Here is a 60948-nt window from a genome sequence, read left to right as displayed (position 1 = left end):
TCTTGTAATGACCACTGTGCTTTATGGCCACGTGTTAAAAGACAAATACCAGGGCTGGATGGTGTGGTGTTTGACTAATACTAGCATTTGAGAGACAGAAGAATGACTGTTAGCCTGAACTATATATTAAGTTCAGGGCCAGCTTGGGTTATATAGCAAGATCCTATTTCAAAACAAATAAACCAAAGCAAAACAAACAGCAAAACTGTAAACATAACACAACTTCACAAGTAAGGTTCTCTAGGTGTGAGGAACTGGTTAATTTTAATGCCTGTAGTTTTTCCAACGAAAGGAGGAGGTATTATATGCAAATTTAGATAATAAAGTTCCAGAGAAAAATAGTATCTGAATTTATCTTAAAGTTTTAACTCAGAAATAGGAATTCTAAACTGGAGCTATCAGTTACTCCTAAATGATTTTGTAATGGATTTTGAATGGAAATTCCTCCATACAAAAAGCCTGGCCATTTCTAACTGTGCTGCCATGCGTCTGCAAGGAATTATCCGCTATGGCTCTGCTGGAGTTAAAGCCAGTGGGCAGCACCCTGCTGTCACGTCCACGCCCAGAACAGTTTAACTTTCATCCTGAGTAGGTGCTAAAGTTTGCTCTTTAAAAAAGAAAAAGAAAAAAGGAAGAGCACTGGCTGCGCTTCCAGAGGGCCCAGGTTCAATTCCCAGCACCAACATGGCAGCTCACAACTGTCTGTCACTCCAGTTCCAGTGAATACGACACCCTCACACACACATACATGTAATGAAGTAAGAGTAAATGAATAATTTTTTAAAAAGTACGTTCACGACATCCTTGCAGTGTATGAAGTTACTCAATAGGCTAGAACCACATAGGAAGTTCTGAACATTTCAACACTAGGAAAAATAAACACAGCCCTCAATTCTGTGTTCCGAGCAGGCAGAACTATATGTAATGCACCAAAGACCTGAACATTAAATTATTGATACAAATTGAAAGAAAAATAACACAAATGAGATCTTAGATGTAATTCTTAATAAACTATTTCACTGAAAGAAAATCCAAAGCATCTTTCAATCTACTGGTATGGTAACAAGAGTCATCTTTCTTCCTGGGCAGACAGACCATCACAGGCTTGGTCTGCTGTAAGGAGATTTTATTTGCACGGTGCTTTTATTTGCACTGTGAAAAACAAACAGCTGTATTATGCCTTTCTGGACAGCCAATAGGCTTCACTTATATTGCTTTGAGAGAAAACAAAAGACATCTCTTTAGAATTGACTTGTAGCATCCTCAGTTTCCTGGATACCAAAACCACAAACTCTTAGCTGTAACCCATGAAAACATAAGCACGCATACACACAATCTAAACAGGCAATAAAGTAAACACAATAAAGTGACCTTACATCTCTGAGGTGCCAATTTACAAGACTGACCACCAGAGACAGAGTTTGGACCTGCCATAGAGAAAAATCATTATTAGCCTGAAAGAAATAAACTAAGCTACCACTGTTACCATCATGGAAAAAAAGCTAAAATGGAAAACAATAATATCGTAAAACCTGTGTCTTGTAAAGATTTCTTTCCATCAGAAGGTGCAGAAACATTGCTGCCCCCCACGGAGCAAAGGAACTCGTTTCTGATTTCTTCCCTGCTTTTCAGACCCCTAGGCGCCGGTGTAGACCGCGAGTGTGGACTTTTTCCAGAGACGAGAGGTAGAAATTTGTACTTTATCCGGAGCCGGTGCACTTTTCCCCTTGGCCCCTCTTTTCTCTGCCTCCAAGATGGTAGGAAAGTTGTCGTTTCGGAGAGCGGAGGAACTGCTCTACGTGTTATGTCCTCGCAGTGCCTGTAGTGGTGCTGTAGGAGGCTGCTGCCTCTTCCAGTGCAGGCGGGCAGCCCTGCCTTCTTGGCTGGAGAGTACATTCAGGGATTTCCCCTTAATGATCACCGACCCTGGGAACACTTTTTAGTTTCCAAAATAAAAATATGATCCTCACCCCTCTTGCTCGACAGGGAAAGATTCTCGCTGAAGCCCAGGGCGGGAGCAATATCAGCCGAGCTTCCTAGTCCACTGCCAGCGCCTCTCTGATCTGTCAGCCCAGTCGAGGGAAAAGGGAGGGGGGGGAGGAAGGAGGAGGGAAAAAAAAAAAAAAAAAAAAAAAAAAAAAAAAAAAAAAAAAAAAAGGCAGCTGAAAGGTAAGCAGAGGCGGCCCCAGGCCCGGCCCACATCCCCGGGCTCCCGTAGGGCGGCGGGCTGGGCCGCGCAGGCAGGGCGGGCGGCGAGCGCGCTTACGTGAGGCCGGGGATCCGCCGGCCCACGCCAGGCCGCGGGCGGAGAATGAAAGGGTGAGTGGGGCCGGCGCTGGGGTGGCGGGGGCTGGGGGACTGGGGGCCTCGGGGACGCCCGCAGGCAGCTACGGCGGGGGTTACGGCGGCGGACTGAGAGCGGCGAGTGGCGCGGCCCGCGCAGGCCGGGCCTGGGGAGTGCTGCGGAAGGGGGGCGCCCTAGGCCTTGGGCCCCGCGGCGGCCGCGCCCTGCCCCCGCGCCTCAGGCCTCCCGCGCCCCTGGGGTCCCCCGGGGCCTCGGGGCGGGCGGGCGGGCGAGCGGCGGGGCGGGCTGCATCCTGCGCCGGCCCCAGGCTCTCCCGCGGGGCGGAAGGCCGGGCGGCGGGGACCGGGGCGGCGGGGCCTTGGAGTGGAGAGTGTGCGGCAGCCCCCCGTCCCCGGGCATCGCGTACACAGACGGGCCCGGGATTCCGGTAACTGTTGGGTTTATTTATCCCCCTCCGCGGCGCTCCGGACGGCCTGGCCGGGGCGGGGCGGGAGGCCTGGCGGGCGTGGGGTGGAGGGGCGGCGAGAAGTCAGGTGCAGCCGCGGCCCGGAAAGTTTCCTTTTAGGCCCGAATTGGGGGTTGCCTTCTCTCCGGGGAGCCCCGGTCCTAGCGCCGGGGACCCCCCGAGGGCGTGGGGGAGAGCGCTCGGCTGGCTTGAAACTCTTTGCCAGTTCCTGTCCATTCAAGGTACTCCGCCCCTGCACCCCTCGCCCGCGCCCCACCCCACTCCCCTCGATCCCCTCCGGGGCTGCCAACTCCAGCCCATTCCCCAAGAGCGCCCAGGCCCGGGGAGAAGCCTTCTCTTCCGGTTTGGAAAAGTTTTCAAGGGATTTTTTTTTTTTTTTTTTTCTTAGCGATATTAGTTAGTGCCTGGGCTCTGGGGGGTGGGAAGGGAGGAGGTCGATTCAGGTGCTGTTTCTCCTGCACAGCCTTTGCCCGTCGCCCTCCCCCCCTTTAATCCCGGACCCCACGGAGCCGCGGTGGGGGTGCTCCTGGCTCACTTATTACCCCCACCTTGGCTCCCGAACTCCTTTGGGTCTCCGGTCCCCTTTCTGGACAGCTCCGGGCAGAAAGATAGTAAGTGGGAAGCAGGAGAGCGAACTGTCAGGGAGAGGGGCAGGACAGGCAGGCTTCGGGAGCAGTCCCTAGCCCCCCAGGTGTAGGACTTTTCCCCTCCGGTTTGGTCACTGTCCGGTGAAAGCAACTCAGAGACTGAAGCCAACGGGGGTGAGGGGGGGCACCGCGGCTGACAGGCGTTGCAGAGAATTCAAAATTGGGAGGAAGGAACTGGAGGGCAGGGCGGCTTTTGAAGTAAGGTCTACCTGCAGTTTTAGGAGCGATGATTGGTTTGTTCTGATGGTAACTGCTTAGCTCTGTGTGATGTCCTTAGGTGTCTGTCTAGAATTAGAAAAATGGGGGTCTTAAGGACAGTTAAAGTTGGGATTGCTGCAGCTCAGGGTGTGGAGGAGCCCGGTGTATTTAACATAGACTCTGGCTTTGGCCTACCCTACAAGCGAACTCGGTTTTGGTGCCATCAACTCTGAAACTTTTTTCTCTTCTTTTTTTTTTTTTTTTTTTCATGTAGTAAACTCGAATTTCCAAATCTAGATTTCCTTCTTCTCAGGGACAGGCTGGGCTACAACTGACCACCTCCTGGTTGTTGTTTAGTGTTGGAATTGCAATGTCCATGGCCCTGCCACCTCCAGCCCTACATGTGTGTAGAGTTCATTTAACCTATTTTATTAGTTCTTTTTTTCCACTCACTCTTCACAGAGTTTGGGTCAGCGTGCATGCGTGTGTGTGTGTGTGTGTGTGTGTGTGTGTGTGTGTGGTGTGGTGTGGTGTGGTGTGTGGTATGTTTGCCTGGCCTGCCTGCCTGCCTGCCTGCCTGTGCCCGCCTGTGCCCGCGCACTCTGCTTGGTTGCAGGTTGGAGGTTGCTGGCAGAGGCAGTCCTGTTCTGATCACTCAGCCCACAGAGCAGTGGTGTGAAGAACGGCCTGTCAATTGCTCAGGGTAATCCCTGACTTGGTCAGCCCTGGCTTCTGTCAGGCACCACAGTGAGGCTCCTTCCCTGATTCTTACCAAGATCCTTTGCTTTTGTCTGGCTAAAACAGCTGTTTTCTCACAGTGCTAGGTGCCCAGCCATTTAGACTTGTGTCTAAGAAAGTCTTGGTATTTGAAGATGGTATGGATTTGGAATCAAAATGCAAATTATATGTAGTGGTTGTTTTATCATTATTGATTAATTGGAATTGCTTATTGACTAGGGCGTTTCTTGTATGTGTGGAGCAAAATCATTATTCCTGTTAATGGCCCTTATTTTTTTTAGAGCAAACTGTATAGAAGAAAACTCATTCTGGGATATTTTAAACATTGAGAGAATTCTTGTTATTTTGTAATATGTTGTTTTGTTTGTTTTCTGTGTTTTCAAGACAGGGTTTCTCTGTGTAGCCCTGGCTGTCCTGGAACTCACTCTGTAGACCAGGTTGGCCTCAAACTCAGAGATCCATGTATTTAGTGCTTATCATCAGCTTTATATTCTTAATTTTAAAAACTGTACAAATACTGAAAGTTTGTGTTTTCTTTTCCACCATCCTGGCCCAAACATTTTAATTCCTTGTTGTAACCCACTAATAGGCTATTTTATTCCTGAGGAAATGGTAGATTTGATGTTTTAAGAGTTAATTTTATTTCCAGCTAATAAGAGACTTTCTGGGAACATACTGAATTGTTTTAAATGGAAAGGGACTGTCTTTTTCACTATGAGTTGTTTTGCTTAAAAAGATGTTTAATTTGTATGTCTGAAATGATCAACTTTTTTTTTTTTTCTCTGAAAGGTTTTATAAAGAAGTTTGTATCTCCCATCTCTATTGTGTTTTTTCTTCCCAGGAAGTCATATTCCTGCTAATTTTTAAAATTTTATTTTATTTTTTGTGTTATGGGTGTTTTGCCTGTAGGTGTGTCTGTGCACCATGTGGATGTTGGGCCTGAGGAGGCCAGAAGGGGGTGTCAGATCCCTTGGAGCTGGAGTTCTAGATGATTACTCGGCACCACATGGGTGCTGGGGATGAACCCTGGGTCCTCCAACAGAGCAGCCTGTGCTCTTGCCTACTGAGCCTTCATTCTGGCTCCCGTTGCTGCTAATTTTAGAGGCCTGGAAATTTTAATTTAGGCAGACAGTTTGAAGTCTGAGAACTTAAACCAAACCTGTTAGTTCAATCAGACACTTTTCCTTTCCTTTCGCTAAGATCTTCTCGGTTAGCTCTCGGTATCTCAGTTTGGAAATGGGTTTATGGTCTGGAAAGCCTGGCTGTTTGTGTCTGAAGACAGCTTCCTTCCACACCTGATCCTTTGAGGAGTGGTGGGTGAGACTGGTTCAGGGCTGCTCTGGAGGTACCGTAGGGTGAAGACAGCTGAGTGCTCACTGCCTCTGCTGTGAGCCTATCCCAGAGGCCGGGTAAAGTTTTGACAGTGCTCTTGGTCATTTTGAGATTTGGGAGAAACTTAGGTTAAAATGTGAGGCCTTGCTTGCTGTTGGTGGTGCATGCCTTTAATTCAAGGCTCCAGAGGCAGAGGCAGGCAGATCTCTGTGAGTTCCAGGACAGGCTCTAAAACAATGCAGAGAGACCTTGTCTGGAAAAGCAAAAAAACAAACAAACAAACAAACAAAAATGTTAGGCGTCCTGCATTTTCTTCCCCGATTAAGTTCGGAAGACCACTTGGTTCTAACTCTCTCAGTGTGGTTTACCTTGTTCATTCATATTTATTTTGGAGCCTGGGACTCACTACTTAGATTAGGCTGGCCATTGCCTCACAGTGATCTTCCTGCATGTAAGTGCTGGCCTTAGGGATGTGGGCTATCATCCCAGCTGTAATTTACTCTTAAAACTAATTCTTAGCCAGGGATGGTAGTGGATGCCTGTATTCCAGGACCAAAGGATCTCAATTTCAAGGCCAGCCTGGCTATATAGTAAACCCCCCCCCCCCATTCCTGTCAGTAAAACCTACCACTTTTTGTGCTGAGATCTCTGTATCATGTTGTCATCCAGTTATATATACATGGTTGGGCTGGCTTGGGGTTGTGGCCTCCTTTGATTCCATTTCTTCTTAACCTTTGATTTCTTTCACAGGACAGAGAAGACAAATTCTTTGCTATAAGTAAGGATTAGATGTTTCTTCTAGCCTACCCTGTGTCCTTTAGTAATGCCATCTAAGTAACATCTTGTTTGCTTTTTTCTTACTAAAAATAATACATACTCATACTATATTTGGAGAATATACCTATCTATCCCACTCAGGAAGATAACTTTTTATTGCCTTTCTGTTTTTTTCTGAATGTGCCTACAGCATAAGCATGAGTTTGAGAACCCTGAAGGTAACACTTGTGTACTTTTGTAGTGGTTAAAAGTTTGGGCTTTACTGGTAGTGCACACCTTTAATTCCAGCACTCTGGGAGGTGGAGGCAGGTGGATCGCAATGAGTTCAAGGCCAGCATGGTGTACAGAGCTAGTTCCAGAACAGGCTCCAAAGCAATATAGAGAAACCCTGAATCCCCCCACCCAAAAAAAGTTTGGGCTTTAGAGTCAAATTGGTCTTTAATACTAGGGATTTTACACCTTACAATTAAAATTAATCTTTTGTTTATGTTTGTGTGTGTTTGTGTTTATGCCACAGCATGCATGTGGGGGTCAGAGGACAACTTGCAGGAGTCAAGTAGGGGTCCAGTTTTCTGATTCCACTGAGTGGGTCCCAGGGATTGAACTCAGACTGCCAGGGTTGGCATCAGGTGCTTTTACCTTGGCATCCCCTAAAACGAATTCAAAATAAAGTCTAAGTCGGGAAATAGTGGCACACACTTTTAATCTTAGGGAGGCAGAGGCAGGTGGATCTCTGCATTTGAAGCCAGCCTGGTCTACAGAGTGAGTTCTAGGACTCCATGGGAGGAGGGACCTTTTAAAATAATAAAATAATAACAACTATTCTTTTAGAAGGCAGGCTGAAGAGACAGCATTGGCTGCTCTTCCATAAACTCAAGTTTCCTCCCCAGCACCCACATTGGGTAGCTCACAACTGCCTGCTCCAGATGATCTGATACCCTGTTGTGGACTACAAGAATGCCAGCACTCACACATTCATATATCCACACATAGACACATCAAAAATAAAAGCGGGGCTGGAGAGATGGGTCAGTGGTTAAGAGCACATGCTTGTCTCCTAGAGGACCCAGGTTCTGTTCTCAGTATCTGTATTTGGTGGCTCATGACTGTAACTCCAGATCCTGGGGCTCAGACACTCCTTCGAGGTATGTAAACACACACAGACCACACAAAATCTCATGATTAGAAATAAAAACATTTAGCCTTTATTCCCAGCACTTGGGAGAGGCAGGCAGATCTCTGAGTTCAAGGCGAGCCTGGTCTACAGGAGCTAGTTCTAGGACAGGCTCCAAAGCTACAGAGAAACCCTGTCTCAAAAAACAAAATAAATAAATACAATACAAAAAAAATTTAAAGTTGATTTTATTAATCTTAGCTTCAAGCTCATCTGTAATCTCCATACTTGGGAGGCTGAGTTTGATGTCAGTTGAGCTGTATAGAGAGTTTAGGCCAGCCTGGGCCAGAGCGCGGCATTGTCTCATAGAAACAAAAATAGTCTCAGTTTTTTCTTCAGTGAAATAAGCACTGATCTTACCTGTGTTGCCGTGTAGCTGTGGAAGATGAGGCTCTGCACTTTTAGGAGCATGGGAGTTTGATTTGCTCTTTTTTTTTTTTTTTTTTTTTTTGGTACTGTCTGTTGAACCCAGGGCCTTACAATCTGTACTACCAAAGTGAATTTGAACTTGACATCCTCCATGCCTGACTGCCCTGAAGATTAATTAGTGTTCCCTTGTGGTTTTGAAGGCCCGAGTAGTTTGAGGCCTTGGTAGGTTTACTCTGGAGTGACCTGAGAAGGCGACAGGAGTCATTGACTCCAGGGTTCATTCATTCCTTTAGCAAGATGAACTGTCTTGTGTCAGCTCCTACCCTGACAATACAAAAAAGTCTCCTGAAGGAAGTATTTACCTTAAACTTTTGAACCTCCAGAGTTTTAGGCGTGCACCATTATTTATTAAGTCTTCTTATTGGTTATTGAACCCAGGACTCCTAGCATTGTTGGCTAGCATGCTACCAAGCAACAAGCAACCAAGCTGTGGCTCTAGGTAGCCCCTCTTCCCCGCCTCTGTTCCCCATCCCCCACAATCATAGAACTTTAGTCTGGTGGAGTAGAACCCTTAGAAAATTGGCATTTACAACATTGAATGGGTTATCCTGGGGGTGGGAATCCTATTTTTCTACTCTGGCCTCGGTTTCTGCTCTAAGCAAATGGGAGGAATTAGGTATTTCAGGAGGTGGGACCTGCAAGTATGAATAAATGCCTAGGGACAATAAAGTGTTCTGTGTTGTAAATTGTGATCCTTCTGTGGCCTTGGGCCATGGGGAATGGTGGTGTAAGTAGTAGCTGGAGACTCAAGTCTGTTGCTGGGATAAGGAAAAAACTTACAAGTGATCCCGAGGGTCTTTGGCCAAGTACATTACTTAAAGTGGATTGGAGTTGTCTGAAGAGTAGGTAAAATAAAGGGGGTGCAAGTCTGGATGCTTCCCAGAAGACAGTGTGGAGGGTTTGAATTGAGGTGGCTGTGAGCTAGAGGTGGCAGAGGCTGCTTGGAGGGCAAAGGGCCTCAGGAGGGTGGCTTCACGGAGGGGCAGGTGGGGTGGGAGGCATCCTGAGAGGGCCACCGAGTGGTAGGACGAGGCAGATGGTAGTGACTGTCAGGAAGTAGAAATGGATTTGTGTACATGGACAGTTTGCACACTGGTTTGAAATCTGGAGTCAGACATACATTAGAAATGACCATGACTGCTCTGGAAATGCTTGTGTGACTTATATTTTGTGTGTAACTTAGTGACTTTACAGATGGAATAGATTATACCACACACTCAGTCTTGAATGTTTAGAAATTTCAACCAGGTGCTGACCTGAAAAAACTAAATTTGGTCAGAAAATTTAAGTTCAGAAAACTTGGAAGGCCTGGATGTAGGACTGGATTTCAATTTGTAGTTTCTTTGCTGTGTTGAGGAAAGGTCTCATGATACAGCTCAGGGTGGCCTTGAACTTGCAACCACCTTCCCACCCATCTCTTTCCTTTTTGAGATAGTATCTCTAGTTCTAGCTGACCCGGAATTCACAGCCTTGAATTCTGGTGAATTTCTCCTGCCTCAACCTCCCTAGTGTTGAGATTACAGGTGTGAGCCACCACACCCTGTAAGGTCTTCTTCTTTTTTAAATTCAGTAACTTGCTGAGACTTGTTTGAGTTGGAGCCTTCAGAAGAGCAAAGTTTGATGAAGTCTGCCTATGGGCCACTTCTGCCTGACTGTAGGCCTTTCATCATGGGCTGCTATAAAGTAAAATCAAAAGACATGCCCGTAGTGCCTGCTGGGTGTGGGGGCTACTGACTGAGGCCAGGAGAGAGATTATTGAGAGAGGGGGAAACCGGGTGTCACAAGCTCCAGAGGATTCAAGAATGGGAAAAGTGAATGGATTCAGTAGCAGAAGAGCTTAGTTTCAGATTCTTGGAACACTAGAGTCTGAGTGTAGCCACAACTTACAGTTTCTCCTTTCTGGTCCTGCAGTGTAGGATTTTCTGTCATCAGTCATCAGTCATGTCATTGACAGGGATTTAGTAAGCGCTTGTTGTAAAGAATTATTAACCTGAGCTGATTGATCTTCTAACCAGTTCAGTTGTGTGTGTGTGTGTGTGTGTGTGTGTGTGTGTGTGTGTGTGTGTGTGTGTGTGTGTTTTCGTGAGCCCTGGAATTTACCATATAGACCAGACTGGCTTTAAATCAGAGATGCACCTGCCTCTGCCTTTTGGTAAGTGCTGAGGTTAAAGGCATATATGCCACCAAGTCTGACCTCTGTTAGTGTTTTCTGTCAGAAGGAAATCAATGCCTAAGTGCTCTTTACATATGCAGAAAACATTTTTTAAATGTAGATTTTTAATGTGGATCTCAGGAGAAATTTCTCAGTATATTCTGTAACTCTAGCCCCAAGGAGGTAGGAGGTCATGAATTAGTGGAGAATTACACTGTACCATTCATGAAACCACTAGCAGCTGGAAGAGGGCATTTTAGCCCTGCAGATTTGGAGATGAAAATGATAATACTAATAAACTACCACTTACTGCTTCTAATAGTAGTTAACGTTAAGTGATTACTATGTGCTGGGTACCATGCTAGGCATGGGTTCTTGAAATACCTAATTTAATTCTACTAAGCAACTCAATGAGGTACATACAATTATCTTCCCTTTACAGATGAGAAAATTGACCAGATTTGTGCCACATCCCTGGTCTTCCCAGAGGCAATGAGTGATCTCTCTCCTGCATAAACTGTCCTTAACCTTTCTCACAAGTCAGGTAAGGCCATTGAATTACTTTAAATTCATAATGTGAATTTATTTGTATACTTGCCTTTTGAGGAGTCTTGGACCAGGTATTTTTTAAACACTTATTTCTTTTTAAATTATTTTGGCTTACTTGAATATGACTTTATAGTTTTGGGAGAGGGGTGGTTTTCTCTTTTAGCCATATCTGTTGATATATTTTCATCTTTAGTCAAATTTTACTGTATTTTACATTGATATGTGGACTTTAGGATTTAAAAATTAGTATATTCTAATTCTTATAAATTATTAATAATTTAATTTATTTTTAAAATTTCTTTAATGTGTACTGGTATTTTACATGTCTGTCTGTCTGAAGGTGTCAGAGCCCCTGAAACTGGTGTTATAGGCAGTTTGAGAGCTGCCATGTGGATGCTTGGAATCGAACCTGGGTCCTCTGGAGGAACAGCCAGTGCTTTTAACTGCTAAGCCATCTCTTCAGCCCTTCAAATTCTTTTCTGAAAGATCAAGTAAATGAAAACCTAATAGTTTGAAGTCTGAAGCAGGAAACTAAGTTCTTATTTTGTTGTTTTGTTTTTTCGAGACAGGGTCTCTGTGTAGCCCTGGCTACACTGGAAGTGGCTTTGTAGACCAGGCTGCCCTTGAACTCAGAGATCTGCTGCTGCCTCCCCAGGGTTGGGATGAAAGGCGTGCGCCACCACAGTCCCCCCCACCTCAGCCTTTTAAAGATGTGTTTTTTTTGTCTTGTATTAAACAATAGAGCTTAGTGTTAGCCTTTTGCCATCATGAATTAGAAAATCCAATAGTATCTACCACTCCATCCTGCCTTTGTGATGCTGGGATTGAATTCAGGCAAGTATTATGCCACCAAATTACACTTCCCCAACCCTTCAAAACTATAAAGCTTCCAGTTTGTGCAACTTTCTCCTGGTATTTGACTATAGCTGTAGGAAATAATTGTAGAGGCTGGAGAGAAGGCTCAGCAGTTAAGAGCTCTGACTGTTCTTCCAGAGCATGGGTTCAATTTCCAGCACCCACATGGCCTCTTACAACTGTCTGTAACTCCAGTTCCAGGGAACCTGACACCCTGTCAGAGGCATACATGCAGGCAGAACACCAATGCACATTTAATAAAAATAAATTACAAATACATATATATGTATATATGTATACATAACATATGTACACACACATACATATATATGGAAATACTTGTATAGACTTTGTGAAGTACTAATTTAATGCCTTTTAAGAATTTTTTAAGATTCAGGAGTATAGTTCAGTGTTCCTCTCCTGGCCTGTCATAGATAAGGCCCTGGACTCGAATCTCAAAAGTACAAAGAGGGGATTATTTAATAATAGATGTACATGTTAGACACTTTGAGGAGACAATCTGGGATTGTGTTCCTATTAGCCGGGCGGTGGTGGCACATATGCTTATCTTGAAACCCAGCATTCCTCTAAACCTAGCATTTGGGAGGCAGAGGCAGGGGGAATCTCTGAGTTCAAGGCCAGCCTGTTCTACAGAGTGAGTTCCAGGGCTGTTACCAAAAAAAAAAAAAAAAAAAAAAAAAAAAGAAAAGAAAAAGAAAGTTAAGAAAGTTACTGTTAGTGGGCTGAAGAGATAGCTCAGCAGGTAAAGGTGTTTGCTGCCAAGCCCAAGGACCCCTGGGTCCACATGTTGGAAGGAGAGATCAGAATCCTGGTTGTCCTCTGACTCTACATTCGTGCTGTGGTACACATGTGCCCCCCCTCCCCAGACAGATGTAGTGAATAATACGAGTTATTATTTGTTTAGAATCCATTTAAATCCATTCAGTTTCAATTAAGATTCTGTGTTTGGGGCTGGGGAGATGACGGTAGGAAGTGCGAACTTGAAGGCCTGCTTTTGGGTTCCTGGAACCCATGTTAAATACAGACTTGGTGCTATGTAACTGCCATCCAAATACTCCATGGCGAGGTGGGAGTCGAGACAGGAGCCTCCTCCAGGAGTCTGCAGCTAGCTGGCCTGAGGCATGAAGTGCATGGAAAACTGATGCCAGTCTGACCTCCATGTACATGCTGTGCCATGTGTTACAACATGTGCATACACACACACACACACACACACACACACACACACACACACACACACATCTTGTGTACACAAAACTACAGAGTTTTATAGAAGTCTCTGCATTAAGCATGAACTAATTGAAATTTGATAATGCTCAGGAAACTTAGCCCTTTGGGAGCTTGTTTTCTAGGAAGTAAGAGGACAAGAGTTTACAAAGTTTACAAAGAGATTGTGATGTGTTTCCACACTAGACCACACCAAAGTACTTCTGATGCGCAGACACCCACTCAGCTGGGGATTTGTGTGCTGAGGTTTGTTTGTTTGTTGGTTGGTTTTTCGAGACAGTATTTCTCTGGCTTTGGAGCCTGTCCTGGAATTAGCTCTTGTAGACCAAACTGGTCTCCAATTCACAGACATCTGCCTGCCTCTGCCTCCCGAGTGCTGGAATTAAAGGCGTGTGCTACCAACACCCAGCTAGTTTGTTTTTGAGACAGGGTCTCACTATGTAGTCCTGGCTGGCCTAGAAATTCCAGTGTAGACTAAGCTGGCCTTGAACTTCCAGAAATGCTTTTGTATCTGACTCCTGAGTGTGGATATTAAAGGCATGTGACACCTTGTCTGATGCCTGAACTGTATTTTAAAAGATGGGTTAGTAAGGCCGAAGAGATGGCTCAGCAGTTAAAATTATGTGCTGTGCTTGTAGAGGACTGGGTTTAGTTTTCAGTACTGATATTGAGTAGCTCACACATGCTATACTCTAGCTGTATGAGCTCCACTTTGGTCTTCACAGCACCTGTACTCACATGCGCGCGCGCGCACACACACACACACACACACACACACACACACACATTGTACTCCCACTACTTGGGAAGGAGACACAGGAGGATCAGAAGTTCAAGGCCATCCTTGATTACATAGAGAGTTCCAGAGTTCCAGGCCAGATTGGGCTATCTGTGTCCCTTTCTCAAAAAGCAAAACAAAACAAGATAAACTAGAAAACAGATATTTATTATAAAAGTAAGTGTGTTGTAAATAAATGTTTACATGATGAATATTTTATGGTTTTGATTGTGTGAGGCCCTGGGGGTTGACGTCATGTGGAAGGGCTTGGCAGCCCCAAGTACTTTTTCATCTGCTGAGCCCACTCACTGTTCCCATTGAGGTGTATTTTACTACACAGATTTTTTTTTTTCTCTCTCTCTCTCTCTGAGACAGGGCTTCTCTGTAAAACAGCCCTGGCTATCCAGGAAGTCACTCTGTAGACCAGGCTGGTCTAGTACTCACAGAGATCTGCCTTCCTCTGCCTCCTGAGTGCTGGGATTAAAGGCATGGGCCACCACTGCCCAGTAAGACAGAGTTTTTCTATTTAGCTCTGGCTGGCTGTCCTGGAACTCTCTCTGTAGTTCAGGCTGGCCTCAAACTCACAGAGATCCACTTGCCTCTGCTTCCTGACTTGTCTTTTTTTGAGGCAGGTCTCACTGTATAGCCCTGACTGTCCAGAAACTTGCTATGTAGTCCCAGTAGGCCTCAGATTCAGAGATTGTCTGCCTTTGCCTCCCAAGTGCTAGGGTAGGCATGTGCTGCCACTTCTGGCCTAGAATTGTCTAAAGCTGTTTGTGGTTAACTATGGTAGTGCACTTACATCTAGGTTTCCCTTCTTTAGAGCAGCTGAAGAAATCCCAAAGGAACTCCGAGTGTACCGACTGCCACTGTATCACAACTAGGCAGCGTGAGTCAGTGTCTGCAGTGCAGTTTCTGAACCAGGATGAGCAGAGGTCCAGAGGGATTTCCCCCTTAGGCACTGTGAGGGCAGCAGCTCTCCACCAGGGGGCAGTAGAGCCTGTGGACAAAACCAATAGACCTCATGCTTGCAGTGAACAGTCGGGTCTGCTTGTTGAGCTCATAGACAGGAGGGTAAGGATTCATTATGACCTGCTGCCCTTCCATTTTGCAAGACATTCAGTCAGAATTGGAGGAGACTGGCAGCAAGGAGCCAATAGCTGATTATTTTTGTCAACTGAAGAAAAATAAAGGCCAAGTTTGCTTTTTCCCAACCTCTATCATGTGGGAGCTTGTGGAAACTAGCTAGCCTCCAGGGAAGAGGATTTGTGATGTACACTTCCAGAGACAGCGGGAAGGTGAAAATTGTTATCAAATAGTTCCCTGTGGTAGGAGGTGGAAGTGAGATGTTGCTCTTCTGAAAATGGAGAAAAGATGAGATAAAAAGCTCAAGAAATAATAAAGACAACAGACAATAAGGATGGCCTGGTGTCTGAGAGTTCAAAATAAAGAATAATCTCCTCATTGTAGAATTGAAAGTCACTTTCTTTTTGTTGTTGTTGGTTTTCTTGCTGTTTGTTTTGTTTTGTTTTTTTCTAGACAGGGTGTCAGTATGTAGCCATGGCTGTCTTGGAACTCAGTATGGAGACCTGGCTGGCCACGGACTCACAGAGATCTTCCTGCCTCTGCCTCCAAAGTGCTGGGACTAAAGGAGTGAATCACCACATCTGGCTATGAAAGCTGCTTTTAAAGCAGTGGATGACAGGCACAAAGAAGTCTCTGAGAAAGACTAGTGAGCCAGGTGTGGGGGACCACCCTGTAATCCTAGTGCTTGGGAGGCTGAGGCAGGAGGATTGCATGAGTGTGAAGCCACTACTCTGGGGTGCACAGTTTCAGGCCAGCCCAGAGAGGATGACAGGTGGGAACTGCAGTAAACTAGCTGAAGTAACTGAAGATGCCAGTGGAATTAACGAGGGAAAAACTTAAAAAACAACAAAACCAAACCAACCCCCACCTCTCCCCACCTTGGTTTTTGAAGGCTCAGGGATTAAGAGCTCTGGTTGCTCTTGCGGAGGACTCAGGTTCTGTCCCAGCACCTACATGGTGTTTCATAGCCATCTTAATTCCAGGTCCATCAGATCTGACACCCTCTTCTGACCCCCAAACCCCCAAAAACCGGTGTTTGAAAGGAAGTGGGCTGCAGTGGCTCAGGCCTTTTTGTTTTCATTTCTTTGTGCATGTGTGCGTGTAGGTGTGCACAGTCGTGTGCACATCCCTGTGAGCGAATGCAAGTGCATACTCCGGGTGCATGTGTGACACAGGGTGGCCTCAGGTGTAGGTCCTCACCTTCTACCTAATTTGAGACAGGGTCTCTCTGTTTCCCCTTTCCCTCTGTGCCCCAGTTAGCTGGGTTAAGAGATCCCAAGGTTTCTCCTGTCTCCACCTCATCTCCCAGTAGGAGTGTTGACATGATAGGTGTGTGGCTTTTCTGGGGATTCAAACTCAGGTCTTCAGATTCCTGTAGCAGGGTCTTTATCCACTGACCCATCATCTTGGCCACGTAAATAACTAAAACAAACCTAACTTATATGTAAGATATATACATATATGTGTACACACACACTTGTTTTTTCGAGGCAGGGTTTCTCTATGCAGCCTTGGCTGCCCTAGCACTAGCTCTGTAGACCTGGCTGGCTTGCCTCTGCCTCCTGAGTCCTAGAATTAAAGGTGTGTGTCACCACTTCCTGGCTAAGGTATTTTTGAATAATTAAAACAAAACTTAGATTTAGTGTGTGTGTGTGTGTGTGTGTGTGTGTGTGTTTGCAAGTGGGTACATGTGTACATGCATTCATGCCACTATGTATGTGGATGCCAGAGGACAACTTGCAGGAGTCTGTTTTTTCCCTTATGTGGGTTCTAGGGATGCAACTCAAGTCCTTGGGCTTGGTGACTAGTGTCTTTACCCTCTGAGCCATCTCGCCAGCCCCAATGGTAACTCTTTTTTAAAAACAGTGGATCTCCTTCCTGGTCTACAAGAGCTAATTCCAGGACAGACTCCAAAGCCACAAAGAAACCCTGTTTCGAAAAACAAAACAAACAAACAAACAAACAAAAATAAAACCTCAATATGGAATTGGAGATTGGGGTGGTAGAGTGCTGGCTAAGCCCTGGGTTTAGTCCCCAGCACCGCACAAAAACAAGCATGGTGAGATATGCCTAAAGTCTCAGCAGTCTGAAGAAGGACACAGGCGGGTCAGAAGTTCACGGTTATAAGAGCCTGTCTCAAAAGAAAAGAGAAAGCTGCCAGAGCGTGCAGTGGTTGTCAAGCGAAGGCTCAGCATGTGCAAGGCCAGGGTTTAATCCCCAGCACCAGAAACAAGCTGGAAGGAAGAGACCAGAGCTAGGGAGGGACACATGTCTGTGGCAGAATTCCAGCCTGTCCTGGAATTCGCTCTATAGACCAGGCTGGCCTTGAACTCACAGACATCCGCTTGCCTCTGCCTCCTGAGTGCTGGGCCATATTGAGTTTTGAGACAGGGTTACACTGTGTACCTTGGCTGACCTGGAACTCGCTCTGTAGACCAGGCTGGCCTTGAGATCCTCCTGCCTCTTCTTCTTGGAGTGCTAGGATTAAAGGCATGTCCATGCCCCCATATTCAAGTTCTTAAAGGAAGGGTATTTCTTGACTTTTTCAAAAACAAATGTCTAAGCTGTGTCATCCCCCATTTGGGTGACTTTGGGATAGAGTTGAGGTTCAGGCAGCTCAGTAAGACTCTGACCTCATAAATTAAGTTCAGCTTGTTGTTATAGACTATATAATGTTAAATAAGTGCTACAGTTGGTTTTTGTATGTACTTGTGTAGCAGATACCATGTAATTTCTCTCTTCGTTTTCTTAGGGAATCTTGGATCAAAAAATCCAAACCATGATTAGTACTTATAGTTGACTATTGAGCACTGAATTAAATGGTGTAAATGTGGTTGAGTAACTAGTACTTGATCTCAAGAAGTTCTCTGGAAAAGCAGCCAGTGCTATTAACTGCTGAGCCATCTCTCCAGCCCCTACTTTCCCCCTGCCCCTACTTTGAGGCAGAGTCTAATGTGGTCCAGGTTGACTCGGACTTACTGTGTAGCTAAGGATGACCTGGCACTCCTTGTCTGTCTTCTGCCACCACCCAAGTGCTGGGAGTTAACTTGCTGGAAGCCACTTTGAGTTAGTCACAGAGTAATGGGATTTGCTTCAAGTTTGGAGGGTGAGTTTTCCTTTTGGAGCTCATCCTTGGAACATTAGATTCTAGCTATTCCATCACATTAGCATGGAAATATTTTATGTTCTGGGTGAGTTCGTTTTGTTTATCTCTGTGTTAACAAGGCCTTTGATGTTTTGTAGACAATCTGCTTCCTCTTGATTGAGAGCATTCCAAACTGTGGTCCCCTGGGCTCTCTTCTCATTGCTGTGGTGCAGAAGATTTAAAATCAGGTATGACTGAGAGGCCACAAGTCCCTCAGTGAAATTCTCTACTTGAGTCTGCCTTACATTCTCTGATTTGTTTATCATTTGGGTTTCTTTTTTGTGGTGGCCTTTTAGCTGATGTTCACAAGGAATAGAGTCACGTGATGTATGAAGGGAAACATATACACTTCTCTGAGGTTGACAATAAGCCCTTGTGCTCATATAGCCCCAAACTGTGCAAGCAGCGGCGACTCAACGGCTACGCTTTCTGTATCAGACACGTTCTGGAAGACAAGACTGCCCCCTTCAAGCAATGTGAATATGTGGCCAAGTATAACAGCCAGCGCTGCACCAACCCCATTCCCAAATCAGAGGATCGTAGGTAAGAGCCATCTTGGGGCCGTGCATGGGTCATTAGCAGTTTTGGATATTGTTTCTTTTCCGTGTCTTAAATTTCAATCTCGAATCCTGGGACTGACCAAGTATACTTTGGAGTACTTATGAGGATAAGAAAGAACAGTTTCTTTTAAATGGAATGGTACATTTTAGGGCATTTTAAAGTATGTTTGGGTATTTTCTTTTATTGATCTCCTAGACTTCTATAAGACAGGATACCCCTCTTTCTCCCCCACCCAAAAAAAAAATTGCTGCTAACTTTGTAGTGCTGCTCTGTTTGGTGTGCGGCCACCAAAGGAGCTGTTGGTCTCTCTGCTCACTGGCTGCCACAGCATAGGGCCTAGCTAAGTGCTGCCATCAGATTAATTTGGGTTTTGGAAAAAGTGCCTGTTTGGGAGATGTATTTGTTGGAAAAGAATTTAAAATATTGGAACTTTCATTAGATTTGCTTCATAACAGATATATAAATCATGATTGATAGTTTTCTAGCATGGCCTTCTATGGTGAAAAAGTCTCACATGCATCATGTTTACGAAATTATAATTTTACTTTTAAAACATACTTTAGCTATCCTCTATTTTTCTAGCATTCTCAAATTTCATTTAACCATATTTTTTTTTTTTAGAATCAGGAAAAAAAAAAAAACCGAATCCTTATAATCTTACAGGTCACAGAATAATGTTACAGAGTGTCAGAGAACAAAACACTCACTCTGGAGGCTTGGAAGTCTAGTTTAGTCATTGGAGAGTCTGGTCTGGAAATAAAGGGGGAAGTCTCATTTTTAAGCTGGTGCTGTCCACCATGATAAGCATTTCTCCTAGGTGGTCGCTTACACTGAAAATTAAGCACTTCGGTGCCTTAGCAAAGAGCTCCACAGCTCCCAGTGTTCGTGGCCCCGTCCTGTAGCTAACAGTTCTGTGCAACAGCACTGCCCCAAACATCCTGCCCCAGGCCTGAGAGACTCTGCTCTCATCTCTTGGTATACCTTTTCCTGTTCTTCAGGCTCTAGCCACAGAGACTGGTGTCTTTCTGGATCCCCTGCCTAAGGCTGATGTACCGCACTAGTCACCACATATAATATGTGGATGCTTCTTGGCCGAGGCCCAGATACTGAGCACACAGAACTAAGCCTAAAGAAACTAAACTAAAGAACTAACTAAAGAAAGACTTTAAAAGCATCGGTGAGCAGTTAGTTCTACAGCCTGAGGGAGGAGTGACCAGCTCACTAGACTCTGTCATGGGCCAGGTCCTTGCCAGCTCTGGTGATGGAGCAGCGACTGGTACAGCTGTGGTCTCCATCCTCACCACACTCATCAGAACAGCTGGAGCAGGGTGTGTCAGGGCCGGAGTCTGAGCAGGGGCAATTAAGGGCATCACACCTTCCATTAAGGATCTTGTTTGGTTTGCTTTGTGCCTTAGCATATGAACTATTTTCCACCCCAGTGGAGGTCAGGCTCCCAGATCTTTTTCTTCTCCTTGTCCCTACCTAGGCTATGGCAATGGAGAGCTCCCCAGGGTTGCAAGCAGTGCTAGGATAGGAGGAAGGGGTCAGCTTCAGGTTACCCTCCCCGAGAGCATTGTTACAGAACAAGAATGAAAATCTGGCTGAGCTGGTGTTGGAGTCATCCTGAAAGGGATGGTCTACCTGGAAGCAGGAGACCTTCTTCAAGTTACAGGAATGCCTTGGAGGTCGGACTCGGAAGGGTATGCCCGGAAGCAGCCGGGTGTAGCACGAGTAATAAAAATCCAGAGAAAGATATTGGTGTTCAAGCTGAGGATCAGAAAAGCAAAGCAGCCAGCCACTAGAGAGTTCTCACCTCTACCAAGGCTCAGACCAAAAGGGGGGATTGTGTCCTCAGCGTAACTGCAGACTGACTGACTCCTGTCCCCTCCTGTCTTTTATTCCTCTCTAGTGCTGGTGTTAAAGGCATGCACCCCCACTGCCTGGCCTCTGTGGCTAACTAGTGCTGCTGCTGGGATTAAAGGCGTGTGCGCCCACTGCCTGGCCTCTGTGGCTAACTAGTGCTGCTGCTGGGATTAAAGGCGTGTGCGCCCACTGCCTGGCCTCTGTGGCTCGTTTCGCACCCTCATCTTCAGGCAAGCTTTATTTATTAGATCATAAACAAGGTATCGCCATGGCCAGGCTTCATTCAGGGTCAGGCTGGCTCTTTAGGAGAGTGCCACAGTTGAGGAAAGTCAGGCCGGGTGGGGCACAGACAACCTGGAACTCGGAAAGCTTCCTTTGCTGTTCCGGGAACCTCTGGCTCTATGAGACTCGCTAGACACCCTGCCCTGCCACACCCTGCCCCATTCCCCTCGCCAGTTGTATTTATTTTCACTTTAAGGGCACACTTTTGTCACTAGAATTTGTAAATTTATAATACTTTAAAACCATTGTGCTATTTTTTTCTCTCTCTCTCTCTCTTTTTTTTTTTTTTACATTGTGCTTTATGTTTGTTGTTTTCTTTTTTTGAGACTTGGTTTCTCTGTGTAGCCCTGATTGTCCTGGAACTCACCCTGTGGACCAGGCTGACCTGGAACTCACAGAAATCCACCTGCCTCTGCCTCCCATGCGCTGGGATCAAAGGTGTGTGCCACCACCACCCAGCTATGTGGTGCTATTTCAAAGAAATGGGTTGTAATTGGTTACCTTTTACATTCTTAGGGAAAATACTTTGGCTTATAGTCCTTCATGCTTCCTTTTTCCATTCTCCAGGTCACAGCGATCTGGAACATGGTTTTAGATACTTTGTTAGGGTAGAAAATTTGAACCTCTTCTATTTTAACACACCCTCCCTCTGTGTTTGTTTGTTGTTCTTTTCTCTTTAAAGTAAGCAAATGTCAACCTGCATAAACTGGCCAAAAAAAGCATCCTTTTATTTTCAGTGTGAAATAGACAATTCTGTAGGTAGGGAGCCCACCAGAGTGAGCACATTAGAGGTGATTGGAGGCTTTCTTTTAGAACTTCTGATGAGCATGTGTGGCTCAGATTACAGAGTGAGAGTCAGAAACAGGTGCTTAGCGCAGCAAGGAAAAAAAAGCCCTGACGGTCCTAACCTCCATCTTAAACACCAAGGGCTTGGTTCTCAGGGACTGAGGGGAATCCCTTACCCCTGCCTCTAACAAAACCTCCCTGCTTGGCTCACTCAGGTTCCCCTGTGAGTGCGTCGCTTTGTGGGCTCAGTTTAGGTTATCACACATGGCACTTGGCTGTCTTTTCATTTGTGCCAAAGCAAGTTCTGTCTTATTAGAAAGGTTAGAAGAGAGCCCTGCCTTTTAGATGTTTGTTTGGTCGTTTGAGACAGGGTTTCTCTGTGTAGCCCTGGCTGTCTTGGAACTAGCTCTGTAGAGCAGGCTGGCCTCTAACTCAGAGATCTACCTCAACCTCCCAAGTGCTGGAATTAAAGGCATGGGCCACCATACACCTGGCTTGAGCTATTTCTCTTTAAGAGGGAAAAATTCTTCCTAACCAGACTAGAATGTTTACTTAGTTCTACACAGCATTTAAAATAAACACACAAATACAAATTTGCCACTCTCCCAGAGGGGAGTGGTTGATTGGTTAGGTTTTTGTGAGCTGCCCAGCATTGGTGTTTGGATCCAGACCCTGCTCTTCATGGTTGGGTAGCAAACACTCTTAACAGCCTAGCCACCTCTCTAGCCCTGACATTTTTTGGTTGTTTTGTTTTTTGAGACAGGGTTTCTCTGTGTAACAGCCATGGCTGTCCTGGAACTCACAGAGATCCACCTGCCTCTGCCTCTCAAGTGTTGGAATTAAAGGCATGGGCCACCACCACAGGTTTAGTCCCAACTTCTAACTTAAAATATAAAATCTTATCTTACCATTCTTAGGTCTTTTCATGGAATGCTGAAAACCATTTGTTTTGTTTCTTTTATATTGGATATTGAGCCCAGGCCCTTGCTCTGCCAGTGAGCAAACCAACTAGCCACCTCCAACCCCTTCCCCCTAAAAAAAAATACACATTGGTGTTTTGCTTGCACAAGGGTATCGGGTACCCTGGAACTGGAGTTACACACAGTTGTGAGCTGCTGTGTGGGTGTTGGGAATTGAACCTGGGTCCTCTGGAAGACCAGCCAGTGTTCTTACCTACTGAGCTAGCCCTTTTTTATTTTGAGATAAAATTTTTGCTATGTAGCCCAGGCTGGCCTCAAACTTGTCACCCTCCTGCTTGGTATTCTGAGTAGTTGGACTTAAGAGTGTGGTGACTATGTTTTCTTCTTTGATTGTTGTGTTTTGATCCTGTGTTTCAAGACCCCCAGGTTGGGCTTGAACTGACTGTAGAGGAAGGTGACTGAACCCGAGGTCCTCTTGCCTCTCTCTGCCTCTCAAGTGCTGGGATTAAAGGCTGGTGCACCATACCCAGTCCTGCTTATGCTGCTTCTTTTTAACTTCTTAGTTACTAGTCTCTCCTAACGCCACTTTGCTCACTGCCCTGTCTTAGGACTGTGTTCTCTGTGTGGAGATGTCACTTGCTTGCTTCAGTAATGAGCTCTTCTTTCAGATAGCTTTGGGAAACACTGACAGATTTGAAAAGGGTACATCGCCCTCTTGGAACTTCATAATACACGTTATTATACATAATTCTTTGAGAAAGTTTCCAGAAGAAACAATCAACAACAAAATTATTATGTCATTTTGGTTAAGCCATAATTTTCCAAATTGACTTAAGTGTGGGGTGCTATTTTGATGGCACTTGTTAACGTGCTGTGGGAAGTGTGTGAAGAATACGGATTGGAGAGTATGTTGTTCACAGACTCCTGACAGGTTTTCAGTGTGATTAATTGGGAGAACAGGTCTTTATTTTCTCATTATGTACAGGGACTGTATGCCCCGGGTGTGTGAGTTACAAAGGTAGCCTGCCCATTTCTGAAATCATAATGAGCATAGACTAGTTCATGCCCCAGCTTGGTCAGTTTCTGCTTGGGAAGGGGTTTGGGGCAAATTCATTTTTGTAAATGTAGTGGAGTTATCTGAACTAAGGACATTATTTTAGTGCCTACTTCAGCTAGTGCTGCAGGAGACAGTCTGTGTTCTTACATCTCTGCCTACTGAGATGCTCATTCCACTAACCTCTCTTAGTCCCTGTTCTCTTGTGTGTGTGTGTGTGTGTGTGTGTGTGTGTGTGTGTGTGTGTGTGTGTGTGTTGTGTATGTGTGGTGTGAGTAAGTATGTGGTATGTGTGTGTGAGATGTGGGTGTGTTTATAAGTGTAAGTGGTGTGTGTGGGGGGGTGGCACATGTCAGGGTTATGTTACATGACCTTGGTGACTCTCCAAGAACTTAAGTAGCATTGGAATATAATGGTTTTTTCTATAAGAGACTTAAATGATCTTCAGACTGTAGGTGTAACTTTGTATGTTGTGAATAGAGAATAACAAAGCTGTGTGAGAAACTGTGGCCAAGTTGCTGTCCAGGCTGCTCCCCAGTGGACAGACCTGCTTTTGTCTGGTGACCCCTGCACTTGAGCAGGTCACATATGTGCCTTATCAAAATTATGTAGACCTCAGTTGGGGATAGTGTGAGGAGAATGACAGTTGCTTTTTCATTTTGTTTTCTGAGTTAGCATCTTGCTGTGTGACCCAGGCTAATTTTGAACTTATGGTCGGTCTTGCTGCCTAACTCTCCTAAGTGTTAGCGTTACAGGCTTGTGCTACCATATTTCCAGCTGTAACTTTTTTGTTTTGTTTTGTTGGGTTTTTGAGATGGAGTTTCTTCTCTGTGTAGCCCTGGCTGTGCTGGAACTTACCCTGTAGACCAGACTGGCCTCAAACTCAGAAATGCACCCGCCTCCGCCCCTGGGGTGCTGGGGTTAAAAGCTTGCACTACCACCACCTGGCTGGCTATATAACTATTTTTGTTGTGGTTTCTAAAGATAGGCTCTGCATGCTGACTTTGAACTCCTGATCCTCTTGCACCTTTCAAGTGCTAGGATTACAGGCAGGCCTGTGCTACCAAACCTGGCCTTGGCCATCTGATGTGTAGTGTGTTGGGAGTCTGGTTTTATAGTATGTGCATCTATGTATGTGTATGAAGAGCGCTCTCTCACATCTGATGTGTAGTGTGTGCATCTGTGTATGTGTATGAAGAACACTCTTACATCTGATGTGTAGTGTATATGAAGAGTGCTCTCTTACGCGTGTGCCCTGTTGTTGCAGGTACTGCAGCAGCCACTTGCAGGTACTTGGCTTTATCCCGAAAAAAGAGAGGAAGAAAAAGAATGATCCGGTAGATGAGGTGAAGGTCAGGCACCAGATGGATGCCGTGGCATTTAGCCTGACGGTGCCCACGCTGGCCTTGAAGATGCCCAATGGACTGGATAGCATGTCCCTCTCTCCACCCGGGGCAAGGGTCCCTCTCCACTACCTGGAAACTGAGTTGGAAGACCCCTTTGCTTTCAACGAGGAAGATGATGACCTAAAGAAAGGGGCAACCGTGAGAAAGAAGTTGCAGAGCAAGTTGGCTCAGAACCGGCAGCGCCAGAGAGAGACAGAGATTTTAAAAGTTCGGCAAGAGCACTTTAGTACCCCTCCCGCGCCTCCACAGCAGCACGCCCACCTGTCACCTCTATCCACGTCTTTAAAACCTCCAGCGCCACTGCAGGGTTCAGTCTGCAAGTCACCTCAACCTCAGAACACCAGCCTACCAATGCAGGGAGTGGCCACCACCACACACTCTATAGCACAAACGCGGCAGGTCTCTCACAAGAGGCCTCTGCCCCTCCTTCCATCCAGTCGGGCTCCCATCTCAGATGCCCCCAGGACTGACCGAGTCCTCATGAAAGCCACCGCCTTCTCTCCACACTTCTCCTGTATAAGTCGACTGCAGAGACTGGTGAAACTGTGTACCCAAAAGCATCAGCTGGACGCGGACCTGTTCCCTCACTTAGGTGAGTCGGCTCCTCCCTCCTCACTGTTTCTGTTGCTGCCATGACATGTGTCTTTCAGCAGAGCATCCACAGTAAACGTGCTACCGCGTGGGAGGTACCCGGCGAATAGACAGAGATCTGAACTGGCCATTTAGAATTTCTGTCATAGCTTTTGAAAATTAGATTCTTGAAATTCTAAAAATGATACACTTTGACAATTTCATGTGAGCATATAATGTGTTTTCATTATACTTAATTTCCCATTGCTTTCTCCTGGCCCCCTCTTCTAAGCGAACCCATTTCTTCCTTACTACTCCCTTTTCTGCTCTGTATCTTTGTTTGTTTTTGTTTTGTTGGTGATGTGCTAAGTTTGGTTAGCTTTGCTTTCGTGAGTATGGAGACAGTCATAGCTTTCATTAGTGCTTATAGCAGTATATAAAAGATGCTTGCGTTTAGTTGTATCCTCTGTGAGACCAGTATCTGTGTTCATTGAAGTTCTTGGTGTCTGGGGGAGGGCGTTGCTATGGTGCATAGATTGGCCTTCTTAGCTCATAGGATGCTCCTGCCTCAGCCTCGGTACACTTTATTACACTGTGTGGACATTGTATCACTGTCTACTGTGATAGATAGCATCATTACTCTCTGATTACACTTCTTTCTTTTAGACTCTGTGAATCAGCCAGTTACAGTACTAAATGACTGTTGTCCCATCACTTGGGAGGCAGAGGCAGGAAGATTTTTCCAAGTTTGAGGCCAGCCTGCTCTATTTAGTTAGTTCCAGGACAGTCCGGGTTTTGTAGTGAAACCCAAGCCTCCAAAAACATCACTGAAGAAATGATATTAGTTCTCATGGTAGTTCATGTTCATGATTGAAAAATAAGAAAAGACAAAACTTGTTATTTTATTTTTTAACTTAACATATTATTTGTGTATGTGTGTGTGTGTGTGTGTGTGTGGTAGGCGTGAGTATGAGTGGAGGTCAGAAGAACAGTTTTCTGGAGTGAGTTCTGTCCTTCCATCATGGGATCTGGGAATTGAATTCAAGTTGGGTTTTTAATAAATGCTTTTACCATTGAGCCAGATAAAAGTTCTAATTTTTTAAACTTATTTTTTAATTTGTATTTATATTTTTGGTTTTTCCAGACAGGGTTTCTCTGTGTAGCCTGTCCTGGAACTCACTCTGTATACCATGCTGGCTTTAAACTCACAGAGATCCACCTGCCTCTGCCTCCCGAATTCTGAGGGTAAAGGCATGCCATCATTGCCTTTCACTAGAATGCATATTTTTAAAGATTTACTTTATTTTTAATTATCTATAGGTATGTGTGTCTGTCTGTGGGTTTGTTCATACTCAAGGACAGGTGCCCACAGAGTTCAGAAGAGCTGGATTCCCCAGCTGCTGGGAACAAACTTGGGTCCTCTGCAAGAACAGTAAGTGTTCTTAACTGCTGAACCATCTCTTCAGCCCCTAGAACACAGTTTAGGATGTGTTATGACCTAAAATTTTACCTACAGGAAGAATTCAACTTGCTTGATAGGGTAGCTATAGAAATGCCAGGAAAGGATGTGAGTGACAGAAGGAATGTTGAGTGGAGCTGGGCAGTGGTGGCGCAGGCCTTTAATCCCAGCACCTGGAGGCAGAGGCAGGTGAAGCTCTGTGAGTTCAAGGCCAGCCTGGTCTACAGAGTGAGTTCCAGGACAGCCAGGGCTGTTACACCGAGAAACCCTGTCTTGAAAAACCAAAAAAAAAAAAAAAAGAAAGAAAGAAATAAGAGTGAAAACCTTAATTCCCATAGCAGGTAGGGAAATACAACAGGTAAACATATGATATTTATACATTGCTGGTGAATAGTGTGACCACTAACTAATTAAAAAAATATAAGTATTTGGGGCTTCTGACTCATACCTGTAATCTGTACTTGGGAGGCTGAGGCAAGAGGATTAAGTTGAGTGTGAGGCCTGTCTGGGGTATAGAGTGAGACACTGTTTGGAAAAAAACAATACAAAGGGTCAGAGAGATGGCTCAGCAGTTAAGAACACTTGCCTCTCCTACAGAGCACCTGAGTGTGGGAGACTCACAATCACCTGTAATTCCATCCCAAAGGATCTAGTCCCCTCTTCTGGCCTCCAAGGGTATGCACACAGATGAGGAATACTCTCGTATACTTTAAAAAAAAGAAATCTTAAAAAAGCTGTACAGAGAGAACCTGGGTTTCATTCCCAGTGCCTTCATGGTGGCTTACAGCCATTTGTAACTCTAGTTATGGGGGATCTGATGCTCTTCCCTGCCCCCCATGGACACCAGGTATGCACATAGTACACAGATGTACATACAGGCAAAACACTCATACATATAAAATAATAAATCCCCTCAACTATGCATATACAAATACATATGTAGTTTATATATATTACATATTGTTATCACACTCACTTTTGTGATCCCATCCTAGCAGTACGTATTGAAATGTAAGAATGTATGTGTAGAGTGTTTATTGTAGCATTGCTTATAGAATTAGCAGTCTGACGCTATCTTTAGTAACCAGTGTTGAATGAGTCACATGCATATATGTTTTACACAGTATTACACAGCTGTTGGGAAGAGTGAATGATGTCTGACTGGCTTGTGTTTAACATGGCTTAACTGGTGGAAGAAAGTCAAGAGGAATTATGCTGTTCCGTTTTGTAAAAACTAAGTAACAAATGTAAACATCAGTATTATCCATTGGTTATGTATATGGGCAATGTTTGCCTGTTTAATATAAGTATAGGTGAAGTATATACATTACCAGGCTATTGATATTGCTACCCATGGAGAACGGAATGGCATGGAGTGGGGTTTGTGTATTTTATTGTAAACGAAGTTTTCTTCTGTACCTCTAAACTATTTCACCTGGTATTATCCGAATAAAACTTCTGGATTATAGTAAGTAAAAATAATAAAATATCCCCAAATCTATTAAATACCCATCAATATGACCTTGGTAAATTTTTTCAAGTAGGTTAAAATTGAGTTCCTATTTATTAATCATACTTGTAAGTTCTTTAAAAATCTTGCATAATAATGTATTTCTAAGTTAATTTTTTCATATGTAGCATAATTTATCATGGCTGAATTGAAATGATTTCCATTCTATATTACTTTAAACTATTGTAGACTCATAGCTTCACAGCAAAGTAATTACTGTCACATCTTTAGTTTTTCCTTAAAGTATATAATGAAAACTAGAGTTGCATGAATGATATGGGGGGAAGGGGGGCAGAGCATATGCTGTGGTGTGTATGAGAGCTCAGAGGACACCTTGTACAGTCAGTGGTCTCCCACCTTTACTTGGGTCCCAGATATGAAGTGGGCCACCAGGCTTATGCAACAGGTACCTTTACTCTCCGACCCATCTCACCAGCCCAGTTCCTTTTTCTGGGTGTAGTAAGTGTATGCATGTGTGCACACATACATGCAAGTGCATATTTGTGCGCATGAGTGTGGACGCCAGGGGGTGTCTTCCTTCAGTGCTTTCTGCGCTATCATTCACTCACACTCATTAATGAAAAATAAAGAAAACAAGTGATGGTGAGGGGTATGGGTGTGGCTCATTTGGTAGATACTCACCTAGTAACCATGAGACTCTAGGTTTGATCCGTAGACCTGGCGTGGAGTGAGAGTCTGTAATCCCAGCACTTGGGAGGTGGAGACAAGAGGATCAGGAGTTTAAGTCACCTTTTACTAATGGGTGAGTTCATGGCCAGCCTAGGCTGTGTGAGAATTTGTCTCAAAACTGAGGTAATCTAAAACTAAACTCAGTGAAACAAGTGCAGTTGATCCAAGCTGCACCTGAAGCAATCAACAGTGTTTGCTCACACAGCAGAGGATGGATGCTTCATGTGTGGTCGCACAGCCGATCATGGTGACAGGAGCAGCAGCCCCCACCATCACACTCACATCGTTGTATTGTCACAAGGCGTAAGCGCAAGCAGTGTCCTAGCCAGATTTTGAAAGTAGTGTTGACATTCAGAACTCCTGAGAAATTTTTGGGAACTCTGGGATTTACAGACAGTATTTAGTAATAGAGCTGAACATCTGTCTATATGTTTTATGAACCAATATTCATTTTGTATTTATTTCTTTGCTTTTTCATCCATTTTTACTGAAGCTTTTACTGATATCTAGAGCTGTCACACAAAGTTCATATTTTTGTGACGCCTCCCTCCTCTCCTCACTGTTACATGGTTTTGACTATCAGATATAAGACTGGCCTTTTGGATACCTTTATTGTGTGTGCATGCGCACCCGTGTGCTCGTGCCATGGAGCACATTCTAAAATCAGAGGGCAGTTTGGGAGAGTTGTTTCTTTCCATGCATGTGGGCTCAGAGGATGGAACTCAAGTCATCAGTCTTGACCGCAGGCACCCTGATCAGCTGCTCTGCTAGTTCCTGAGTTTTTGCTTGTTTGTTGCTATGTGTACTCTTTTGTCCTTGAATTCAGTCCTTCCTTCCTCAGTCTTCCGAGTGCTGTGGTCACTGACTGCGCTATTGTGCCTGAAAAGTCAAGTTTACCAGAAATCATTTACGTTTTTTGTGGGTTTTTTTTTTTTTTTTTTTGGGGGGTTGTTTTGTTTGGTTTTGGTTTTTGTTGTTGTTGTTTTGAGACAGGGTTTCTCTGTGTAGCCGTCCTAGCTGTCCTGAAAGTCGCTCTCTAGGCCAGGCTGGCCTCGAACTTACAGACATTCGCCTGCCTCCCGAGTGCTGGGATTAAAGGGGTATGCCACCACTGCCCAGCTTGCTTTTTTGTGTTTTTAAATCCAAACATATTAGAGATCTAAGACTCTTTGGAGAAGAACATTCAACTCAGTGAAGAGCACTTTAAAAGAAAGCCAGACTGTGATTCACTTTTATGGGCCATCTGGGCTAGTTCTATCAGTTACCTTAGGATAGGAGATAATGAGGCCAAGATCAAGGTTTGCTTTGCTGATAATTAGTTTAACAATGGAGAAACACATCCGGCTTCATGTTGCCTGGGGCCACTTTTGTTAAGTGACTCCGTTGGCACTTTTTCTTGCCTGGACATATAAATTACATTCCTCACCCCTCCCCAGTTTTTTCTTGAGATAGGGTCTCTCACCACGTAGCCCTGGCTGGCCTGGAACTCAGTTATATAGATCAGGCTGCCCTCATATCATGGAGATCCCTCTGCCTCTGCCTCTGTCCTCCAAATGCTGAGGAGAAAGGCCTGAGCCACTGTGTCTGCCTTTTCTTCCCTTTTCACTGTTCTTGTTTTTGAATTAGGGTCTCAGGAATCTCAGGCTGGCCTGGAACTTAATAAATGGGGTGACATTGAACTTCTGATCCTCCTACCTCCATCTTTTAAGAGCTGGCAGGGATCACAGGCATGCGCCACCACACTCCGTTTTAGGTCGTGTTGGGGATTGAACTGTACACAAGTGGAGGCCAGGGGACACTTTGTGGAAATTGGTGCTGTTCTGTCATGTGGGTCCCTAGGCTCGAACTCAGGTCGTCAGGCTTGTCAGTGAGTGTCTTGTTATTGGTGAGCCATCTTGCCAGTCTTTGAGTAAATTAATGTTTTTTGTCTAACCTGTCTTTCCCACCGTCTGCTGCAGGGTTGGACTGGTCTGAAGAAAGCGGAGAAGAGCCTGAGGACTCAGATCAGGCCTCGCCATATCAGGTTGCATGGTCCATCCGAGAAACCCTCAGATATGAAAGACACATGTAAGCTTTCCCTTTTGGGTTTTTTTTTTTTTTTTTTTTTGGGAATGTAGCAGTTTGCCTTTCTTCCTGTCTGTGCCAGTAATTCCATTTTACTATGCTATAATTAGGTATAGTTAGGCAAAGTTAATTCAATTTGGGAAGAATGGATTATGTTGTTTGAGCAAAGTTAACTTTGAGGTTTTTTTGAGGGTTTTCTTGCTAAATGTGTCTCCCTATCTTTCCCATTCATCTATCAATAGAGTTTAATGAAATAGAATTGAAAGGAATCTTAGAGATTATCTGATATAATTTCATTTTATGAAAGTGGAAAACATACCCAAAGAGGCTAAGGAACTTGATCATGATCACCGAGGGCTACCTAGAATCCCACCATGCTTCTCATCCAGGAGCGTTGGTTTTTGTTTTGTGAGACAGGGTCTCACCTTATAGCCCTGGCTGGCCTGGAACTCTCTCTGTGGAGCAGGTTGCTTTGAACTTGTATTGATCCTACTGTTTCTGCCTCCTGAGTGCATGCCATGAGAAATAGTGCTTTTTACTTCACTGGCTTCTGCAGGATTGATCTGCTCTTAATGCTTTTCTTGCTCTACATGCTTCTGGAAGTAATTCTTCTTAGTTGAACTCACATTATCAAAAGCTGGTTCAGTATTCTTATAGCCCTCTTCAGTGTTTCTCCCAGTGTGCTTTATAAAGAAGGTATTTGTCAAGGGTTTGTAGATAAAGAATGTTTGTCTTCTTAGTAATAATTAGTACAAAGGTTAGTTCCTTTTAGTGACACTTTCAGTATTCTAAATCGTTCAGTTGGTACATTGTAAACAAACCAAGTGACATCTTTGTGGGACCAGAAGATATTGCTCATGCCCTGAGCTAATCATTTATTTAAAAACTTGGGGTTTACATAAATACCCAACAAAATAGAGGCCAGCTCATTTGATAGCTTATCCTGTAAGTGGATCTTTCTGTCTCTCCTGCCAGCTCCCAAATTCTGACATGGAGATTTGTTAATTAGGAAAGCTCTGCTGGTAGCTTGGCTTGTTTTTAACTAGCTCTTATAAGTTAAATAACCCATTTCTGTTAATTTACATGCTGCCATGTGGCTCGTGGCTTGTTACCTCATCTCGTGCACATCCTGGGTCCCTGATTGGTGATTTCTATGTCTATGCCCTTCTTCTTTCCAGCATCCTTGCTGACCTAAAAATCCTGCCTAGCTATTGGCTGTTCGTCTTTTTATTAAAGCAATCCAGGTGACAAATCTTCTCAGTGTATAAAAACAGTATTCCACAACATTTCCCCCTTTTGTCTAAATAAAAAAGAAAGGTTTTAACTCTAGCAGAATAAACTATAAACAATAAGAACAATTATCAGTTAAGAATTACGTTTACAATGTCCAGTCTATTTGTATTTGGCATATTTGGAGAAAATACTCCATTATTTATTCTATCTTGATGAGTCCAAAGCTCTGTACCTAATTTGCCTTTTATCATTACTAAGGACAACTATAACTATCTGGTCTTCACTTCATCACAGACCCCAGAAGGATATAATTTTACCTTAGTAAACAGGAAGTGCGGAGCAAGCAGCTTCCAAAACTATAGAAACGACAGAAACAGCTAGCTGTCTGGACAGTCACCCAAGGTTCCTCTGCACATTGCAGCATCCAATTTTGATCTAGAGGCCTAGACTATCTGACAGACTTTCTGTGAAGCAGGAATTTTTAAGGATTGTTCTACCTTGTCTCAGAAAAATTCGGCAGTTGTCTTCTTTGTGTCCTGTTTGTCCAATTTGGACAGCATACTGTCATCAATTTAGGAAAGGGTATTTTCTTACTTAGTGGCTAACTTTTGCCACAAACAAAGTAAACTCCATATTGGAGGTTCTTTGATGCCCATCATCCTTTTTTGAAGTAAATTGGTGCTATCAGAAACAGACACGTCTCATTGTCATGAAAAGCCTTACATTATTAAAACATTTTAAATGCCATATTCTGTAGGTCTTTGAAGTGTTTGAAGACTACATATCTAAAATATTTCTCTGTATGACCATGAAAACATGCCTAACATGACTATAAGTTTGATAATTATAGGTGACTATTAGTCTGTATTTATTATCCTAAATAGCTTTCACAGACTAAAACTTCATGTAAACTTTTAAATGAGTTGCATAGGTACATTACCTTAAACAAGAATAGCAAAAATAACCTTAAATTTATATCAATATACAAAAATCCATACCAATGTAAAATATTTGAGACTAGTGGTTTCTTAAAAGTAGACTGTATCTCCCCCCCACCCCGTTTCCTTCAGAAAGAGATCCTTGAATCTTAACTCTTTTATCTTTTTTCCTGACCATGACCAATAACAACTTTCAACCAACCCCCCCAAATGGTGACAAACATCTATAACCCATCTAATGACCAAAAGTCATCTACCCTTCCTCTTGGTAGGAAGCCGTTCTCTAGACTGCTTCCAGTTGTGTGGGGACGTTGGCATCTTTAGGAGACCCTGTGAAAATTGGGATAATGGTCAGTTAGCTGTGGTATATGTTGTCTAGTCTCTGTGTAATGGGAAAGTGCAAGGCTTATCTGAAGTCCTGGCTGGAGGAGTAGTCTGAGAGGCTGCTCAGCCAGCAACCTCAAGCAGTTACGGATGCAGAACTCTGAGGAAACTACAACAGAGTTATTCTGAGAGGCCGGATCACTTGGGCCACCTGTTTTCATTGGTGTCTGGTCCCTTGCTCTGAAAACAAAAACTTTCAAAGGTAGCATACATATCTATATTAACACAAATATGGAATGTGTGGTGGGCACAAGTCAATTAAACATGATTTTTTGTTTTATGTTGGAGCAGGTAAAAGGCATCTTTCAACTTCATTAAGTCTGTTTGGATTGCATAAGCAAACTAATATAAATCTCCATCCATGCCATGTGAAGGATGGCATGTAATAATAAAGAGGACTCTGTAGTTAACAAAATGTATCATCTCTCATTTCTTCTCAGAGCTGTTCCCGTGTCAAGGGATCAGCTTACATGTCACCTGTCCTGTACCTTTTCTTAATTTCCTCCCCATATCTGTGGCCAAGATACTCAAGAGGTCTCCCTGGGTAAAATTGATCTCTTACAATCTAGAAGGAATTCACAGCCCTTCCATTTCCTTTGGAAACCAAGGCATAACCTCTTCCCCAATGCAATACATTGTCTGATTTCCATTTTGAAGTGAAGACATGTATAGGTTGGTTTGATTTAGTAGTTTCAATGTCTCTCAGCAGCTATTGTCTTTTGTACATTAGCATTTAAAAAATTCAAAGTTAGCAAGATACCATATAGGATCCAAACTCCTGTGTATATTTTCCATCCTTATATGGCTTTTTTTTTTTTACTCTCTTTAAAACTTTATTATTTTTAAACTATTTTTCTATGACTGTCTATACCCATTTTTTCCCCCTTAAGCCTACATACATTGTTAAACACACTGTAACCTATTTAGAGGTTTTTTTTTTCCCATCTGAACCTGCTTTACTGCTGTGTGTATCTATAACCTTTGCTGTTTGCATGAGCAAAACCTTAAACCCACTGTGTGATTTAGCTCATGGTGCGCTGGTAGCTGAAGTACTGAGTCCACTACGGGAGACACAAGACTAGGAAACTGCATTTGCCTCCACTTTTGTGTTTAGAATTCTTTTTCAAGCATTCTCAGGTCTTATGTGGGTGGCCAGATGTTGGTCACTTGACCTTGGGCATCATATCTACTCCTAGAAATTCATAGCCTCCTTGTATGGAATTTAGTTTATCTTCTGGTTCTTGAATATGTAGGACTGAAAATGCGGCAGATATTATAACAGGAAGTGGAAAATGATTCTGTAGAGGCTGATTATAAATTGAGACTACATGGAAGTAAGTTATAGTCAAAAGCTTATTTGTGCATGGAACTGGAGCAAAGGGATTTGGCTGGATTTTGTTAGTTGGTAGTGTCATTCAGTTGTTCTAGCATATCCATCCATTTTTGCGTTTGGGTTTGATCTCCCACCACACTGTTTCTGCCTCATGTAGTCCCTAGACAGTGTTGGCAACGCTGTAAATTTTACCCACTCAGGTTCCATTGCATGTCCTTCAGGACCATGTGTGCTGTGAGCTAGAACACAGTAGAGTTTGTCAAGCTTAGCCTTGTTAGTTATAAATCCACTCGGTCATGTGTCTTATCCACTAAACTTGATTTCAGACGGAGGTTAGGCTTTAATTCTGCAAATGCTGAGTTAACCTAAATGAAAACTCTGTCCAGTACATTAGAAATGAGTAATGGATGGAAGGTATTTCTAGCGTAATTCCTAAGACAGCCTGAATTCAGGGATTTGAGGATTGATTGTTCTTGTGTATTTATAGTAGACGCTATACTGTAAAGGACATATCTCTAGGATATAGTCTAAACAAGTTCATAGAGTAGCTTGCTATGGGCTGGTATGAAATAAAACAAAAACAAATACTGAGCACTTGGGAGGCAGAGCCAGTTGGATCTCTGAGTCCGAGGCCAACCTGGTCTACAAAGCTACACAGAGAAACCCTGTCTCGAAAAATCCAACTCTCCCCACCCCCCACTGTGAATGCACAGTCTCTGGGAGTGCCTGGGCCATGTTACTTACAATAGGAGATCAAGTAACACCAGTTCTCATGTGATGTGCATTGTTCCTACCAATAGAGAACTCATTTTTGCCATTGGTGGTGGGAGGCATTACTGAGCAAGCCCAGCACAGACAGCACTGTCAGCTTAGATGTACCCTCAGCATCCTTTCCAGCAGTCACATTAGCAGAGCAGGAGACTGTTACCCTGGCCTGTGACAGCAGTTCAGATGCCTCTGTAGCTACAAGGGCAGTTCTGAGGAGAACAGCTGATTTAAACCAGAGCGTGTAAAGGGTAGCTTTTAGGAAGTGTCCTTAGAGGTGACTGCTGGGTTTCTGGGTGGCTGTGTTTTTCATGAAGGTGTGATGCCTGTACCCTCCAAGTGAGCAAGGATGAGATGCTTGTCCTTGCTGTCCTGCCCCGTGGTACCGGTGGTACCGTAGTGCCTGCCGATGAGATGAGTGCTGCTGCCTGTTGCCGGATGACATTTTGTGCTTGTTTTCAGTGCTATTGGAATTTCTCCCTGTTTATTAAGTTTGTGTTCGAAAGCCACAGAAGTTTTAAAACCGGGCATTCGGCAACCCGCGTTCATTTTCTTATGTGGACTTCCCATGTAATCCGTTTCCACCCTTCTCCCTGCACTTTCCAGGTCGGATGACGATGACGTGGAGAGTAGGAGCTCCAGGGTGACCCAACTTTGCACTTACTTTCAGCAGAAATACAAGCACCTCTGCCGCCTGGAGCGGGCAGAGTCTCGACAAAAGAAATGCCGGCATACTTTTAGGAAAGCGCTGCTGCAGGCAGCCAGTAAGGAGCCCGAATGCACTGGCCAGCTGATACAAGAGCTGCGGAGAGCTGCATGCAGTCGAGCCAGGTTAGAGCCACACAGACATGGCCCCCTTCTCAGGCCTTGTCTCCTCCCACTTTGCTTCGGGTACCTTTGAGAGAGAGTTTACACATCGTGTAAGGTGAACGCGTAAGTCCCAAGTCGTTGAACAACTGTATTGGTTTTGCTGTTCAGAAACAGTGCTGCTGGGTGGTAGGACAATACTGCCTTGAGCTGACAGTGAAATGAGAGCATTTACTCTCTCTTTTACTCCCGTAGTTGCATTAGATTTATTCATTGAAGAGATTTGGGAATGTGTTTTCCCGTGTTTGTTTTGTGAACCAGTGTCATCCCTGGGTCTGCCTGGCTCAGCCTCCTGAGTGCTGAGATGTAGCAGACACTACTTCATCTGGCTGAGAACATTGGTTGTCTTCAAACCAAACCAAAACAAAATTGAACACTTAAAATTTTTCCTGTTACTTTAAGACATGATTATAGTTTTTTAAAGAATTATATATTTTTGACCATAAAGATAAACAGTGTTTTTATGCTTTCTTTTAATACGTGTATTATATGTCCACACAGTTGATTACGTTTCTTTTTGTCTGTTTGTTGAGACAGGTTCTCACTGTATACTCAAGCTGGCCTTGAATTTGTTCCTCTTTCTCAGTCTCCTAAGTGCTGGGATTCTAGACATGTGCCAAAATATCCAGGAAAAACAGGATTTTTAGTGACTGTATAATACAGATACCTGCCCTTAGACTTTCTCTGTTTTATGTATTTAAGATAAAATTGACCTGTATTGTTGAGAAGTTATTTGTTGGGGCTGGTGAGATGGCTCAGAGGTTAAGAGCACTGGCTGCTCTTCCTGAGGTCTCTGAGTTCAATTCCCAGCAAACACATGGTGGCTCACAACCATCTATCATGAGATATGGTGCCCTCTTCTGGCCTGCAGGGTGCATGCAAGCAGAACACTATATATATAATAAATCTTACAGAAAAAAAGAAAAGTTATTTGTCAGTCTGGTAGGGTGTCATTCACTTGGAATACCATCACTTTGTAGGCTCAGACAAGAAGGTCATGAGTTTAAATCCTGCCTCAGCTACATGAGATTAAGACCACATCATAAACAAAAAAGAAAAACCACACAAAACAAAAAGATTTGTGTCCAATTTTTCCTTTTAAAGGTATATCATGGCCAATGTTCCTACGTTCTTAAGGATTCGTTTGAAAATACGGTTTTTGTTAAATAAAAATCTGTATATTATAAATCAGTTTGGCTGTGAGCTTAGCCTTTAACAGCTGAGCTATTTCTCTAGCTCACAAATTAGTTTTATGCTGTTTTGATGAAGAAATTTTAATAATAGTTCAGCTACTACCTTTTAAGAATAGTTTATATGCCTTTAATCCCAGCACTTGGAAGGCAGAGGCAGGTAAATCTCTGAGTTTGAGGCCAGCCTGGTTTATAGAGTAAGTTCCAGGATAGCCAGGGCTATACAAAGAAACCTTATCTCAAAAACCAGACAAAAAGTTTATTTATAACCAAAAATAAGTAAGTTGAGTTTTCTAATCTCACTTATACCTAATTCTGAAATATACATATTTATCATGGTTACACCTGTCTTTTAGTTATATCTGAAATATATATTTAAAACATTGAATTGAGTTAAAAATTTCTTTAACATCTCACTTTAAGGAAATGTCTTTTGTCTTGAGATAGTTTTGTCATGTAGCTTTGACTGGCTTGGAACTTGATGTGTAGACCAGTCTGACCTCAAGCTTACAGTAAACTGTCTCGGCCTCCAGGTGCAGGAGTCACAGGCATGTGTCCCCGCTGCTCACCTAAGGAACTGCTTCTCAAATTTAGATTATCTAGCTCCTTACTATTTAAAGAAAATTTTATTCTTTTTAGTTTTTATAATTTCTGGTGTTAACTTTAAGTGTATATATGTAGGAAAAAATAAGTTTACATACCAAAAAATGTCACTGATTGTACTATTAGATATTGAAAAGTATTATAGACTCTAATAAGTCTCCTGTGCTAGACAGTCATTTCCATGGTTGCAGAAACAAGATGTATTTAGTTCTGAAATCTCCAGTTGATGAACAGATGAACAGAATTTAACATTGAGACAGTTTGCTCGGTTCAACAGTTTGTAAAATAATGGTGCCTAACACTTATGATGGAAAGCTGTCAGCTGTGCAATATAAATGAAATTGTATCTCCAGCAGAAAGCAATTTCTATACGTAGGCATTGCATACTTCAGTTCTAACATGATAATAATCTTGCCAAAGATGTGGGGGTCTGTAAATTGAGTTTGAGGCAATTTGGTAGTGTGAAAAACTGTATTTATGACTCTTTTCTTTTTGGTGTTTCTGTGTGTAACAATGCACTAGTTTTCAGAACACCTCCCAAATGAACTTTAGTGATTTTTTTCTAAATTAATGATATGTTACCAAATGATAAAATACCAAGTTGGACTGCTGCAGGATGAATGAAGCTCAGCGGTTGAGTACTTGACCAGGATGCATGAGGCTTTAAGTTTGTTCCAGTATTAGTGAACAAAACAAACCAAAAATTAAGGCAAACAGCTTTCAAACTGACTTGGTGCCATTTGTCATTAATCATGTCACTGATGATTAATGAAACATCAGTAATTCTCTTTATTTCTTCAGTGCCATTTGGATATTATTATTTAGTAACATAGTTATCATAACATATCTGTAGAGACAATGAAATTCTGACTTTGGGTTTATGAGAGAGATTGGTAAACTGAACCATAAGAGAGATGGCCCAGCAGGGAGAGCCATTTGCTCTTCAAGCCTGATGACTTAAGTTCATTTCATAGAACTTGCTTCTATCTCCATGAATGGACTGTGACATGCTCACTCTCCCCATCGTGTACATTTGTGTGCATGCACTTGAACACACACAATGCACATGTGGGGGGGAGAGAGGGGGGAGGAGATGGAGATGGAGAGAAAGAGAGAAGCCTGTAAGCCTGTAATCCCAGAATCTAGGAAGTGAGCTCTGGAGTTCATGGTCATTCTTAGTTTCCTAGTGAACTTGAACTTCAAACCAGCCTCAGCTGTGTGAGACTCCCAAGAGAAGAAAAATTGAGGAAATATGGCATATTAGGGTTGGTAGATCGCCCAGTAGATTATTAAAGTGTTTGGAGAAATTGTTTTATATTGAGTACCACATAGTGTAAAAATCTAGACCAAGCAATTTGGGGCTTAGCTGTTAATATAATGCAGCTTTCCTTATGAAAAATTATGCGTTGTTTTTACAGGCTTTAGTTAAAAAAAAGTTCTATTTAGGGGCAGTGTAAAATTATTGTGACTATGGACTGGTGGTATGGCTCAGTCATTGAGGGTTTGTCTACATGGGTGTGGTATTAGTTCCAAGCCCAGCACCACCAAAAAAGAAAATAAATGGAATATTCTTTTTGTTTGTTTGTTTTGAGATATTGTCTCATTGTGTAGCCTTGGCTGACCTGTAATTCTTGATGTAGACCAGGCTGGCCTCAAATTTACAGCGAATCACCTGCCTCTGCCTCCTGAGTGCTGGGATTAAACACCCATGCCACCTGTCCCAGCAAGATATTTTATATTCCAGTGATCCACTTTTCTACCTTTGTGAGGTCTTTGTTTTTAAATTGTATGTGTGCATATGTGTGTATGTGTCTGTGTGTGAAATTGAAGGTGCTAGTTTTCTCCTAGCATGTGTGTTTTAGGGATTGAACTCAGATTGCAGATTTGGGGCAAGCACCTTTACCTACTGAACCATTTTGCTGGTCCTTAAAATTTTTATTTTGTGGTTTTTTTTTTTTTGAGCCAAAGCTGCTCTTGTACTCTGGATCCTCCTGCTTCCAGCACCTTCCTAGTGCTACTATTATGGGCTTGTGTCATAGTGCCGGCTCATGCCATGCTGATGCCTGAACCTAGCGCCTACTGTAGACATTGAATACTGGTAAAATATAGCTTAAAAGACTTAAATGCCAAGTGATCAACATGAAAATAGCATTTAAATAATGAAGCATGGAGTTGCAAAATGTCGCAAACTTTATAAATACATTCCAAGTAAGTGCATTTTGAGGGATGTGTGTGTATGTGTGTGTGTGTGTGTGTGTGTGTGTGTGTGTGTATATATATATATATATATATATATATATATATATATATATATCCTAACCATTTCTACATGTTCATGGCCCCCTTTCCAGTCATGCACTCAGTAGACTTATTGTTTATTGGCACTAGGTGGTCAGATGGCCTTGATAACAGTAGAGACTGAAATCCACCTCTATGGATTACTCTGCACCCCTGTTGTCCATAGCTGATGTAGGTCTGCCACACCTCCACTCATTGCAGCCCTGCCAGCTAACAGTGTCTGTTGTCTCTGCTTTGCAAGTGAGTTGATAAGGCTTAGGGTAATCTGTGTAAGATGTCACATAATGAAGAGGCTTTGCCTATTTCTTGGTCCTCATCACTTAGCAACAACAACAAAAAGCCCATAAAGTGGGCATAGTGATTTATGCACTGGGGGATTCGAAGCAGCATTGCTGTATAGTGCCTTCTAGATTAGCCTGAGCTACATAAAGAGACCCTGTCTCTAGTGAAACCAAAAAAAAAAAAAAAAAGAAAAACCAAGGGAGAGCGTTTCATATATACAATCCCAGCACTCAGCAGGTGAAGCCAGGAAGCCAGTGTGTGCCACATAGGGAGATCCCATCTCAAAAAACAAGATCAAAAAACAAATGACCAAATTGGTGTGTTTTATTTTTCTTTAATTTTTTTTTTTTTTTTTTTTTTTTTTTTGGTCTTTCTGGCCGTGAACTCAGAGATGCACCTCCCTCTGCCTCCCAAGTGCTGGGACTAAAGGCATGTGCCACCGCCGCTCAGCTTGATTAGTGTATTTCAAAAACACTGTGATTTAGCTATTTGCCTTGAATGTTATAGGTCAGCTAAATAACACAGTTGATAATTGTAATACTTGCTTTCTTTAATTCATACTTGTGTTTTGATGGCTGTGCATAGTAAAGATAGTTACAGCTTGAGTCTTGCAGAAACAGTGTTGAATGTTTATCCTGGGGGCCAGAGGAGATGGGTAGCCGGTAAAGACACTTGCCATCCGGCCTAATGACCTTCATTGTGGAAAGAGAGGATCGGCTCTGCGGAGTTGTCCTCTGACCTCCACAGGTTTGCTGTGGCTTATGCTTGTGCATGCACTCACATAAAAACAGTAGGATAAGCGTTTAAAAGAAAAAAAAAAAATTACCCTGGGTTGTAGAGCATTTAAAATGAGTTTTGCATTTTTCCTTCTTTAGCTTCAGCCAGACCAAGCTGAAGGAGGTGCAGCCGGCAGCATGCAGCGGAACGGTGAAGGGTGAACAGTGCTCTAACCAGGCCCTTCCCTTCACCAGACATTGTTTCCAGCGTATCCTTTGTAACTACATTAAGCAGGCATTGGTGGGACTAACTCCTTTGGGGTTGTGTGCTTTGTTTGTTTGTTTGTTTGTTTCGTTTTGGAACTCACTCTGGCACTCACAGAGATCTTTCTGCCTTTGTCTGTCCCCTTCTCCTTTATTGAAGGCATGCAGCACTACTGCCTGGCTTGGGGCTGTGTGCTTTAACCCTGTGGTTTTGGGAGTTGAAGTCAGGGTCTCCCACATGTTACTCTCTCACCGTATTTCACTTGTTTCATTTTAAAATCAGGTGAGTGCTCCCTGCCGCACTTCTGAGATAGAGTGTTACTATGCAGTGAGGTTGGTCTCAAACTCATGAGTCTCCTGCATCAGTGTCGACACTCTTGAGGTCCCAGTTGAATACCTTGTAAACATGAAATAAAAACCATTCCATGTTTAGAATAATTTTTACGTAATTTCTAATTTTCACATCACCCTGATTAATTTTCTGGTTCTGTTGTTTTGCTTACTTTTAGACTTGTGTATACTCCATTACACAGAGTTTGGAAAGGCAGACTCATGAGTGCATAAACTTATGCTCTTTGTTGTCTCAGGAGGGACTGAAGATCTGTGCCAGGGTTGAGAGCTCCTCAGAGGAGCAACCGGTCAGGTTCCCTTCACAGCTGCTGTTGAAGTAGTTCTTAGTTCTTCAGGTAGAAGGCTGGTCCTTTAGGTGCTGCCAGCCTCTAACTGCCATCAAATCACTTCTTCTGTTGTTTGTTTCTTGAAACAGGGTTTCTCTGTGTAGCCCCCGCTATCCTGGAACTCACTCTGTAGACCAGGCTGGCCTTGAACTGAGGATCTACCTGCCTCTGCCTCCTGAGTGCTGGCATTAAAGGCATGCACCTGGCACTCTATTTTTATTTATTCATTCATTCAATCTGTCTGTCTGTCTACCTATCTTTCATTTATTTAGAGACAGGGTTTTAGTAGCTCCAGTTGCCCTTGAACTTACAGTAAAAAGCCATTTCTTTCTTTCTTTTTTGTTTTTGCGTTTTGAGACAGGGTTTCTCTGTAGCTTTGGAGCTTGTGTTGGAACTTGCGCTATAGACCATGCTGGTCTTGAACTCGGATCCGCCTGCCTCTGCCTCTGGAGCACTGGGATTAGAGGCATGCACCACCCCAGTCATTTCTTTTCTTACCTGCATGTGTGTTCTATGGATTGGTCTGAGGTTGGCAGGCTTGCAGAGAAAGCTCCTTTACCCACTGAGCCATCTCTCTGGGTCAGTACTCTCAGTTTTACCAAATATTTAAAACGGGGGTAGCATTTAAAATACTTATTTTTGTTTTCTTCAGACAGAGTCTTGCTATGTATCCCTGGTTGCCAGTGAACTTGTGGCAGTCGCTCCTTAGCCTCCTGAGTGATGCGGTCACAGGCTTGTGTCATCACACTCAGCTAAAAATATTTTATATTAGCACTCACTCTAATTTGAAATTTTAATTTTATATTTATATATTTGAGGTATTGTGAATTAGCTTATAGCCTCTGTGTCATTGTGTAACTCTGGCTAGCCTGAAACTTGATTCCACCCCATCCCACCTTTCCCCCCCCACTCCATCCCCCGCCCCTGATATTGGGATTACTCATCTATAATGGTGTCCCCCGGATGGGTGTGTTCCTCTTTCCTTCCTTCTTAGAAACAGGATCTCATTGTGTCTCCCAGGTTGCCTTCACATTCTCAAGCTCAAATTTTGCCCCCCTTTCTGTCCTGTGAATTGTGTCAACCTAGGTTCTTCTATAACAGTTAATATATATTAAGCATAAACCAAAGGGTAAACACACATCTTCTTTTTACTTATTTATTTTTATTTGTATTGTACTGGAAATTGAATGGAGGGCCTCATATATGTTTCTAATGTGGCCTGCAAACAAGCTCTGCCCTCAGCCCAGAAAACAAATCTTGTGATAGTTCAGTGGCAAAAAAGATGAACCTTACTATTGTCTTTCTCTTTTTCTTGGGGGTGGGGGCAGTGGCCTTTTGAGGTGATCTTACTCTCTATAGTCAGTGGGGGCAGTGGCCTTTTGAGGTGATCTTACTCTCTATAGTCAGAGTTTAAGGCTAGCTTAGGTTACATAGCAAGACCCTGTCTAAAAAAACAAAACAAAACAAAAGACCACAGACATTTCAGTTTTTTTTTTTTTAAGGTTTTTTTTTTTTTTTTTTTTTTTAATTTATTATGTATACAGTGTCTGTCTGAATGTATTCCTGTAGGCCAGAAGAGGGCACCAGATCTCATTACAGATGGTTGTGAGCCATCATGGGGTTGCTGGGAATTGAACTCAGGATCTCTGGAAGACCAGCTAGTGTTCTTAACTACTGAGCCTGCCATTTCAGTTTTAAATAAGGGTTTTGATCCTGGAAACTTGAACTGAAGAATTCAATCTTGGGCAGGAGGATTTTTTTATTTAAAATTAAATTCTCCTTGGTGAATATCCTAGGAAGAAGTTTTCTTTTTAAATACTGGTTTTAGGGGCTGGAGAGATGACTCATCAGTTAAGAGCACTTGTTGCTTGCTCTTCCAAAGGACCCGATTTCAGTTTCCAGACTGTCTATTCCAGTGGGATTGATATCTGCTGTACATGTAAACATTCAGGCAGAACACTCATACGTAGATTAAATAAAATACCTAAGTGCTAGTTTCAGACCCATGTTTTTAGTGGGGATTTTAGGAGTATGTTAACAAAAAAATGATATTGTTTATTCAAATTACAGAAATTATTTTAGAATGGCCATAAAGGAGACTTGCCTGAGAGCCTGCTAAGTAGATTCCTTTAGAAGTGTCAGTTAATAAATAATGATGATACGTCACTATTATCATTTTTCCCTGTCAGCAGTTGGATGGGTACACTAACTTTATAGACAGTGCAGTTCTTGCTATAAAACATAAGTAAGGAGAGTGGCAACTTTTATTCAGGCCCTGAAGAGTTAAACAGTGTGAGTGTGCTTTCTCCCTGACTACAAACCCCAGACATCCTTTTGAACCGCTCTCAGCAGCTGTTCTCCAGCTGCACTGCCAAGTTTGCAGATGGACAGCAGTGCTCTGTGCCAGTGTTTGACATCACACACCAGACGCCCCTGTGTGAAGAACATGCCAAAAAAATGGTAAGTAGAGTTTGTGTGTGTGCTACAGCTGGGGCTTCCAAACCGTTGGTGATTATTCCTCCTGGGAAATAAAAGCTATGAGATATACATGTGATAGGTACATATGTATATGTATGTATATATGTATGTGTGTATATGGAAGTATTGTAAAAACAGTGATTTTAATACTTTGAAACTCTGTGCTGTGTTGCCATTGACTATAAAATTTCAGAATGTTGTGTTGACCTCTTGAATTTGAGGTTCTTTTTATAACAAAACTAAACCTCCACTGTTTTGAGGGAATATTTAGTAAAGTTTCAATGTCTTTAATCCCAAACCCCCAAATCGATAAGACTCTAGGATGACTTTTGACACTCAAAAAGTACAGGTTTTGGACCCTTCCGGATTCTGATTTTAAGATTTCTGGAATAAGGGTTACCACATGCAAATTCTATACAAATATTCAAAAACCTCAAAACACTTGTGGTCCCTCCATGTTTCATGGGAAAAACACGAAATCTGTAATTTCTTAGATAAGATACTTTTTAAAATTATCTGTCCATATTCTTTATGTCTCGCATACACACATATAATGAAGATATATTTTCTGATACATAGCAGATTTTTCAAGCTCTTCCTTTGCCTTCAGTTTTGCTTTTTTATGTGCAATTCTGGGAATGATCTGGATATTTAATAAAATTCAGGCAAAATACCAAGCTTTTCTATAATTTTGTTGAACATAATTACTGCTTTTGTTAATGCTGGCATCATGAATCCTAATTAAGTTAGAATAATTTAGAGGAGAGACACATTTGAATTAGTCAGATATTTGAATTATGTACTTGTTTACAATGGTTTGTTTTAGAGTGAAGTTGGCATAGTAGTTGCATACTTGACTGTCATGAGCAAGATTCTGGGCTGATGCCAGCATAGAAAAAGCAGAGCCTCCAAAGTCAAATTACCTTGTTTCTGTTCACCAAGCAGTTGTAAGATACTGTGCTGGGTACCTGCTATTCCACAAGACTGAGGAAGTGCCTTGTGTCTTCCGAGCACACTTCAGTGTCATGGACTGGGGGCTGGGTTGTGGTTCTGGCATTGTCCAGTTAGGCGGAGAAGCCACCTGCCAGGTCTGTCTCCTTGTTAACATAATGGCTTTACCAAGAACTTCTGTGTTTAGTTCCTTGTTAGGATCATGTTTTGAAAAATTAGAATACTAAACTTAATGTAGAAAATTTGAATTCATTTTCCTATTTAATTAAAATTTATTTTAAGTGTGGGCATTTTTTCTTAGTTTATTCAGGCTTTATGTGAATGAAGGATGTTTTTGTGGTGTGTGTGTTTCTTCTTCCTTTTTTTTTTTTTTTTTTTTTTTTTTTTTGAGTCAGAGTGTCACTGTGTACTCAAGCCAGCCTGGAACACATAAATTATGTACCTCAGCCACCTGAGTGCTAGATTACAAATGGAGAGCCACCACACCCAGCTAGCTTCTTGTATGCTTTTGTGTGTGTGTGTGTGTATATATAAAATCTGTAAGTGTGTGTAAGAGTGTGTGTATGTGTATACCTGTTCATGTGTGTGATGCCAGATTGATGGTGCGTGTCTTTGTCAGTTCTCACCCTTGTCTTTTGAGATAGCTTCTCTTACTGAGCCTGGAACCTACTGATTGGCTTAACTGGCTTCATGGCCAGTCTCGGACATGAGCATGTCTCTGCCTCCCCAATGCTGGGATTATAGATGCCTTGTGCTGTGCCTAGCTCAGTAAGGGGTTGCTGGCAATTCTGTGCTCAGGTCCTCATGCTTGAGCAATATCAAGCAGGCCATTTTGAGGCCTCCTCGTGCTTTTGAACCCTCTTGTGGACCTTGGTTGATGATCCCATAGACCCCTGTTGATGGCGTCTGCGGCTTTCACAGCAGTGTAGGACCCAGCTCTTTATATTGATGTCTTCCCACATTCATAGTATCTTCTGTATCCCAGGCTGGCCTTGATCTAGCACGCAGCTGAGGATGACGGTAAACTTCTGCCTCCTAAGTGCTGGGATGACAGGCACATATCATCACGCCTGGCACTCCTAAGATTAGCAAGCACTCTGCCATATTGTCAGCACTGGTTTTAAAAATAAATCTGTCAGTTAAGAGCCTATACTTCTGCTGGGCACTGGTGGCCACTCACGAGTCAGAGGCAGGCGAATCTCTGAGTTTGAGGCCAGCCTGATCTACAGAGCAAGTTCCAGGACAGGCAGGGCTGTTACACAGAGAAACCTTATCTTGAAAAAACAAAGAACCGAAAACCCCTAAGAGTCTACACTTCTGTTTACATTACTTTCAGAATTCTTGATTTTGTGCTTTCCTTGTCTTTTTCCCTGTTTTGATGCTAATGGTGTTAGTGTTCAAACACTACTATCCGAAGCTTCTTAGCTATTTAGTTAAGAGCTGTTCTAGGGTTCATAGAATGAAGAGTGGTATCAACTGTTTAAACATTGTCACGGGGGTGGGGGTGGGGGGGTGGGGGGTGTTTCCAGTTGTAGATATAATGCTTTTTGATAAATAGGAATTTTTGTGTTATAACTATTAAAGACTTGTTCAGATACAGATCTTTAATCTCCCTCCTAGTCTCAGTTGTATATTTGACCTGCAAAAGGCAGTGCTTTGTTTGTTCTGAAACCATACTACAACTTAATCTACTTTGTGCTTTGTTTTCTTTTCTCATGGGTTGTTGCTTTGAGGAGAAAGCTTGTAGTTTCCTCTTCAGTAATTAGTATTTGTTTCACCAGCATCAGTTTTATACCCTGCTACTCTTTATGCCTTTCTGGTACACTTTTGTTGTTGTCGCTTTTGCTTAACCTGTACCAGCAGTTTGTGTAACTTAATTCCAGCAGTGGCACTATGGACTGTAACCATGTTTGATGTGTTTGTCGGTAATGTCACCTGTGACCATCTTGTGGCTGACAGCAAGTGTTAAGCAGTAATAAAACACTCCTCAATTGCAGAGATAGTAAAACGTGCATCTTAGAGTTTCTGGAATGCAGGTAGCTGTCACAGAGTAGTAGGGTGGCTGATTTAGACACAACAGAAACTTATGTCACACACTTAGCACATGCTAGGACTCCGAGGGCAGAGTATGAAGAATGAAGAATGTAATGATGGGAATGTAGACTGGGGAGGTCATGGGATTTGCTCTTTTTTGATTTTCACATTTATTTGCTTGGCATATGTGTGCATAGGACAACATGCAGAAGTAGATTTCTTCTACCATGTGGATTCTGGGGATCGAACTTCTATTGTCAGGCTTGATGGGAAGTGCCTCTTTGCAAAAGGCTTTCTCTTAAGCCACCATCCAGCTCCCAAATCATGACTGGGAAACTTACTATTAATTATGAGTGCTTGGTCTTAGCTTATGCTTAACCCATTAGCTCTTTTAACTTAGTTTAGCCTATTTCTCTTCATCTACATTTTGCCTTAGGGCCTTTTACCTTTCTTTCATTCTGTGTCTGGCTGACTGGTAGCTGCCTGGCCCCGGCTGTCTCCCTCTCTTATTCTCTCTCCTCTTGAGCCTAGATTCCTTCTCTTCTTCTCTCTCTAACAGCCCTGCCTATCTATCCCACTTCTGCCTAGCTATTCAGCTCTTTATTAGACCAATCATGTGCCTTAGGGAGTCAAGGCAATAAATCTTTGCATCATTAAACAAATGCAGCATAAATAAATGTAACACATCTTTGTCTAGTTAAAGTAATATTTCACAACACCTTTTAGCTGCTAAGCCATCTGGCTTTTACAAACCATGGGGTTTGCTTCTGGTTTGCAGAGAGGGCCCAGCAGCTTCTGTCTTGTGTCACTTTTATATGTGTATAATCCTATCTTTTGAGGTCTCTAGTGACTAAAGGCCCTATTTCCTGATGTCATCTCATTGAGGGTTAGGAACTCAAACTTTGGGGTGTACAAATATCAAGCCTGTCTCAGATAATAGATACAGTTAAGGACCCTAAAAACTGAGAGGGATTGGAATTGTCAGTTTCTGATTCCCTAGCAGCTGTCTTCCCTTGCCTCTTCACACGCAGCTTTTATGTAGCCTTGTCCTTATTTTCCTCTGTTTCTGCTTTCCTGCCCCAAAACATTACTTATATGACTCTTACTGTGCCATGGATCCCTTCAGTCTACCTCCAGCCCTTTCCTATGGCTCTCTAGAAACCTACATATCTCAAATTGTATGTAAGCCAAAATAAATGCCTGGACTCCTCTTCTGTTGTATTAGAATGAAGGAATATGGGCCATGCACTCCAACAGAGTTACAAGTGCAGCCTAACAAATTTGTATGTCAGTATCAAGATAAAATTTTTGGAAGGTTGAACAACCACTGAACTAATGGTAATTGTCATTAAACAGTCATCCCAATTAGAATCTCTAGAGACGTTTTAGTCTCATATTCCTTTTAACCTCACCACATCTAAGGTACTTTCAAATATTAAGAGCTCTCCGTTGGAACTGAGGTTGTAACTCAGTGTGCTTAGCATGTGTGAAGGCTTGGGGTTCATTTTCCAGCAGTAAAACAAAACTAATCCAAATTTAGGGCTGCAGGTGGCTCACTGGCTAAGAGAACTTACTTTGAAATCACAAGGACTGGGGTTCTTTGTCCTCAGAACAAGCTGAGCACCTCACAGATGCCTGCAACCAGCTCCCAGAGATCTACTACTCTATTCTGACCTTGGCATGTGCACATACCTGTGCATACATGTACATACATTTATGTAGATGTAATGGAATAAACCTTTAAAAAAATTCAGTTTGATGAGCCCTTGCTTTTTTTATTCATTTTATTGACTGTTGAGATGGCCCTCTGAAGGGAACCCTGACCTCCAGCTACTTATTCTTCCCTACATTGCTACCAGACTGGCTCATCTTGTAATGAGTTTGTCATGTGTTCTCAAAAATGACTCCTCTGGATGGAAAAAGAAAATGTCTTATTGCTTATTTGGGTTTAAAATTGAGATATTCAGAATCATACATGCTCTGGCCCCAAGCTTCTTCACCAATTAACTTGTAAGGTTTTCTTGTTTCTGCTGTTTCCTTTGGCCCCTTATCAATCACTGCTGTTCATTTTCTGTGTGTTGCGTTTATCTGTCCTTTTCTTGATGTTTCCCATGGGAAGAGTAAGTTCCTGGAGAGCATAAACTATCATAGCATCTTGTCTGTTGGCTTTGCTGGCAGTCAAACCTTGGCTTGGACATACTAGGCAGTGTTCCACCAGTACTACATCCCCAGCCCTCAAAATGTCTGTGTGCGCGCGTGCGTGAGTGCGTGCGTCCATGTGTGTGTTGATGTGAATTAAGTTAATTTTTTTGTAGACTTATTGTATATAGCTTAGGCATTATATAGTCTATTAAGAGAAACTTTTGATAGTTAATTTTTTCCAGATAGTCTCAGTATTTTAGATAATTATTTTTATGTATATGATTGTTATGCCTGCATGTATGTACGTGGACTACATGTGTGCTTCATGCTTGTAGAGCTAGAAGAGGGTGTCAAGTCCCTTGGTACCATAGTTACAGATAATATGAGTACTGGGAGTGGGACCCCCACCCTCTGAAAGAGCAGCCAGTGCTCTTAACTACTGAGACTTGTCTTCAGCTCTAGGTAAATTTATTTTAACTTGTATACAAAAATTATAGTGTAATAATGTGATGTTTCAGTATTATACAATATTTAAATTGGATAAAACACATCTTTCAAATACTTAACTTTTTCTTTTAGAGGCAGGGTCTTGTGTTGACCTTGAATTTCTGACCCTCCTACCAGTGTGTGCCAAGTGCTTGGATTACAGGCAAGCACCACCACACCTGGTTGTAGGTGGTGCTGGGTAGTGCTGGGGATCCAACCCAGGGCCCTGGACATGCCCGCCAGCCACCGTACCTGCTTAGCTACACCCCCCCCCCCCAGCTCCAGCTCCTCATTTGTCTGTGCTAAAAAGTTAAGCTTTCTTCTAGTTTCAAAATGTAGAGAGGCTCACTAACCTGTAATTACCTTATTGTGCATAACATAACAGGAGTAAGGGGTGGAGTCGGTTTTTTTTTTTTTTTAAAAAATCTTCTGTTCATTTTAAAGGATAATTTCTTGAGAGGAGATAACTCCCGTAAAGTTCAGCACCAGCAACAGAGGAAACCTAGGAAAAAAACGAAGCCCCCTGCACTTACCAAAAAACATAAGAAGAAGAGAAGGCGTGGACCTCGTCGACCCCAGAAACCAATTCCCCCTGCAGTGCCCCAAGGGAACCTCAGCATGCCCACCAGCGTCTCACTGCCAGTGGGGGCCTCGCAGATCCGGTCAGTGGGGGCAGCGGGTGTACCTTCCTCTGTTCCGAGTGACCTCAGAACTCCTGCCTGCTGGGGGCAGGGCCGCTCGAAACCTCCGTAGCCCTACCCCTTAACTGTCATAGACAGACTTGCCAGTGGCTGGCCAAGTCTGCGGTACACATTCATCAATGTCAGCTTTTTATTATGGCAAGGAAAATAGATGCAGGAATTGAGAATATAAACGTATTCTCAGGTTTTTGTGTGTTTTAACAGAAATTATATACATTGTATATAATAGAAGTATTAGAAATATGATTTTTTAAAAAAAATTTGTAGACTTCAGCATTTTGATCAGATGGATTTCAGTTCAATCTTGTCCGTTTATTTCATTTTTAAAGTTATTATCTTGATCGGATTTGAAATTTTGTTAAAACATAGATACACTAAATAGTGATTTGTTCTGATCAGAAGTGAACTATGATGTGGCGATGACCATCTTAATGGGTGAGGGCTGTAGGAATCTGTGACTTTCTGCAACGTTTTGTTTTCAAATTTCCTCCTCATAAAGTGAGGAGAAATTCATTCATTCACATATTTAAGACAGTCTCATGTATTTCTAGACATCCTCACCTCATGTCATGTAGCTGCCTGTGACCTAAACTTCTGATTCTCTGGCCTTTACTCCCCAAGCAGGCATGTGCCAACTGGGCATGTGCCAGCGGCAGCTTTGGGAGGAGTTGCTTTCTGTTGCTGGCTTCCATGTTTGTACTGATGTCTAGGGAACCTGAAACACGGAGCCAGGGGACGTGGGACAGTCTAGACTAGCTGTACTGTCTTTGCAGTAGCCCTTCCACGCCCGAGCTGAGTGCCGATGAGTTGCCGGATGACATTGCCAACGAGATCAGTGACATTCCGCATGACTTAGAATTGAACCACGAGGACTTTGCGGATGTCCTGCCACGACTGCCTGATGACCTACAAGATTTTGATTTTTTTGAAGGTATGGTTAATGTTGTAGTTAAGGCACTGATTTAGAAATGATTCATAAGAAGGGAAATTATTTTATTTTCGGCTGTTGAGACAGGCTCTTAATCACATTGAATTCACAATGTCCCTGTCTTAGCTCTGGAGACCTGGGATTATGCCCAGTGTCACCAAATCCATCCCAGAAATACTAATACCTTTTATTAGTGCTGAGTGCATGATGCGTGTAGGTTTGCACACATGCATGACTGTGGAGGGTAGAGGGTAGCTGGGGGAATGCACTCTCTCCTCTCACCTTTCTGTGAGCTCCAGGGATCACATTCAGACTGCCAGGCCTGTGGGGCACATACCTTTACCCACTGAGCCATTTACTGGCCAGCTTACTATTAATTTTTTTTTTTTTTAAATAAAATAGGTGTTTGCAGTGTATCTGAAATGTTTTCCCTGACATAAAATGCCTGTCACTATAAACAGAAAAAAAATCACTAAAATTGTTTTCAGAAGGTGAGAAACACATAATTTATTTAATCATTATATACTTAATAGATTTATACTTTAATAGCTATGTAATTTTGTTCCATTAAAGTGAATAATTTTCCTTAATGTTTTGAAAGTGCCATTCAACATATTAGTTTAGTAAAGTTTTTTACAGCCAGGCATGGTGGTGCATGTCTGTAATCCAGCAAGTACTGGGATTAAAGGTGTGCACCACCATGTCTGGCTGAGGAGGAAGACTAAGACCATAGAGCATGAAACATACTTTGAAAGGTCACCCATGGGATAGAGAGATGGTTAAGAGCACTTGTTGCTTTTGTGGAGGATGCAAGCTGGTTATCCTCATCAGGTTGCTCATAGCCACCAGCTCCCAGAGATGTGACACCCTCTTCTGGACATCACTGGTATTGCACTCACTGTCGGCAGACAGCCATAGATACATATATCCACATAATTAGAAAGAGTAAATAGTTTTAAAAAAGAAATTGAGTGCTTACCATTAAATATATGCATGGATTCTGTGCTCTTATCTCCAGCGGGAAGAATGTAGGTATAGACAAAGTAATATATACTTCTCTTATTCTATACCACTTTATTTGTGTTATCAATATCATTTTAAGAGAAAAATAATGTATAATTAAATGGGTATTGAGTTTTAAATTGGCAACCTTTTAGACTTCCTAAGAATTCAACATCCTGAGGGCTGGAGAGAATGTTCAAAATAGAGTGTCTTCACTCTTCCAGAGGGCCTGAGTTTAATTCACAGTACCCATATTGAGCAACTTACCATTGCTTATAACTGCAGCCCCCAGACCCAACACTCTGGCTTCCACAGGTACCCACATGCATGTGGCAGAAGTTGACACAGACACATTCATAAATAAACATGACAAGAATTGAACAGAGCCAGGCTTGATGGTACACTCTAATCTCAGCACTTGGGAGGAAGTGATAGGAGGGTCTGCACGAGTTTGAGGTCAGCCTGGTTTATGTTGTAAGTTTTAGGCCAGTCAAGGCTACATAGTGAAATCGTGTCTGGAAACAAGCCACCACCACCAACAAAAAACATTTATGGTAGATTTCTGAGAATAAATTAAAGATGGTAACTGAAATTCCAGGTAACTGAAATGCCAGGAGAGCTGGCATTTGAGGCCTGTCCTGCAGATCAGCATTTCACATTTCTTTCTAATCCCATTAAAGAACCTTTTTTCATTGGGTGGTGGTGGAACACACCCTTAATCACAGCAGAATCAGGTGGGTCTCTGTGAATTCAAGGCCAGCCTGGTCTACAGAAGAGAGTCCTAGGACAGCCAGAGCTGCACTGAGAAGCCCTGTCTTGAAAAAGACATTTTTTTTTTTTTTTCCACAAAGGAATTTTGTTTTGAGGCAGGGTCTCACTGTTCTCACTATGCAGTCCTTGCTTGCCGGGACCTTGCTATGTGCACCAGGCTAACCTACAACTCACAGAGACCATCAGCCTTTGCCTCCTTAGTTCTGGGATCTAAGAACTGGCGAGGACTCTTTTGTGATAGGATAGTGTTTAAAATACTCAGACGTGTGACTTTTGCTGTGCGAGTCAGCTATGAACTCTACTGATTCTGCCGGCTTTGGTTGATGCAGGAAAGAACGGAGACCTCCTCCCGACCACCGAAGAAGCCGAGGAGCTTGAGCGGGCCTTGCAAGCTGTAACTTCTCTCGAGTGCCTGAGTACAATTGGGGTACTTACCCAGTCAGATGGTGTGCCAGGTCAGGGGTTGTCAGATAGAGGAATGGGGGTGTTCTCGGCAGGTACCGATGCATCGGAAATCCAGTCCTTGAGTCGAGAAGTAAACACGGACCTAGGGGAGCTACTGAATGGACGTATAGTACACGATAGCTTTTCTAGTCTGGAGCTGGACGAGAACCTCCTCCGTTCCGCTACCCTGTCTAATCCACCCACACCACTGACAGGGCAGATCCAGGGGCAGTTCTCTGCCCCAGCCAGCGTTGGCCTTACTTCTGCTACTCTGCTCAGCCAGAGTGCACTTGGGGAGAGAGCCTTCCCAGGACAGTTTCATGGACTTCATGATGGCAGCCATGCCTCCCAGAGGCCACACCCTGCCCAGCTGCTGAGCAAGGCAGATGACCTAATCACCTCACGACAGCAATACAGCAGTGATCATTCACACTCCTCACCCCATGGAAGCCATTATGATAGCGAGCACGTGCCGTCGCCCTACAGTGACCATATCACCTCCCCCCACACATCTTACTCTGGTGATAATATGGCAGCTACCTTTTCAGCAGAGATGCCCATCATGGCACAGCACTTGCTCCCCACCCAGCTTGAGGTGCCACTTGGAGGAGTGGTCAACCCCAGGACTCACTGGGGGAATCTCCCCGTCAACCTTGGCGATCCCTCTGCATTTAGCAACCTCCTTGGCGCGGACGGACACCTTCTTTCCACTTCCCTCTCCACGCCGCCCACCACGTCCAACTCAGAGACCACACAGCCTGCCTTCGCCACCGTTACCCCAAGCAGTTCCAGTGTGCTTCCGGGGTTACCACAGACCAGCTTCAGTGGCATGGGGCCTTCCGCTGAACTGATGGCCTCCACCTCTCCCAAGCAGCAACTCCCACAGTTCAGCGCCGCCTTCGGCCACCAGCTGAGTTCTCACAGTGGCATTCCTAAGGACCTGCAGCCCAGCCACAGCTCGATAGCCCCTCCTACAGGCTTCACAGTAACAGGTGCCACGGCTACAAGTACCAATAATGCATCTCCCCCCCATCCCCACCCCTAACTGAGCGAGTCTGTGTGCTTGCAGGCAGGTGGGACCTGGTGTTTTCTGTTTCCTCTTTCGCACCCCTTCCCTCTTTTCCTACAGAAGATTTAGAAAGAAGAGCGGGGATTCGCGGGGCTCCCCTTTCCCAGTCAGCAGTGGCCGTGCAGCGGACCTTGTGTCAGTCAGTGTTCACACGTGCTCCTCAGCACCGGTGCTCATTCCCTCCTGGCCGGTCCTCCCGGCCTGGCGGTTTTCTCTGGTGGCTCAGCACAGTGACTGGATAGGATTGATTTTTTTTTTTTTTTTTCTCTTCAGCAAGTCCTAGAAGTGGAAGATACCTCAGATTACCAGTGCCCTTTACTATTTCCTAGTGTTCAGATCAATGATTTCCATTCTCTAGCCAGGTTTTTACATAGGTTGTTCTAGATAGAGTGGTCCTATTGAGATCCTGTGTAGCAGATGGTGTGTGGAGGCAAATCAAAGCTCTGACTTAGCACCAACTGCCAAACACCGTGGTGAGGCCTGGATGCCATTCCTAATTGTGATGTGGTTAACTGAAAAGAAAACCGTCTCTTGACTGCCTGTGAATGCGTGTTCACCCCTGTGTTTCGTGTAGTGCAGGAAGTAGCTGTCATGGTTTTGTTTGTGTTTTTCCCTCCCAGACAAAGGCCCTTTTCCCTCTTTTCGTCTCATACCTAGCAAGGTTGGTCCTTCTTTCTTACTGAGTTGACTGAAGCCTCCTGAATAGGGAGGGGTTGGTCAGCTAGTGATAGCACAGACCTTTCTTGCTAAAGAGCGGCCATTGAAGAAAGAAACCACAAAAAGGCTGAATTCACATCAGTGATAGGGAGTGTCATGGCAACTAACCCTGTAGGCCACAGGGCTTTCAGGGTTAGGGTCTCACAGTCACTTTGCCTTTTCCATGTGTATTTGTTTCAAAATCCCTCACTCATGGAACACATTTGTAAGTTGTAAAGAAAATATTTTGATGTGAAAAAAAGCAGGCTAGACCAGGTAGGTTTGAAAGATGACATTTGTGACCTGCTTGGTCTGTCATTCGCTCCTAGTTTGTAGACGTTTACAGCTGTGATTCTTTGGTGAGACTTGTGAACTGTTAAGGACACGTGGAAGCCGTGTACCAGTTGTGAAGTGACGTGTACTATCGGAAGGACACACATTTTAAAGTTTCTTTCAAAGAAGAATATGGAGATTAGACACAAAATTGACTTACCTTAGGTATTTTAAAGTAATTTAAGTAGGTAAGGTGAAGTGAATTTGGAAATTCTTTTAAAGCTCCAAGGTTTTAGGGTAAATTTTATTGGTTACTGAAGTAAGTTAATGACTAGGAAGTGATTGTGGGGTTTCTTCTTGCCTGCCTTCCCCTCCAAAGAAGGGTGGAGCTTCACTTTCTACTCTTGTTTTGCTGAGGTTTCACTGTCCCTTCGAGTACCATTGGGTATTCTTACCTGAGTTCAACCTAATTTACATATGTATATTTTACAAAATAAGACAACATATCTATTAATGATGTGGTACAGTAATTCTTTTGTCAGGGACTGTTTGATCATAATTCCTTCCTAACGAGTAAAGGTCAGGACATATTTTCCTCCTCCTTATGTGTGTTTTCTTCATGCCACGCTAGTTCTAGCCAGCCCCTTCTGCTGAAGGCTTTCCTTTCTCTGCCTTTTGAAGGGATGATGGTGATGGGCAGGCATTATGCAGATACCATGTGCCTGAGCTTCTGGAGGTAAAGTCACATGACTATATGAAATCATGATATGCCCTATTTTGTATTTATTGAATTGGGGGAGGGCAAAATGTGTTTGTAACATATTTACTTTTTTTTAATCGTGTTAATTAATTGGAACATTTATTTTTAAAAGCTTTGCCATTTTTACAGATTGAGAAATTTCTAAATTACAAATTATGTCACAAAGCAAAATTATATTTGGTATCACCACGGACTTCTCTCCTGAATAGTGAGAAACGGCTCTCTGACTATTTCTTACCTGTGAACTTATATCAGTAGCTCTTTACATGTCAGTGCACTGTAATGAAATGATAGTGGGGTTTCTCACCTCAGAAGTGTCATTTCATTTGCTAAGCTGTTTCTCACATCCCATTATAATCATCACCAGATGACTGTGCACTCCCAAAACATTTATTTTGTCTCCATTGTGTATCAATTGAAGACTGAAGCAGAGCAACCCTGGGCTTCCTTATCAAGCTCCTGTTTGACAATGAGAGGAAAGTCATGGGTAGTCAATTTGGACTGTTACTGCCTTTTTGTCCCTACATTAGCTGCTGAAAATTCTTTAGTTGTCAAAACTGAGTTTGCAGTTGGTTGCACCTTTTTATTGTTTGCAGTTTTCTGTTTTATGTGCATTTAAAAGCCCTTCTTTGCTTTCGAGTAAGAAGGCATGAAGTGATCAGGAATGTTGCCGGTTACAGCTTCACGCCAAAAATATTGAGTAAACTTGCTTTTGTGTAGATGCCCATGACAGTAGCTGAAGAGAGGGCAGTCTTAGGAAGTACTGGTGTAGGACCGGATCATTAGCAGAAAGCACACTTTTCTTCCATTTCAGAACTAACATCCAAGCCTGTAGTTTGCTTTTCTTGTGAGTCCCCTGTTGGAAGAATATCTATCTATGAGCCCAGAGGTATCCACTTTGTTTCTCTTCTAGTTATTGAAACAAGTCTAGTCTCTTAATAGGTGGGGTATTAATATGCAAAGAAAAATTAAGCAGCTTTTACGATGCTTACATGAAAACATAGCACTTGTGTTATGGTAAGGCAATACTGGAATCAAAAACAACCCTCACATAAGCTCCTAATGGGGTAGACGCTTGCTTTTGTTGTAGTGTTCAGTAAATAAGAAACAGTGACAGTGAAGACTTCCTCTGTCTCTGCAGTTCTCTGGGACCATTTCTAAAGGCCAGTTAGATTGTGTTACTGTGACTTAATTTTTGAAGTTGCTGCAGTTAATGAATGCATTGCATTCTGTGCTCTGAGAATCTGATAGTCAGCAACTGTAATCTCTGGTATCTGAAGGGAAGATGGGCTTCCTCTCCAATTGTTAATGTTTTTTAAATAAAGTACTTAAAACATTGTTTGTTTCTTCTGTAAAAATGGCTTAGCAATTTCCACACCTCGGTTAGGTTACACAGCTAGTCAACAATTGAGGATAGTAAATAGCAGTTACAGGTAGACCACCAAGTGACAGACTATGCAATGTTAAAATCTTGTAGTTACCATCACATAGCTGATACACAAAGATGGTTTTCTCTAGTGAGTCTACCGTGTGAAGTATTTCTGCTTCATAAATGACAGCAGCCCCATGTTGGCAGGCAGTGTGGCGTGTCTAGTGTCCCTCTGTGAGAAGACTATGGTTTAATGAGGATCAGATAGTCTTTGGAGATGGAGTTGGAAAGCGATGGTTTTATACTCCTTAAAGTTGATGTTAGCATTTTTAGTGATGTAAGGCTAAGGACAGCTAATACTTTATCTTTGCCAAATCGCTATTTATAAGATTAATCTTTTAAAGCAAACCAGACTCTCACGTGAAGGTTAGGGATTCTGCCCTCTTGTGAGTCACACTAACCCTTTTCCAAAGCTCATGGTCAGTCCATGCTGGCAGTCCTCACAGCAGAGTCAGTTCTTGTGCTGCAGGCGTGCCGGCCACATGGTTTCTTTTACACCAGAGAACTTAGATTTCTGTTGGCCTGTGGCATGATGTCTTATAAACTGGCATTAGAGTTGGGTCACACAGAGTAGAAGCCCTTACTGTGTGTTCCTTGACTCTGGCCTGCAGTCTTCGCTGGGCCTTGGCAGCTTCCTTTGCAGCACCTCTTGGAAGCCACTGCCCACCTCTAGCTGAGTTCCAAGCGTGGTTGTGCGTTGTTTTGACATTGCAGAGTGTGAGGATGTTAACACTAAACTAACTCATAAAGTTCATTGGAACTTTAAAAGTATTTGCTTTTTTTTTAGACTCTTCATCTTTTCTTCTTAGACTTATAAAGAGATTAAATTCTATTCTGTAGCTGACATGTGTAGGATAATCTAATAGAGTGGTTTGTTGAGTGGTCAGTGCAACGCCGCAGTAGAATGAGGAAGTTTAGAAACACCTTTGAGTTCAGTCGGAGTGAATCCTCGTTTGTATCTCTTTCATTACTGCTCCCACGCTGTTGTACAGGTTTCTTCCTGTCAAAATTATTTTATGGGAAAGTCCCTTATGGAAAGTTATCTATTTTTTCCCCCTCTTCATAACTTGAAAAATAACCAAACCTCCCCTGGAATCAAGTAGAAAAGAAATAATGATTGCTTAATATTTTGGCTTCTTTAAGTGTCCCCATGTTGTTATATTCTGACGGGAACCAAAATCACACTTTAATTAAAGTATTTTAAATGATGTCTTTCACAATGGGTGTAATACGGTCTCTGTTAAGAGCACAGATGGAGATGTGTTAAGCAATCCCCCTGGCCAGCGAGTTAAGAACGGCACTTCTGAATGCTAGTCATGGCTCTTCCAATAGCCAGCGTCATTTACGTCGCAGTTGTGGGTTAGGCCTAGGGAGCCACTTGTTTTCACTCAGATCCTTTGTCTTGGTTAGCTTTACCCCTCTACACTGTGCTAAGGAGCAAGTGAAAGGTGACCTGGCATTTCAGAGAGATGTGTCGTGACTGTATTTACCCGTTTCAGAGCATCCGTAATGTGTTGAGTGGCCAGAAGAGCAGATCCAAGATGATCTTTGGCTAATCTGAAGTTTGTGTGAAAAGCAGTCTTCTAAGACAGAAGCTGCTTGATCTCGGAGGCCAGCGGGACAGCATGTTTTCTTTTTCCCTCCTCCCTCTGCCTGTTTTGCACGCTCATCCCCGGTGCTGCGGTGTGCACGTGCACACACATGAGCCGCACTCGTCTTGGCCCAAGAGTGGTGTAACCTTTCTTCATTGGTTTTTGTTGTTGTTCTTAAGTGTTTGTTTGTTCGTTTGCTTTTTAAGCTGGGGACCACTGACCTAAGCTCTATATGCACCCCAAGTTCCCCATGGAAAACGTTTCAACACACAGGGCGGAAGGCACCAGCACAGCTCAAGGCCACACCTTTGCTTTTCCTTGGGGAATAGACTGATTTGCCCCTAAACGACTCCAGCCTGTATCATTAAGGTACAGGCTCTCCTGCGGGTTAGTGCTAACACGGTAGAGAGCTTGACACCTGCTGACAGTGTGTGCCTCTGCTCCAAAGGGTTGAATCAGTCCTTCTCAACAGTGATAGCTCTTCTCACTGTATAGTGTTGAGTATGTCTCAGGGATTCCTTGCGGAAATTAGGGCAGTTTTTAAAATAAGAAAATAGTTTTAAAAAAGAAACTAAAGGTGACTCATCATTGGTGAGAG

At 43.2% G+C, this 60948-nt stretch overlaps 1 protein-coding gene and 1 long non-coding RNA gene across 6 annotated transcripts; one reads left to right on the top strand and one right to left on the bottom strand.

Annotated features, from left to right (window-relative positions):
• Window positions 1-995: 995 nt before the first annotated feature.
• LOC127226367 (uncharacterized) lies at window positions 996-2375 on the bottom strand. The gene is made up of 2 exons (XR_007834876.1): window positions 2267-2375; window positions 996-2063 (listed from the first exon to the last, which is right to left on the bottom strand). It is a non-coding gene; the product is annotated as an uncharacterized LOC127226367 (long non-coding RNA).
• Ino80d (INO80 complex subunit D) lies at window positions 2175-56236 on the top strand. Of its 5 annotated transcripts, none has more exons than XM_051190331.1 (12): window positions 2177-2319; window positions 10661-10762; window positions 17978-18067; window positions 18267-18422; window positions 24613-25343; window positions 30939-31047; window positions 36304-36528; window positions 41813-41922; window positions 44921-45054; window positions 51130-51347; window positions 52160-52317; window positions 54417-56236. In XM_051190331.1, the coding sequence occupies exons 5-12, from the start codon at window positions 24710-24712 to the stop codon at window positions 55574-55576; spliced, it is 2748 nt and encodes a 915-aa protein (XP_051046288.1). In that variant the 5' UTR covers window positions 2177-2319; window positions 10661-10762; window positions 17978-18067; window positions 18267-18422; window positions 24613-24709; the 3' UTR covers window positions 55577-56236. The 5 variants fall into 5 exon arrangements, with proteins under 5 accessions (XP_051046287.1, XP_051046288.1, XP_051046283.1 ...); XM_051190326.1 differs by having other exon boundaries at window positions 18176-18422; XM_051190329.1 differs by lacking the exon at window positions 2177-2319 and adding an exon at window positions 2585-2732 and having other exon boundaries at window positions 18176-18422.
• The last annotated feature ends 4712 nt before the right edge of the window (window positions 56237-60948 follow it).

This window comes from Phodopus roborovskii, unplaced genomic scaffold, assembly GCF_943737965.1.
Source record: "Phodopus roborovskii unplaced genomic scaffold, PHOROB, whole genome shotgun sequence".
Taxonomy (NCBI): Eukaryota; Metazoa; Chordata; class Mammalia; order Rodentia; family Cricetidae; genus Phodopus; species Phodopus roborovskii.
Note: the sequence above shows the minus strand (reverse complement) of the source record. Positions and strands in the feature narration are given on the sequence as shown.

Excerpts from the sequence above, each read along its gene's own strand:
- Ino80d (XM_051190330.1), top strand. The coding sequence starts at position 18,205 with ATGTATGAAGGGAAACATATACACTTCTCTGAGGTTGACAATAAGCCC. Across the intron at positions 25,344-30,938 it reads GGACCTGTTCCCTCACTTAG|GGTTGGACTGGTCTGAAGAA; the intron begins GTGAGTCGGCTC and ends CGTCTGCTGCAG. Across the intron at positions 51,348-52,159 it reads GTGGGGGCCTCGCAGATCCG|TAGCCCTTCCACGCCCGAGC; the intron begins GTCAGTGGGGGC and ends CTGTCTTTGCAG.